Below are 72,089 nucleotides of genomic sequence, written 5' to 3'. Positions count from 1 at the left end.
CTCTGCATTGTATTAACACATTCTTTATAGAGTTAGCTTGAGAAACGATCTGGCAACAATTTTTAGAGCTCCTCAGTATTCCACAGATTCAGTTATACCCAGTTATGACTTTCATTCGCTGGGTCTTTGAAATACCTTTCTTTTCTTTCTCAATTCTGTCATAGAACAAGGAAGAACTTATAGTGTGAGTATTCTCTTTGTCTTCTAAGGCCAACAATTTCTATTATAATTTGAACAAAATATACGTCTTGTAATTTATTAACATTCAATACTAATTAACATTTATAATTCATATGACATTTTCATAGTCATTACAGAATTTGATAAAATAAACCCTTGGAGTATCATCACTATGCCTATATGACAGATAAGGAAATGCTCAGAGAGTTTAAGCCTGAGCCGGTGCGTGGCAGAGCTAGGACTCAAGTGCATGTCTTTCAACTCCAGGATCTATGCAATAATAAAAGTTTTGGTAGAAGAATCATCTTTGGGGATGTATGTGAATTTAAATTATTCCTGACTCCTATTATTATGACTAATTTGAAATGACTCTACATATTTCAAAATTTCTAATTAAATTGTGGTAACATCTTTTTAAAATGCACCATCTGTGATTCTTCAGCAACTTTCCATGGTGGATCTGTGGTTTATTCTAAATATATAGGTTATTAATTCATAATGAAAGTGACACAATGCTAGTAGAAGAAATTCACCAGAAATTATGATAAATCTATCATTAAAAAAGGATTTTAGTTATTCTTTTGGCTAGTTATGAATAAGATTTTTGAAATTAAAGTTATTCCAATTATAGCAAACTGGTACTCGTTCTAGGTTTTTCCATCCCACAGCAGGTTTAGTGTTATACTGAACTTCATTCATGGCAAATGGATTCTGTCCTAGCACCGAAATTCAGTGATGTGGAGTTGTGGTTTCAATACCAGTTAACGGACTGGCTACTGCCCTAGATGCTGTTATTGATCATCTGAGCATTTGCTAGGATTGCCTTTCTGAACAGCTACTGATTAAGTCTCTTCTCTTACTAACAATAGCAAACACATAAGCCCTCAGCCTGTGCCAGGCATTACAGAATTATGTTTCATAGAGGTATTTAGTTCCTGACATGTTATGGTAGTTTTGTCTAAACGTTCAAGAAAAGATCCAAATTAGATGACACAAATAGTCATTGCTCAAGGGAAGCTGAAACACTCTTGTCGTTTGTATATTCTTAAAAGCTTGCAAAACACTTTCTTAGAATGATCTAATCCTCAAGATGGCTTCAGGGGCGGGTATTCTAATTGAAATCTTACAGTAGAAGGAATTGAAGTTTACCCAAGACCCCTTTGGTGGTGGCAGAGTAGGGACCTGGGGCATTGTGGAAAGAGCAAGGAGTTAAAGAGACTCAAATGCAAGTTCCACCATCTTTGCCATTTCCCAGCTCTTGACCTTGGACAGGTTCCTTAAAAGTATCTGAGCTAGTTTCCTCATCTGCCTTGGCTTTGTCAGAAGGTTGCTGGTAGGACTGAGTGAACTGATGAGTGTGAAGTGTCTGACACCTGAAAAGTGTGTGTGCGTGTTAGTTACATTATTTAACCTTTGAGGAGGAGATGGGAGATGGCACGGCACTGTAGACCACAGCACTTCAAGGCAGAACTGGTTCTAACTAACATGTGCTGCATGATCTTGAGTGTGTTACTTGAGCTCTCTGGGTCTCTGCTTTCCTCTGTTGTGAAATATGTATCATAATATGACCCTGTGGAGCTGTGAGCATCACCATTGTGACACAGGTGAAGCTCGGAGCACAGCACCAGGCTGTCAGGAGGCACTCAGTGAATGTCAGGGCTCCTCTCTCTGGCTTCCAGCCTGGTGCTGGTGTTAGGACAGCACTGGCTCCGTAGAGAGTGCTGAATGATTTGGTCTAGCATGGAAGAGCTGTGGTGGGCTATGCAGGTCATTCCATGGGTGAGGAATCTGAGACCCGGAAGGGCAAACTGACTTACCCAGATCACAGAGCTAATGGCAGAGTTGGAAGTTGAACCCAATTCTGATTTCAACTCCAGTAGTCTTTTTTTTTCTTTTTACAATATTACAGTAACTTCATAAATAGCATTATTTATACCTCTTTTGCCTTGTGAAAATGATTTTTATTAAGAACTAATTAATATGTGTAGATAGCATTGCTGGAGAAGTTGAATCAAACCTGAATTGTTCTACTTCACTGATAGCCAGGTGTAGGACTTTAAGCGTAGAAACATTTCCTTTCGTATACTGAGCTATTCTCTGTAACAGGACCACAGGGTGTGTCTTTGGTTTCTGTGCCTGGTGTCTAAACCTGTGCCCCCTTGGAAACAAGTCACACACTTCCAATGTCTACTTATTTGATTTCAAATTCCCTGTTGCTATTACTCCAGAGACTTGTGTGTATCCAATGAAAGATGTAGTAAAAAGAACCCAGTACTGAGGCATAAAGAAATCCAGATTCTAGTTCCACATTTGGTATTAACTGGTTGTTAAACCTTGTTGGCAACACATCTATTACCCCTCTGATGGCTCTAAAGATCCTGAAGTGAGTCTGGAATATTTCTATTGCTGCTACAATAAATTACCACAAACAGTGGCTTTAAATGACATAGATTTATTTTCTTATAGAGATGGAGGTCAGAAGTCAGAAATGGGTCTTATGGGGCTAACATCAAGATGTTGGCTCTTTCTGAAGGTTCACAGGAGAATCCATTTCTTTGCTGTTTTCACCTTGTAGAGGCTGTCTATATTCCCTGGCTCATGGCCCCTTCCTGGCACCACTCCCATCTCCTGCTTCCACGATCACATCTCCTCCTCTCTCTGACACTCCAATGTACCCCTGGGATTACACTGAACTCACCTGAATACTCTGGAATACTCTTCCCATCTCCAAATCCTTGACTAGGTCATATCTGCAGAGTCCCTTTTGCCACATAAGGAAACATTCAGAGGTTTTAGATATTAGGATGTGGGCATATCTGGGGGGGGGGCGGGATTATTCAGCCTACCACAGTAACCAAAGTGGTCGATGATAGAGGACTGGGGATTGGAGTAGGAAAGAAGGAACTTGGTTTTGGTAACTTCATTTATTTCTTAAAATTGTGAACAATGGCAGGAAATATAGTACATGAACTTCAGAGTTATGTAGACCTAGATTCAAATTCCAGCTATGCCACTTACTAGCTGTGTGACCTTAGGCAGATAACATAACCTCTCTGAGTCTCTGCTTCCTCATCTGTAAAATGGAAATAATAATGTGGATTCTTTGTTTTTAATGTGAGGTTTGAATGAGATAATGCATAGAATGTCAAGCTATTAGATAATGACTAGTACAGGTCAAGGTCTCAGTAAATGAGGCTGTCAATACTACTAAAGCCCAGGTCTTGCTTCGAATTCAGTGTGTGACCTCAGGAAAGCTCTCTCACATTTTTTTTCTTTTTAAAATTTGGAACTTGGGAGCAGAGTTGAGATCATTGTACTCCTCAGTGCTCATCTGGGCAAGGTATCACTTTTGTTTAATTTTCATTGAGTCAAGTTTCAATATTCTTATCTCTTCCTCTGGTTCTTATTCCCATTTCCCCCACTGCTTTCTCAAGAAACCCTCTCGAATGTGCTTGCTATGTGTCTTTGGATTCACGTATATTTTTCTAAAATATACATTATGGTATAATACATGTACATGTTTTAAATTAAACGTTATGTATTGTACTCTACAGTGTGTCTATTTCTTACTTTTTTTTTCACTCACATTTGCATTGTTCAGGATTTGTCTGTCCCAGACCATATTACTTATCTATTCCGTGGTGATGGGCATCTCTCCCCTCTACAGATGAATATCCATTTAGATGCATCTTTATAGACTTGTGCAAAAGTTTCTCTGGGACATACACACAGTAGTTAGAAGAAGGGCAATGGGATAAGTATTGACAGATTGCCCTATAGAAAGGCTACACCATTTCTTCTTCCACCTCTTGAACAAGTGTTCCTGTTCACTTGGTGTTTTTTGACTTTAATTTTTGCCATCTGAAGGGTACAAAAAGCTATTATTTATTTTTCAATTCCTTTAAGCACTATTGGACTTAAGCATAGTTTTATATACTTGCTGGTTTACAGGTTTCTCTGCTCTATGGATAGAAATAATATACATAATTTATATAGATATTAATTCTTTGCTCATTTCTTTCTTGGCTTAACTAACTTTTTGTCATTGTTATTTGTTAATTTATTGGTGTCACTTGAATGTTTTAGATGCTACTTCTTTGTTGCGTTTACACATTTCAAATTTCTTGTCCAAATCTTCATTCTTCGGTTAACTCTATCCATAATATATATTCTAGATAAACTCAGATATAGATAGCGTGTCAGTTATGCTGTCACTAACTTTGCCCAATCACATGTGTTTTAAGACTGGGAGGGTTTCTTTGATGAAAAGAAACTCAACTATTTCCCTCTTTATGATGTATGATTTGGGGTCTTATTGAAAATTTCCTCCCCACCCCGAGATAACAAAGATGCTCTTCTGTATTTTCTTCTACTAGCTTTATATATTCCTTCATACTTTTAGTTCCTTAAACCTTCGAGGCTCACTTTTCTGTATGATATGAGGTAGAGATCCAACTTAATTGTCTCCCAGGCGATGACCAGTTTTTTAATACCATCTCACACACAACACATCCTTTCTCCCCTTGTCTTTTGTACTGTATCCATCATATGGCACGTTTCCATATGCACATGGACCTATTTCTGAACTCAATATTTAACTCCATGGTCTATTTGTCCCTATATGAATACCACGTGTTTTGAAAAATTACTATGGATATATAATGTGTCTTAATTTCTGGGGCAGAGTCCCTTCCCTTTTCTATACTTAAAGAACAATTTTTGGTATTCATGAATTTTTATTCTTCCACATCTTAAATGTGCCAAGGTCCCCTAAAATTTCTACTGTAATTTTGATGGGGATTTAATTAAAATGAGAAGTATAATCTTTGATTTTTGGCACTGGATGAGACATGAAGAGTAATGTCTATATATACTACAGAGCTATTTCTAACATTTACTACAAATTTTTGAGGGATAAAAAGTGCATTTATGCATATGGACTGGGGAGTATCTTTGAAATACAAACTGTGACTTTTTGTTTAACTTGCAATTACAGCAAAAGGTGCAGTGTTGTGAGAATGTTTCTATAGTCATAAAATTATAGCATTTGAATAACATTTTATGAAGTCCTTACATGTACAGACACAATTGCCAACAGAAGCTCCCAACTTAAGAGATTCTGTGGCCATGGATCATTTCCACATAACGTGAACGCTGTGAGCCATCAAGTTCCTTCTGATGTGTTTTTAGTCCAAAGTCTTAATTCTGGAGCAAGAGATTAAATGTACACTTTTTGGGTGGTGTATCTACAGCTATCTAAACATTTATTTTACTCTGGAAGCACAGTTATTTAAATATTACCATGGTACATAAGCTCTCTGACTATATCACGAAAGCAGATCTCTGTCTCCAGAAACAAATATTCTGAAAAATGTGACCATTGGAGAGATGCCGGCCAGAAAATATTTTGCTGTATTCTAAATAGAGTTGGCCTGGCAGTAGCCGCATTTGCTTCAGGACCCATCTTATGAGTAGATCGACGTCCATTTCCCATTTAGGTTCTCATTCTCCCACTCCTCATATTCTCAGTCTTTCCTGCCCTCGTCAGTTGGCTCTCAGGAAGTAGTCTGAAGCTCATCCAGATCAAGGCATAAATAAATGGTCCAGAAGACGTAAAGTCCTGCACTCCCAGTGATATTTGCATTAGAACAGACAACTCAGTCTCAAACTAAAGATATGGATCTGCAAGGTAGGCAGTAATCCCTTCTGAAGCCCGTGAAATTACAATTCACATTCCATTTATGCACAATCTCAGCTTTAGAACTAAGGCAAGGATGCCAGCAAAAACAAAAAACCTAGACTTGTCATTAAATCTTTTTAAATGTACTGTTACCAGGTTACCTGTTGTGACTACGAAACTCCATGTAATTGCTGTCCCCTTCTTCCAGCCCCAAAGGGCTAGATTTGCTATGAGCCTCTTGGGGAAGGGTGTGAAGATTGTCACTTGTCTCCCCTCTCCTCTCCTCTGGGCCTTCTGCAGGAGAGTGAGGGGACATCTGAGCACAGAGGAGAGTTCCAGGAAGGCTGCATGACCCACCCAAACGCAGCCTGGCCTTATTGGCTCAAAGCCCATCTAAGACATGGGACTCCAAGGGTCATGTCCTTGCATTTGTCCTAGACAATTACAATTGCCTACAAAAATACTTCATCTGGAAGCTATTTAGCATTCTTGATGGAAAATATGGTCTTAGGCAGCCTTCCTGAGAAGTAACCAGTCACAGAAGAGGCTCTTTCCAGCTAAGTCAGTCACTTTCAGAAGAAATACCACTTGACTACTATAGCAGTTCATCTGTAAGGAATATGATGGTTTTTTTGGTTGAATTTTACTCAAAAGGATTCAACTTAACCTTTAAAAGAGGTTTAGGTCAACAATTAGTCAGCACCTAGTTTCTGCCAAATGTGGACTGAGTTTTCCAAAGGTGTGTTGGGGTCGGAAAGAGCCAATGGGAAAAAGGAAGCAAGGGTCATTCTGAGTTCAGCTCAGGATTTGGAGTGTGCTTTCCCAAACTCTGCCTTACCAGGCCACCCACCGATTAAGTGGGGCAAAATGATTAACAAAACTGTTCGTGTACTGGGGACACAGTCAACATTTCAAAAATGCCCTGATTGGCAAGAATGCATTTCTCAACCATAGGTCAAGAGGAGAATGACCACACTTCACAGCAGATTCTGGACATGCACTGCTTGGTTATGGTGAAAGTCTCAGAAAGTTATTTGTGGAGCTGAATAACTTCCACTCTGTCCCTTCCTAGTTACCTGGAACTCCTTAAAGAGAGAGACAATGGCTTACTTGTTTTGACTCCCTAATGTGCAGCATAATGCCCAGCACATAGTAAATGCTTAATTAATATTTGCTAAGTGATGGGATCACATCAGCAGACTAATGCCAGGGAGCAACTTCATAATGTGGCTGTGCTATGAGGCCTCTCAGTGTGAAAGGATGTGAAGATGTAAGTTCATTGGGGGTGGGGTGGGGAAGCCTCCTCTAACTTATAGCCAATCACCTCTGTGCTTAGAAACTAAAGAATGCAAAACACATAAAGCCAATGATTAGCTTATCAGACAAGGTATCTATCACCTTGCACTGGATCCAAAGGAATGCTATTATTTAGAAAGGAGTGGAAATTGTGGGGAGAAGGGAAGTCTGGGGCTTAAGGGCAGAGAAAAGAGAAGGAGGTACTTTAAAGGAAAAAGGGATTAGAAGAGGTCAGAAGAGACACTTCTACCCCAGTGGATATTTTAGACTTCTGGGCCTGTGAAACTATGAGAACAGGCAGACTTTCTGGATTTATGGCAGTCCAGAAGGCAGTAAGCAAGTGACCTGTTTTTAATGAAACATTCAGTAAGATGCAGGCAGCTCACTGGTTCCTCACTGGCATTAAGCAATAGGAAAAGTATGGGAAAAAATGAAACCGATCGATCACACCCACATCTACTTTCACCATGCTAGTACATCACCACCCTTTTCCTGTTAGACTCTGACAAGGAAGCTCTTGTCCTTCTTTTCTACCACTTCTGCTCTGTGATCAGAGAAATGGGTTGAAGGAGTTTGGAGTGGAAAGCAAAGGGTGAGGTGTCTCATACCTGGATAAGAAACCTCTGGGGAAAATTCGGAATCAGACATGATTGGGGAAGGATGGGATTCTGTGTCTCCTTCACCCCTTTGTTCCTCTCATCCCCCAGCTGGTGTGGGTCTTTGAGAATAACCACTCTGTAATTACACAGTGCGAGGTGGTCACTGCTGGGGGAATTGGGTGGTGGATCAGCCCTACTCAAACCCTCAAAAGAGCACACCTTTACCTTCGCACGTTTCCACCAGGCTGGGTTGTCTGGGCCTCACCTGGGCCCGTGCGGGTCTTTTCGGGCTCTGCCCCAAGGTCTTTTGCAGCAACTCTGGCCTTGCTCTCATTTGTCTAAAATGGGACAGTCACTGCTTCCTGGGGTCTTGCCTCCTCCCTGACCCCCAGCCTTCAGGGACCCACATCTTTTCTTGTTTATTTCCCCCCCTCCCAGAGGAAGTCTTTTCTCTGGGCTGAGGAAAGTCCCTCTATCCTGCTTGCTTCTTCCAAGACTCTCTGCTTTTAAATTCCCTTTTCCTTTTTATCTCTTCCACAAACCTTCTAAGTTCTCCTGTGGGTTTAGTTTAGGCTTTGTGAAATAAAACCTGGAAATTGTTGCTTTTGGCTGTGCTACAGACCTCTCTGAAAGCAATGAAACACAGAGCCAGCTACTTGTTTGAAAGAGGAAGAAGGGAGAAAATATGGGGGGGGGGGGGAAAGAAACTCCTAAAGGCTTAAAATATATTTTTTCAACCTTATATCAAGAATATTCAAGTATTTGTAGGTGCTCTGATCCCAAATAATCATAATATCATAAATAAACAAACGTTTCCATACTTGAAAGGGAGATATTTATAGACACATAAAACCTATGGGACCCTATAAATGGCACTATATATGCAGTTTTCCCCAAGTGAATATAAAACTCCCCTGGGTACAATATCCTGGAATATTTGGTTTGCTGACTAATATTTCCTGCCATCTCCCAAAAAGTTGATTTCTCTTTTTTCTTGACTTCCTCCCTTTTTTGTTTTACTCTTAGGTTCTGGTGGATCAGATTTCCTTACAGCTTCCTCTACCAAATTTGGCTTATTTGCCCTGAATCTCTTCTAACAAACTTTTACAGACTTTACTGAAAGTTTGTAAATTTCTTGTAAACTTGATTCTTTATAAAAGTTGCTTAAAATCTCCCCATCTTTCTCCCTCTTCCTCGCCTTCTCTCTCTGTCCTATGTCTCAAGACCGAGAGCATGCCAGCTCTTTTAGAAAAATCCCTCTGCTGCCTTCTTCTGGACATCTGCGGATAAGCAGGCATGCTCCCCAAAGCTGCTGAAACTGGCTGGCTAACTGGCTATGGAAATGGGTGGGACGATCACTTGGCTCCCACCAATGAGCTCCTTGACGTTGCTTCCTTCCTGGCAGCATCCAGGACACTGACCCACAGTCGCAGCTACACTTGTTTTTTTATTTAATTGGACGGACTCAGCTAGTTTTCTGTTATTGGCAACTTATGAGTAGTTTCCCCTATTTTTCTGTCTCAGTTCCAAGGTTTCGAGTCAAGGAAGAAAGCAAAGCATTTCATAAATGTCTGAAGCTGCTGCCTGTGGAGAGGTGACGCCTCCTTTGGAGGGGCAGCCTGACACTCCCTGGATTGTTACAAAGGAGGAGTCAGCCTGACACTCCCTGTATTGTTACTAAAAGTGATCAGAATGGTGCTTCTCAAGTGTCCAGACTGATCTTCATTCTGGGCACCAGGGTGTTACTGTGGGCTACATATGTTGCTGTTTTCCTTTACCTCCAGAGTGGGACGTGTCTTCTTCTTTTTTTTTTAATAAAAGTAATATGTTCATTTGTACATTAGAAAAATCAGATAGTGAAAGAAAGACAGCAGAAGTCACCTGTAATGTCAACACACTGACAAGCTGTTGGCAATTTGCATTGCATCATCTTACTTGTGTATCTATATCTCTGAAGAGTTGTATCCTATTATAGAAGTGGTTCGACATCCCTCTTCTCACACAACACCATGTTGCAGTCATTTTTCTAAGCTGTGCTGTGTAATTTACATCATTCTTTTCATGCTGCGTAGCTGTCCTCATGCTTGCATTAATGCCTTTTCACTCGGCTTTCCCTTGTGAGGACGGGAAGATTTGTTGACTGACTGACTGAATTCATTCTATGGCTGGACCAACTGTACCAAATGTGTTTAAGTGATTTCTTTTTGCAGAGCCTATAGATGGTACCCTGTATTTTAATATTTTTAGCAACACTGCAAGAATGTCTTTGTGCACTTGGACACTTCTTTTCTCCCTCCCAACATTAAACTGAAACATTTTAAACATAAAGAAAAGTAGGAAGAATGATGCAACAAACAGCCATATACCTTTCCTCAAGATTAAAAATTTGTTAATATTTTGCCACATTTATTTTCTCTCTCTGCATACTCTTTTTGATAAATGTTTTAAAAGTTACAGATTTCACGATACTTCACCCCTAAGCATGCATCTCCCAAGAATAAGTAACTTCTCCCAAATAAACACATGCTATTAGCACACCTAAGAAGGTTAATAATAATTTTAAAAATTTTTTTACTGGAGTATAGTTGCTTTACAATATTGTGTTGGTTTCTACTGTACAGCAAAGTGAATTAGCAATATGTGTACATACATCCCCTCTTTTTTGGATTTCCTTCCCATTTAGGTCACCACAGAGCATTGAGTAGATTCCCTGTGCTATACAATAGGTTCTCATTAGTTATATATTTTATACATAGTATCAATAGTGTGTATATGTCAATCCCAATCTCCCAATTCATCCCACCCCACCGTTTCCCCCTTGGTATCCATACGTTTGTTCTCTATGCCTGTGTCTCTATTTCTCCTTTGTAAATAAGATTGTCTATACCAATTTTTTCAGATTCCATGTATATGCATTAATATATGTTTTTCTTTTTCTTACTTACTTCACTCTGTATGGCAGTCTCTAGGTCCATCCATGTTTCTACAAATGACCCAATTTCGTTCCTTTTTATGGCTGAATAATATTCCATTGTGTATATGTACCACATCTTCTTTATCCATTCCTCTGTTGATGGACATTTAGGTTGCTTCCATGTCCTGGCTATTGTAAATAGTGCTGCAATGAACATTGGGGTGCATGTGTCTTTTTGAATTATGGTTTTCTCTGGGTATATGCCCAGGAGTGGGATTGCTGTGTCATATGGTAGTTCTATTTTTAGTTTTTTAAGGAACCTCCATACTGTTCTCCATAGTGGCTGTATCAATTTTCATCCCCACCAACAATGCATGAGGGTTCCCTCTTCTCCACACCCTCTCCAGCTTTTATTGGGTGTGGATTTTTTAAAAAAATTATTTATTTAACTTATTTATTATTTTTGGCTGTGTTGGGTCTTCGCTGCTGCGTGCAGGCTTTCTCTAGATGAGGCAAGTGGGGGTCACACTTCGCCACCGCGCGGGCCTCCCATTGTGGGGGCTTCTCTTGTGACAGAGCATGGGCTCTAGGCACTTGGGCTTCAGTAGTTGTAGTGTGTGGGCATCAGTAGTTGTGGCTCGCAGGCTCTAGAGTGCAGGCTGAGTAGTTGTGGCGCACAGGCTTAGTTGCTCTGCGGCATGTGGGATCTTTCCGGACAAGGGCTCAAACCCGTGTCCCCTGCAGTCGCAGGTGGATTCTTAACCACTGTGCCACCAGGGAAGCCCTGTTTGTGGATTTTTTGATGATGGCCATTCTGACCAGTGTGAGGTGATACCTCATTGTAGTTTTGATTTTCATTTCTCTAATAATTAGTGATGTTGAGCATCTTTTCATGTGTTTCTTGGCCATCTGTAAGTCTTCTTTGGTGAAATGTCTATTTAGGTCTTCCGCCCATATTTTGATTGGGTTGTTTGTTTTTTTGATATTGACCTGCATGAGCTGCTTGTATATTTTGGAGATTAATCCATCGTCAGCCGCTTTGTTTGCAAATATTGTCTCCCATTCTGAGGGTTGTCTTTCTGTCTTGTTTATGGTTTCCTTTGCTGACAAAAGCTTTTAAGTTTAATCAAGTCCCATTTGTTATTTTTGTTTTTATTTCCATTACTCTAGGAGGTGGGTCAAAAAAGATCCTGTTGTGATTTCTGTCAAAGAGTGTTCTGCCTCTGTTTTCCTCTAAGAGTTTTATAGTGTCTGGCCTTATGTTTAGGTCTTTAATCCATTTTGAGTTTATTTTTGTGTATGGTGTTTGGGAGTGTTCTAATTTCATTCTTTTAAATGTAGCTGTCCAGTTTTCCCAGCACCACTTATTGAAGAGGCTGTCTTTGCTCCATTGTATATTCTGGCCTCCTTTGTCATAGACTAGGTGACCATAGGAGCATGTGTTTATCTCTAGGCTTTCTATTCTGTACCATTGATCTATATTTCTGTTTTTGTGCCAGTACCATACTGTCTTGATTACTGTAGCTTTGTAGTATAGTCTGACATCTGGGCGCCTGATTCCTCCACCTCCATTTTTTTTCCTGAAAATTGCTTTTACTATTCAAGGTCTTTTGTGTTTCAATACAAATTGTAAAATTTTTTCTTCTAGTTCTCTGAAAAATGACATTGGTAGTTTGACAGGGACTGCATTGAATCTGTAGAATGCTTTGGGTAATATAGTCATTTTCACAGTGTTGATTCTTCCAATCCAAGAACATGGTATATCTCTCCATCAGTTAGTGTCATCTTTGATTTCTTTCTTCAGTGTCTTAAAGTTTTCTGTGTACAGATCTTTTGCCTCCTTAGGTAGGTTTATTCCTAGGTATTTTATTCTTTTTGTTGCAATGGTAAATGGGATTGTTTCCTTAATTTCTCTTTCTGATCTTTTGTTGCTAGTGTATAGGAATGCAAGAGATTTCTGTGTATTAATTTTGTATCCTGCGACTTTACTAAATTCATTGATTAGCTCTAGTAGTTTTCTGGAGGCATCTTTAGGATTTTCTATGTATAGTATCCTGTCATCTGCAAGCAGTGACAGTTTTACTTCTTTGCCAATTTGTATTTCCTTTATTTCTTTCTCTTCTCTGATTGCCGTGGTTAGGACTTCCAAAACTATGTTGAATAATAGTGGCGAGAGTCGTCACCCTTGTCTTGTTCCTGATTTTGGAGGAAATGCTTTCAGTTTTTCACCATTGAGAATAATGTTTGCTGTGGGTTTGTCATATATGGCCTTTATTATGTTGAGGTAGGTTCCATCTATACCCACTTTCTGGAGAGTTTTTATCATAAATGGGTGCTGAAGTTTGTAGAAACTTTTTCTGCATCTGTTGCGATGATCATATGGTTTTTATTTTTCAGCTTGTTAATATGTTGTATCACATTGATTGATTTGCGTATATTGAAGAATCCTTGCATCCCTGGGATAAATCTCACTTGATCATGGTGTATGATCTTTCTAATGCGTTGTTGGATTCTGTTTGCTAGTATTTTGCTGAGGATTTTTGCATGTATGTTCATCAGTGATATTGGTCTGTAATTTTCTTTTTTTGTGTGTGATATCTTTGTCTGGTTTTGGTATCAGGGTAATGGTGGCCTTGTAGAATGAGTTTGGGAGTATTCCTTCCTCTGCAGTTTTTTGGAAGAGTTTGAGAAGGATAGGTGTTAGCTCTTTTCTAAATGTTTGGTAAAATTCACCTGTGAAGCCATCTGGTCCTGGACTTTTGTTTGTTGGAAGATTTTTTTTTTTTTTTTTTTGGTGGTACACGGGCATCTCACTGTTGTGGCCTCTCCCGTTGAGGAGCACAGGCTCCGGACGTGCAGGCTCAGCGGCCATGGCTCACGGGCCCAGCCACTCTGCGACATGTGGAATCTTCCCAGACCAGGGCACGAACCTGTGTCCCCTTCATCGGCAGGTGGACTCTCAACCACTGCGCCACCAGAAAAGCCCTGCTGGAAGATTTTTAATCAGAGTTTCAATTTCATTGCTTGTGATTGGTCTGTTCATATTTTCTGTCTCTTCCTGGTTCAGTCTTGGAAGTTTGTACTTTTCTAAGAATTTGTCCATTTCTTCCAGGTTGTCCATTTTATTGGCATATAGTTGCTTGTAGTAATCTCTCATGATCCTTTGTACTTCTGCAGTGTCAGTTGTTACTTCTTCTTCATTTCTAATTCTGTTGATTTGAGTCTTCTCCCTTTTTTTCTTGATGAGTTTGGCAAATTGTTTATCAATTTTGTTTAACTTCTCAAAGAACCAGCTTTTAGTTTTATTGATCTTTGCTATTGTTTTTTTTTTTTGTTTCTATTTCATTTATTTCTGTTCTGATCTTTATGATTTCTTTCCTTCTACTATAGATTTTTTTTGTTCTTTCTCTAGTTGCTTTAGGTGTAAGGTTAGGTTGTTTATTTGAGATGTTTCTTGTTTCTTGAAGTAGGATTGTATTGCTATAAACTTCCTTCTTAGAAATTCTTTTGCTGCATCCCATAGATTTTTGGTCATTGTATTTTCTTTGTCATTTGTTTCTATGTATTTTTTGATTTCCTCTTTGATTTCTTCAGTGATCTCTTGGTTATTTACTAGCTCACTGTTTAGCCTCCATGTATTTGTGTTTTTTACAGTTTTTTTCCTGTAATTGATTTCTAATCTCATAATGTTGTGGTTGGAAAAGATGCTTGATATGATTTCAATTTTCTTAAATTTATTGAGGCTTGATTTGTGACCCAAGATGTGATCTATCCTGGAGAATGTTCCATGTGCACTTGAGAAGAAAGTGTATTCTGCTGCTTTTGGATGGAATGTCCTATAAATATTAATTAAGTCTATCTGGTCTATTGTGTCATTTAAGGCTTGTGTTTCCTTATTAATTTTTTGTCTGGATGATCTATCCATTGGTGTAAGTGGAGTGTTAAAGTCCCCCACTATTACTGAGTTACTGTCGATTTCCCCTTTTATGGTTGTTAGCATTTGCCTTATGTATTGAGGTGCTCCTATGTTGGGTGCATGAATATTTACAATTGTTATATCTTCTTCTTGGATTGATCCCTTGGTCATTATGTTTTGTTTTTCCTTGTCTCTTGTGACAGTCTTTATTTTAAAGTCTATTTTGTCTGATATGAGTATTGCTAATCAAGCTTTCTTTTGATTTCCATTTGCATGAAATATCTTTTTCCATCCCCTCACTTTCAGTCTGTATGTTTCCCTAGGTCTGAAGTGGGTCTCTTGGAGACAACATATATGTAGGTCTTATTTTTGTATCCATTCAGCCAGTCTGCGTCTTTTGGTTGGAGCATTTAATCCATTTAGTAGGGTAATTATCATTACGTATGTTCCTATTACCATTTTCTTAATTGTTTGGGGTTTGCTTTTGTGGGTCTTTTTCTTCTCTTGTGTCTCTCACCTAGAGATGTTTCTTTAGCATTTGTTGTAAAGCTGGTTTGGTGGTGCTGAATTCTCTTAGCTTTTGCTTGTCTGTAAAGCTTTTGATTTCTCTGTGGAATATGAATGAGATCCTTGCTGGGTAATCTTGGTTGTAGGTTTTTCCCTTTCATCACTTTAAATATATCCTGCCCCTCCCTTCTGGCCTGCGGAGTCTCTGCTGAAAAATCAGCTTATAATCTTATGGGGATTCCCTTGTATGTTATTTGTTGCTTTTCCCTTGCTGCTTTTAATACTTTTTCTTTGAATTTAATTTTTGTTAGTGTGATTAATATGTGTCTTCATGTGTTTCTGCTAGAGTTTATCCTGTATGGGACTCTCTGTGCTTCCTGGATGTGGGTGGCTATTTCCTTTCCCATGTTAGGGAAGTTTTTGACTATAATGTCTTCAAATATTTTCTCATACCCTTTCTTTTACTCTTCTTCTTTTGGGACCCCTATAATTCAAATGTTGGTACATTTAGTGCTGTCCCAGTGGTCTCTGAGACTGTCCTCAATTCTTTTCATTCTTTTTTCTTTATTCTGCTCCTTGGCAGTTATTTCCACCATTCTATCTTCCAGCTCACTTATTCCTTCTTCTGCCTCAGTTATTCTGGTATTGATTCCTTGTAGTGTATTTTTCATTTCAGTTATTGTGTTGTTCATCTCTGTTTGTTTGTTCTTTAGTTCTTCTAGGTCTTTGTTAAACATTTCTTGTATTTTCTCTATCCGTGCTTCCATTCTATTTCCAAGATTTTGGATCATCTTTACTATCATTACTCTGAATTCTTTTCCAGGTAGCTTGCCTATTTCCTCTTTATTTATCTGGTGTTGCGGGCTTTTATGTTGCTCCTTCATCTGCAACATATTTCTCTGTCTTCTCATTTTGTCTCACCTACTGTGTTTGAGTTCTCTTTTCCCCATGCTGCAGGGTCATAGCTCCTCTTGATTCTGGTGTCTGCCTCCAGTGGTCAAGGTTGGTCCAGCAGCTTCTGTAGCCTTCCTACAGAGGGACTTCCTACAGAGCCTTCCTGGGAGGGACTGATGCCTGCCTTCTGGTGGGTAGAGCTGGATCTTGTCCCTCTGATGGGCAGGGCCACGTCAAGTAGTGTGTTTTGGGGTGTCTGTGGGCTTAGTACGACTTTAGGCAGCCTGTCTGCTCATGGGTGGGTTTGTGATCTTGTCTTGCTTGTTGTTTGGCATGGGGTGTTCAGCACTGGAGTCTGCAGGCAGGTGGTTGGAGCCAGGTCTTGGAGTTGAGATGGAGACCTTTGGGAGATCTCTCGCCATTTAATATTACCTGGGGCCTGAATTCTCTTGTGTTTCAGTAACCTGGACTCAGAACTCCCACCCTGAGGCTCAGGCCCGATCCCTGTCCTGGGAACCAATATCCTGCAAACCACACAGCTCATCCAAAAAAAAAAAAAAAGGAAAAAAAGAAGAAGAAGGAAAAAACAAACAATGAAAATAAAGGGTGGGAAGAAAACAAACAGCCAAAAAGCCCACAACAAATAGCCAAGACAGAAACAAGCAAACAACAACAGCTATTAAAAACAAACAAACAAGCAGACAACCAAAGCCCCAGACAAATGGTAAAAGCAAAACCAAAGAAACAAAAACAAGAAAGAACAAAGAGACACACACACACACAAAAAGAAGCAAAAACAAAAACAGAAACAACAAAAACCAAGAGAACAACCAGCCAAAGAGATGAATCCCTAAATGAAATGGAACAATTAAAAGCAAAACTAACAAAACAAAAACAAAACAAAACAAATGCAGAATGCAAACTGAAGGAAAAAGCAAAGAAAACAAAATAAATACCCCAAAACGCTATAAAAGATAGAAAAGATAAGCACAAATAGAACAAAGGAAAAAAGATAAAAACAAAATAGATAAAGGAAAGAAGGAAAGAACACAGAACAAGAAAAAAGTAAAGTAGAAATAGAATATAAAAAGATAAAAAATATTAAAAAACTAAAGAAAAATAAAAACAAATAATAAAAAAACCCACAGAATAAAACAATACATTAAAAAAAGTAATGATTATATTTTCCTGGGGTCTCAGCTGTCAGTGTTCTTGCCCCCACCATCAGTCACAGCCAACCTCCGCTGCCCCAGGAGGCCCTCCAAAACTTCTAGGTAGGTCTCTGGTCCCTCTGTGGGCATTGTGGGAGCAGCTCAGACTCTGACCTGGCACAACTCCTGCATGTACTAGTCCCCAAAGTCCACAGCTGCTAGAACTAGACTGCCTTCACTTGTGGGAATACTCGTTGTCCATTCAGATATTCCATCGATGTAAGGGTTACCAAGCTGATCGCAAGGATTTGTGGCTTGTGCCCAGAAAGATTTTTGTTCCTCTTCCTTAGTTGCCCTGCTCCTGGGGCTCAGCTGTGGTTTTAGCTCCACACTGGCATGTGGGCCACCCATAGGAGTCTGCTCCTGAGGCTGTCCTGGAGTACTTGGGTCTGCCCATGTGAGGAGAGGGTGCATATGTGGCATGACTACCTAGGTCATGGGGGCCCTGTCAGTGACAGGTGCATGGGAAAGCCAGTGGCCACAGTTGCTAGAGATCTGGTCCTAGCTCCTGATGGCTGGTGTGAGAAGGTCAGCCCTGGTGGGGGCTTTCCTTAGCGCTTGGAGGGGCAGGGGGCCGGTTTGTGGAGAGAGAGGCTGCAATGGCAAATCTACCCACTGTGCATCACTCAAGAGTGGTGCCTTGCTTCTATGGCAGTCTGGGTTTCCTACACAAGCATTCCTGGTTGTGGATTTCCTCCCTCCCTTCCCCTCGTGCTGTCTTCTCGCAGCCAACAGCAGTCCTCTCCCTGGGTTTGCTCTCCAATCCCTATGTTCCAGCTCTCAGTTCCCATGTGCACACGCGGACACACATCCCAGTCTGGGGTGCACAGGGCTGTGACATGGACCACTTGTGTACGTTTCACTCTGTCCTGTATGCCACAGACTGGCCATTTCACCCTCCTCCAACAGCCTCAGGTACTCCCCTTCTGTCCCAACTGATTTCTCCATCAGTGAGGGGCCTTCTCCCGATGTGGGAACCTCTCCTCTGCTTCAGCTCCCCTTCAGGGGTGCAGAGCCTGTCCTGCTTCCTCTCCTCTTCTTTTTCCCTTCCTTCTTTCATCCTACCTGGTTTTGTAGGGATCTTTCTTGTCCTTTCCGGTGTCCAAGGTCTTCTGCTAGTGTTCAGCTGGTGTTCTGTGAGAACTGTTCCATCTGTCAATGTATTGTTGATGCATTTGTGGAGAGAGATGAACTCCATGTCCTCCTACTCCTCTACCATCTTAGTGATTCCCAATAATAATTAATAATTCTCTAATATAACCTGATAGTCATCCTATATTCAAATCTCCCCAACTGTGTCTAAAAATACTTTTATAGCTGTTTTATTTATTTATATTTTTGAATCTGGATAAACGGAGTTTCACTCCCTGTATTTATTTATATGTTATATCTGTTTAGATCAATCTAGAAGTGTCATCTTGTATTTTTAATTTATTATTCATTTTTTTAAATGACATTGAATTTTTAAATAAATAGATTAATTTTCTTATAGAATATCCCAGATATTCTGCCTGTTTATTTTCTCATGGTGTCATTTACCTTGTTTTTCTTTCCCCCATGTTTACTATCACTGAAGGTAGATCTGGATACTGACTGGGAGGACATGATTATAATCACTCATAGTTGTGAGACTTTTTGATGTTAAAAGTGTCCCAAATTTGTCCATGAGATGTCCATTTGGCCAGCTTCTCTGTCCTTGATATGACCTCATTAATCTTTGAGTGTGCTTTTGCTTTCTGGCATAGAAATATATCATAGCCACACTTTATGTTTTTCTCCTACACCTGCAATCTGTGATTTCTCCAAGGAGCACTGTTTGCTGTTGTTTTTTAAAAAATGAACAAAAATTATTCAAAAAACAAAAATCTGGGTGCTGCATTTGCTCATTATTATTAGAGTTCTGTTGCTTCAAGAACCCTTTAGTGGGCCAAACTCTTATATATATATATACTTTTTAATTTTTCCATTCAAATTTATGTTATAAAGATTTTTCTTAACTTCTTTTATATTTTTATTTTAAACACTCACCAACCAAAGCTCACCAAAGAAAAAGATTTATTTAGCTTGTTGCAGAAAAGGAAAATGCACACCATAGGGAACCAGAGGTCATCTCAAACTTGGGAAATCAAGAAGAGCACAGGGGATGGGAGTTAAACATACCATAGTCTCGGCAGGAATTATTTAGAATTTGTAAAGTCTGTGAGTTGCTGCTATCGTTTGTAGTTTTATCTTTAGAACACCAAGTTCCCTATGAGTTTATTGTTAAGAATGTGGTCTCTTCTGAAAAAGGACTATGGGCTGAATGAGCTGGTGTTTGAGCTTAGATAATTTGTCTTGCATGTTATGGTTTGGTGTATTTTATATATTTTGTGAGCTACAGTACAGTTATCTAAGTTGTGGTTTTTCTTTCAGTTACCAGTTCCCCCCTTTAACCTAGCAGCCATCAGGGCTGTATTTTTAAAAACAACTTTATTGAAGTAGAGTTGATATACAAAAAGTGTACCTACGTAGTGTCTACAAGTGATGAGTTTGGACATATGCATACAACCATGAAACCATCACCACAGTCAAGACCATAGACATATTCATTACCTCCAAAAGTTTCCTTGTGCCTCTTTTATTTTTGGTGAGAACACTTAAGAGATTTACCCTCTTAACAAAATTTTAAGTGCATAATGCAGTGTTGTGCACAATCAGTTCTACGTTGTATGGCAGAATTTATTCATCTTGCATAACTGACATTTTAAACCCATTAAACAACCAGTCTCCATTGCCTCCTCCCTGTGGCCCCTCCACAGCCACCACTTGATTCACTGCTTCTATGAGTTTGACTATTTTAGGTACTTCATATAAGTGGAATCATGCAATATTTGTGCTTCTATGACTGGCTTACTTCACTTATATAATGTCTTCCAAGTTCATTCATGTTGTCACAAACTGTAGGATTTCCTTCCTTTTTAGGACTGAGTAATATTCCATCCCATGAATATACTACATTTTCTTAGTCTATTCATTGGTCATTGGACATTACTGTCGTTGGCTTTGTCTGTCTTGTAGTTCTTTTGTTTCCTCTCTTACTGTCTTCCTTTGTGTTTTGCTGATTTTTGTTGTTGTTGAGATATTGTTGCTGAAACTTGCCCTCTGTTCACTGGTGCTGAATAGAAACGTGGAGACAGAGTTTTGGGTGAAGTAGAAAAGAGTAGCTTTTATTGCTTTGCCAAGCAGAGAGGGCCACAGCAGGCTAATGCCCTCAAGACTGTGTGACCCACCCTAGAGGGGGTAGTGAGGAGTTTTATTGTGTTCAAGGAGCAGGGTGTGATCAACTCATGGACAATTCTTGGATTGGTTGGCATCAAGGTGAATTTTCAAGCAACATCAACCTTCTGGTTTCAACCAGTGCAGGGTTTATGTTCTTATGGTCAGCAGTTTTCATCTGGTGGGGATCTGTTTCCTCTCAAAACAACTTAGGAATGTGTGTCAGGCCTTTATATCTTTCAGGGAACTGTGAGTTCAGAGATTCTGCCATGTGGCAGATTTATAGCGTAAACTGTTACCTGTTCCCCAGCCTAACAGCTATTCTTTGTTTCTACATCTTCACATTTCCCAATCATCAAATCTTGAGTCAGCCTTTTACCAAAAGACAGGGACACAAGGGCTTGTACACAGTTTCAATATTCTTTGATTGTTTTCTCTTTCTCGCTCTTGTTTTTAAGTTTTTTTTTTTTTTCTTTTGGCTGTGCCATGTGGCTTGTGGGATCTTAGTTTCCCAGCCAGGGACTGAACCTGGGCCATGGCAGTGGAAGCCTAGAATCCTAACCACCAGGCTACCAGGGAACTCCCTGTTTTCTCTTTTTCTTTTTGTATCCTCTGTTGGCATTTTCTTTGTGGTTACCAGGAGGCTTACATAAAATACAATATCTTATAGATATGTCTCTTTTTAAGCTGACAATAACTTAACTTCAATCACATACAAAAACTCCCTCCCCACTTTATGTTTGATGTCACCTTCTATATATTTTTATATTGTGAATCTATTAATAAATTTTTGTAGTTTTTATTCTTAAAACTTTTTCTTTTAACTCTTATACCATAATTAACAGTGATTTATATACCACTGTCACAGTGTTACAGTGTTCTGTATTTGTATATGCATTTACATTTATCAGTGAGTTTTATACTTTGATATACTTTCCTGTTGCAGTTTAGTGTCTTCATTTCATCTTGAAAAACTCCCTTTAGTGTTTCTTGTAAGGTGGGTCTACTAGTGATGAACTCCCTCAGCTTTTGTTTGTCTGAGAAAGTCTTTATGTCTCTTTCATTCTTGAAGAACAGTTTTGTTGGGTATAGTATTCTTAGTTGACAGTTTTTCTTCCATCAGCACTTTGAGTATATCATCCTACTCCCTTTTAGCCTGTAAAGTTTCTGCTGAGAATTTCACTCATGGTCTTATGGGTTCCCTTGTATGTTAGTTTTTTCATGCTGCATTCAAAACTCTCTCTGTCTTTGATGTGACAATTTGATTATAATGTGTCTCAGTGTAGACATCTTTAAGTTCATCCTCTTTGGGTTCTTTAGGCTTAGTGAATCTGGATGTTTATTTCCCTCCCCAGAGGGAAGGGAATTTGGGAAATTTTCAACCATTATTTTTTAAATAACCTTTCTGTCCCTTTCTCTCTCCCTTCTCCTCCTCTTATACTGTGTACATTGGTTTTCTTGAATGCTCTCCCATAAATCTCATAGGCTTTCTTGACTCTTTTTTGTTCTTTTTGCTCCTCTGGTGGGAGTATTTCAAATGACTGTCTTTGAGTTCACTGATTCTTTTTTCCTCTTGACCAAGTTTGTTGTTGAAGCTCTCTACTGAATTTTTCAGTTCAGTATTTTATTCTTCAGTTTCAGAATTTGTGTTTTGTTCTTTGTTATGGTTTCTATTTCATTTTGTTCATGTATCATTTTCCTGATTTTTTAAAGTATTCTATCTGTTCTCTTGTAGCTCACTGTGCTTCTTTAAGATGATTATTTTGAATTCTTTGTCAGCAATCCACTAATCTCAAATTCTTTAGGATAAGTTACTGGAGACTTACTTTGTGTCATATTTCCCTGATACTTGTGTTCCCTGCTGCTTTGCATTGGTGTCTGTGATTCGAAGAAGTAACTACCTCTTCCAGTCTTTACAGACTGGCTGTGGCAGGAAAAGACTTTCAGCAGTTGGACTGGCTAGAAGTTCTGGGAGACTCTCAAACATTTTCTATGGATGTGCACCATCCACTGCTCATCTTCCTCCTGGAAGAGAAGTTTCAGGGTTGTGTGCCTTCCTCCAATCTTGCAGAGCTGTGCTGCCCACATTGAGCTGCCATCCTTTTTTGCCTAAGGCAGTGTAATGAAAGACCAGGATGCTGGATTCATGCCTCATTCCTCTCCCTCCCATCTAAGGGAGAAGTCTCAAGGTTGTGCTCCTTCTCCCAAACTCACAGAGCTGTGTGACTTCCATATACCACCTGTCCCTTTTCCTAGGGCAGTGCATTGAAAAGCCTGGTGACTGAGTGTAAGCTACCCTTCTCTCCCTCCCTCCTGAAGTAGAAGTCTCAGAATTGTGTGTCATCTCCCAATCTTGCAGAGCCAAGCCAATGGCTGAGAGCAACTCCCCTTTTTTGCTGCCCTCATATTTATTTCTCATTTGAAATAAGGGAGCCTTTAAAAATTTCTCTATGCTCGTTAGTCATTGATAGAAGTGTTACAGCTATAAATTTCCCTCTAAGCTCTGTTTTTGTCACATTTGTACATTTTGACATGTTGTGTTGTGTTTATGTTTTTATTCATTTCAAAGTATTTTCTAATTTCTCTTGTGATTTCTTCTTTGACAAATTCATTATTTAGGAGTATTTGTTTAATTTCCACATATTTGTAAATCCCCAAATTTCCTTCTGTTATTGATTTCTAATTTAATTCCATTGTGTTTGGGGAATATAGTTTACATGATTTCAATCCTTTAAAATGTATGAGGTTTGTTTTATAACCTTGTATATGGTCTGTCTTGCAGAATGTTTCAGGTGTGTTTTTGAAGAGTGTATGTTTTGCTGCTGTCTGGAAGAGTGCTCTACAGATGTCTGGTAGATTTGATAGTGATGCCGAGTCCTTTATATACTTGTTGATTTTGTGCTTACTTGTTCTGCCATCTAATTTAAAGATTTACTTTTGTCCTTGTGGTTCTGCAGTTTCACCATGTTGTGGCTATATGGATATTTTTGGAAACATTTTTCATGGAGTAATTGGTCTTGAATCTGTGGTTTGGTTTCCTTTCAATATTTCTGGAAAATATCCACCAATATTTCTGTTTTTAAATTTTAAAAAACTGAAGTATAGTTTACATAAAATATTATATTAGTTTCAAGTGTACAACATAGTGATTCAACATTTATATACATTACAGGTTAATCCCTATGATAAGTCTATTTGTCACCATACAAAGTGATTACAATATTATTGGCTATATTCACTATGCTGTATGTTACATCTCCCTCACTTATTTATTTTATAACTGGAAGTTTGCACTTCTTAATTCCCTTCACTTATTTGGCCCAACCCACACTCCCTTCACTTCTAGTGACCACCAGTTTGTTCTCTGTATCTACGAGTCTGTTTCAGTTTTGTTTTGTGTTTTAGATTCCACATATAAGTGAAATCATATGGTATTTGCTTTCTCCACCTGACTTATTTCACTGAACATAATAGTCTCTAGGTCCATCCATGTTGTCTCAAATGGCAACATTTCATTCTTTTTTAATGGTTGGGAAATATTCCATTTTATATGTATACCATATCTTCTTTGTTCATTCATCTGTTGATGGACACTTATGTTGCTTCCATTTCTTGGCTACTGTACATAATGATGCAATCAACATAGGGGAGCACATATCTTTTCAAATTAGTGTTTTTGTCTTATTTGGATAGATATCCAGAAGTGGAATTTCTAGATTGTACATTAGTTTTATTTTTAAATTTTTGAGAAAACTCCTTTCTGTTTTCCACAGTGGCTGCACCAATTTACATTGCCACCAACAGTCCATGAATGTTCCCTTTTCTCCACATCCTCACCAACACTTGTTGTTTGTTGTCTTTTTGATAATAGTCATGAATAGCCACTCTGACAGTTGTGAGGTTATATCTCATTTTCGTTTTGATTTGCATTTCCCTGATGATTAGTGATGTTGAGCATCTTCTGATGTGTCTGTTAGCCATCTCTATGTCTTCCTATGAAAAATGTGTATTTGGTCCTCTGCCATTTTTCAATTGGATTGTTTATTTTTTTGGTATTGAGTTGTATGAGTTCTTTATATATATTTGATATTGACCACTTATTGAATATATAATTGACAAATACCTTCTCCCATTCAGTAGATTGCTTTCTGCTTTTGTTGATGGTTTCCTTTGCTGTGCAAAAGCTTTTTAGTTTGATGTAGTCTCCCCCACCCCTTTTTTTTTTGCTTTTGTTTCCCTTGCCTGAGAAGACAGACACCCCCCACCTGCCCCAAATATCTCTAAGACCAATGTCAGAGAACATACTCCTGATGTTTTCTTCTAGGAGTTTTATGCTTTCAGATTTTACATTTAAGTATTTAATCCATTTTGAGTTTATTTATATATTTGTAAAAGAAAGTGGTCAAGTTTGATTCCTTTTCATGTACCTGTTCAGTTTTCCCAACAACATTTATTGAAGAGACTGTCTTTTCCCTACTGTTTATTCTCGGCTCCTTGATTGTAAATCAATTAACCATATAAGTGTGGGTTTATTTCTGGGCTCTCTATTCTGTTCATTGATCTATATGTCTGTTTTTGTGCCAATACCATATAGTTTTGATTAGACTAGATGAACACTTTAGACCGGATGTACATAGAACATTCCACCACAAAACATCAGAATACATATTCTTTTCAAGTGCACATGGAGCATTCTCCAGGATAGATCACATGTTAGGCCACAAAACAACAAAACAACTACATCTTGGTAGTGTAGTTTTGATAACAGGAAGTGTGATACCTCAGTTTTGTTTTTTCTTAAGATTGCTTCGGCTATTGAGGTCTTTTGTGGTTCCATACAAATTTTAGGATTATTTGTTCCAGATCTATGAAAAATGCTATAGGCACTTTGATAAGGACTGAATTGAATTTCTGGATTGCTTTGGGTAGTATGGATATTTCAACAATATTAATTCTTCCAATCCATGACTATGGTATATCTTTACATTTGTTTATATTGTCTTCAATTTCTTTCATCAATATCTTATGGCTTGCAGAGAACAGATCTTTTACCTCCTTAGTTAGATTTATTCCTAGATATATTATTCTTTTGATGCAGCTGTAAATGGGGTTGTGTTTCTTAATTTCTCTTAGTTTATTATTAGTGTATAGAAACACAAGAGATTTCTGTATATTGAGTTTGCATCCTGCAACTTTACTGAGTTTATTTATCAATTCTAATAATTTTTTTGTGGAGTCTTTAGAATTTTCTATATATAGCATCATGTAATATTATTTCCTCCTTTTTACTAACTTTGGGCTTTGTTATTCTCTACTTTTTAAAGTTCCTTTAGGTATAAGGTTAAATTGTTTATTTGAGATTTTTCTTGTTTTCTGAGGTAGACCTGTATCACCATGAACTTTTCTTTTCGAACTGCTTTTGCCAAACCCCATAGATTTTGGAATGTTGTGCTTCCATTTTCATTTGTCTCAAGGTACTTTTTAATTTCCTCTTTGATTTCTTTGTTGAGCCATTGAGTTTTTTTTCATAACACACTTTTAAATTTATTTATTTTTTTATTTATTTATGGTTGCATTGGGTCTTCGCTGCTGTGCATGGGCTTTCTCTAGTTGCGGTGAGTGAAGGCTATGCTTCGTTGCAGTGCACAGGTTTCTCATTGTGGTGGCTTCTCTTGTGGCAGAGCATGGGCTCTAGGAGCATGGGATTCAGTAGTTGTGGCACATGGGCTCAGTAGTTGTGGCGCATGAGCTTAGTTGTTCTGTGGCATGTGGGATCTTCCCAGACCAGGGCTCAAACCCATGTACCCTGCATTGGCAGGTGATTCTTAACCATTGAGCCAACAGGGAAGTCCCGAGCCATTGAGTTTTTAGAAGCATGCTGTTTAGTCTCCACATGTTTGTGTTTTTTTTCCATTTTTCTTTTTGTAATTGATTTCTAGTTTCATACCATTGTGATCCTAAAAGAAGCTTGATATAATTTCAACCTTCTTAAATTTATTGAGATTTGTTCTGTGGCCTAACATGTGACCTATCCTGGAGAATGCTCCATATGCACTTGAAAAGAATATGTATTCTGCTGTTTTGGGGTGGAATGTTCTATGTACATCTGGTCTAAAGTGTTCATTTAGTCTAAAGTGTTGTTTAAGGCCAATGTTTCCTTATTGATATTCTTTCTGGATGATCTATCCATTAATGTCAGTGAGGTGTTAAAGTACTTGACTATTATTGTATTGCTGTCAATTTCTCCCTTTATATATGTTAATATTTGCTTTATGTATTTATGTGCTCCTATGTTGGGTGCATAGATATTTGCAAATGTTAAATCCTCTCATTGAATTGACTGCTTTAGAAATATGAAGTGTCCTTTTTGTCTCTTTTTACAGTTTTGTTTTAAATCTATTTTGTCTGATATAAGTATTGTGATCCAGATTTTTTTGTTTCCATTTGCATGGAATATCTTTTCCTATTCCTTTACTTTCAGTCTGTGTGTGTCTTGATCCAAAGTGAGTCTTTTGTAGGCAACACATATTGGTCTTGTTTTTTATACATTCAGTCACCCTGTGTCTTCTGTTTGGAGCATTTAGTCCATTTACATTTAAAGAAATTATTGATAGGTATGTAATTATAGCCACTTCTTAACTGTTTTCTGTTTGTTAATATTTCTTTAATATTGCCTCTGCATTACCTCACTTTTGTTCTGGAACACCCATTTAATGTAGTTTAGATTTTCTTGCCTTATCCTCCAAGACTCCTCACTTCTACTCTTCTCTTCTAAATTTTTTCTCCTTCTCCTTTCCCTTCCCCCTCCTCCCCTTCCTCTTCTGCTTCTTCTTCTCCTTCTCCTTCCCCTCCTCCTCCTCCTCCTTCTTCTTCTCCTTCTTCTTCTTCTTCTTCTTCTCCTTCTCCTCCTCCTCCTCCTCCTCCTCCTCCTCCTTCTTCTTCTTCTTCCTCTTCCTCTTTCTCTCTCCTTTTCCTTTTCCTCCTCCTTCTTCTTCTTCTTCTTCTTTCTCTTCCTTTTTCTCCTTTTCTTTTTCCTCCTCCTCCTTCTCCTCCTCCTCCTTCTTCTTCTCTGTCTCCTCCCCTCCACCTCCTCTTTCTCCTCCTCTGCTTCCTCTTCCTTCTTCTTGGTGCTGCCATCAGGATATTTTATTCTGACCTGTCTTCCAGTACACCAATTCTTTCTTCACATGTCTCTAATCTGCTTTGAATAATATATTTTGGATTTAAATTTTCAGCTATTCCATTTTTCATTTAAATAAATTTCCATTCCTTTTGAAATCTTCTACATCACTTTATCTTTATCTTTATTTTAAAGTTTGTCTTTTATTTGTATAAATGGAGAAACCCTATGAGTTTGTAATCTGTATTCAATATTTCCAATATTTAAAATTTGTTAGTCTCTTTTTATACTTTGTGGGTTTTTTGAGGTGGGGGGAGTGTTTGATCATTGTTTCTTTTTGATTATTTTTCTCTTTATTTCTGTTTAACTTCTTTTAAAATTCCTTGTCGGGATTGTATGATGAATAAGGTAAAGTTATCTTCCTTTGTGGAGGATTTAAGCTTAATTTTTAGGGACCTGTGACTATTACTAGTCCAGAATTGCCTCAGGCCAGGATCTTGGCTTTAGTTTCTGGACCATCAAAGAGATGCAACCCTGTAATAACTACATTTTCTATCTTCTGTATTTAATGCTTTGGCATCTTGGGAATTTGCTGTCCCTGGAGAGATTGACCATCCCAGAGCTAATCAATTCTTAGAGATAGAAAGGGACTGACTCCTTTGCAAGTATGCTTTTGACATACAAACCAACCAATCCATAGCCCATATTCCAACCATCTCCTCTATCAGCCCTTGCACTCTGGCCACTATATAACAGTCCTAATCACCTCAGGGTCAGATATCAGATAACTATAGATACCCCCGTAACCTAGAGCCCACTGATATTATTCCAACTAGCCAATCCTAACCCTGTTTGCCATACCTATTCCTTCTTGCAGAAATCACAATAAAGCTCTTGCCCATGTTTCATCTTGCTCCCTGTGTTCCTAACTGACCCTCATGCTTTACTGTGTGGCCATGCATGGCATGGCATATTCTCTCATCATGGGAACTATAAGCAACAAACTGTCTTTTCAATGGCAATCATCTCTGGATGTGTTGGCCTTACCATATTTGAATAATAAAATCTTCTTTTAAAAACAAACCCCAGGCTGCAAATATATGTGATAGCCAGTGATCTTTTTTTCTTTTCTTTTTTCTCTTTTCTATATGTAGCAAATCAACCTTGGACATAAGGCATTGAGAGTGAGAGATGGCAGATTTACTTTTAGTTCACACTTTCTTTGCAGGTTTACTCCAGGTGTTTGCATCCTTGACTGCAATTAGAATCACTTGGGGAAGAGGCCTTAAAAAACACTCATGCTCAGCTCAAAATCCAGACCTTTTAAATTAGAGACTGGTGATAGTCCAGAAGTGAAATATGAGCATTTTTAAGAGAGCATCCCATTGATGTTTATGTGCAGCAAATGTTAAGAATTACTGATTTAGCCTTTTAACATCTAAAAGAGGTCTTCTACGAGACTCTTTTTTGTCCTCCTAACACCCTATACTGACAAAACTTAACTTTGTGCCATTTTGCAAAGGAAAAATGTTTAAAGGGGTCAGTTCTTTTTTTTTCAAAATGCAGAATGAAGGGTAGACCTGGAGTTGGGAAGCAATGAATTGATCAACAACACAATCACACTGAGGATCACATGAGGTATATAGTGACCATGCTTAATATGCTAACATTGAACAAGTTTAGCACAGTGCCTGGAATATGGTGAGTGATTAATATATACTAAACTGTTATTATGTTTTCTATGTAATATAATATATAGTATTATACATTATAAAACCCATTCTAATTTTATTATTAAATGAGGCTGGGTTTCTAGTTAATGACTCTAAGAGATGCGAAATAATGGATAATGTTCAGAAGGATGAGGCAGTATCTATTCTCTATAAAGCTAAGAAAAAGACAATTATTCATTTGCCTCATATAGATTAAGGAGCATCCTTATCTGAGATTATCTTTTGAAGCAGAAGTGTAAGCATCTAAAGTCGCAGCAAGAATACTTTGCTAGGGATCTAGTATGGGAATTCCAAGCTTAGAATTTTTAAAGTCCAAACAAAACATGTTTCCTCATTAATAAAGACACATTTTCGTTGAAGCTTCATCACCTTTTGTGTCGAATGGCACTGTGTTATCATCTCATTAATCTTCAGTGTTCTTGAGAGGCAAGAGTATAGAATTATCCATTCCATTATATTGCCTTTACTTATCATAATTGATTCAATATCATGTTATAAAGCATAAGTTCTTTACCTTTTATTCTTCTTATTGTTAGCCATAGACTAGCAGTTTTTGATTCTGAATTATAATATTTTGTCATTTTGGTGCATTTTCATGTTATTTTTTAAACTGAGATACAACTGACATATAATATTATATTACTTTCAGGTGTATAAAATAATAATCTGATATATGCATATATTTGTGAATTGATAATCACAATAAGTCTAGATAACATCCATTGCCACAAATGCTATAATATTTTTTCTTATAGTGAGAACTCTCTTTTTGGATGATAAAGAATTCAACATTTATTAAGGATATATTATGTATCATGGTAAACAACAGTGACTTCAATCTTTGAGGAAATAGTCTAGGAGAGGGGAGAGATAGAAAAAATTATCTATAATATTTCATCAGTGTTATAACATTACAGAAATATTAGATCATTAATGTGATAACCCCCAAGAGATAAATAAAAGAAGTAAGCTTCAAACCCATGTATATGCCCACCCTAACAGTATTGGCTTTTTTTACAATTACAACTACACACGTATTGGCTGCTATAAAGTGTCTGTGGAAGTTTGGGCCTGTACTTTTTTTTTTTTTTGTAGTGTCTTTGGTTTTAGTATCAGGGTGATGGTGGTTTCATAGAACGACTTTGGGAGTGTTCCCTCCTCCTCAATCTTTAGGAAGAGTTTGAGAAGGATAGGTATAAGTTCTTTGTATGTTTGGTAGAATTCCCCGGTGAAACCATCTGGTTCTTGTTTTTTGTTTGCTGGGAGCTTTTAAAAATTACAGATTCTATTCACTTGATGAGAACGTTTAAGATCTACTCCCTTACCAACTTTCAAACATACAATACAGTGTTATTAACTATAGTCACCATGTTAACTGTAGTATATTACAGCCTCATATACTCTTTGGGCAAGCTTTGGCTTTTGATCTCTGGCCCCTAATCTCATAATGCCTTCAAAGCTGATGGTACATTCCCTTGTTTGGCAAACGCTATCAGGAAAAAGCAGCTTTAATGCTCCACCCAACTCTTTGAGTTCCCACTTTCCCATGAAATTTGACCTAATAATGTCATTCATTACTAGTTTGCCAAAAAATTTTATTGCTTTTAAAAAGATACTTTTCAAAATCCAGAATTGTAAATTGTTTCCAGTACAAGACTTTGTCTGGAAACATTATTCAGATTAGGTCACTGTATTTCCCAATTCCTTGGCTTCAGTATTTCCAGTGCTTATTATCTGCTCATTCTGTCTCTTGCCTCTATTCTCAAACCCACTGTAGCAGTGCACTCATGGTACCAGTCAGCATACTTCTATGTCCTACTCCAGTGTCTTTCATCTATTCTCTCTCAGGCTTTTCTTCACAGCTGTAAGTTTAGAGGGGTTAAAGACCTCTATGGTAACTCTCAATCAATGAGTTGTTGGGAAAATCCTCACATTTCCCTTCAAAGGGACACTTCTGAAATGCATTCCATGTAGTTCTTCAGAATATCCATGTTGGGATTGATCTCCAGTTTCCCACAAGGGTAACCAGCTCAATAATTCACCTTTTGGACTTTTCCATTTCCCTCTTTTACTCTCCCTTTCCCCGCTTCTCCCTTCCTCTGGCTTCTTGTCATCACTTCTCAAATAACTATGTGCATCCAAGTCTCTTTTCTGAGAGGGAAAACCCAGGTAGAAACATTTTCTCCAAAGGAGCTTAAGACCATACTACTTCTCTCTTCATTTCAATTAACCTTTAGAGAACTTACATTATAGCCAATGTTTACATTAGGAAACATATAAAGGCAAAATTATCATTGCATGCATGTGATACATCTGTATATATGGATTTCTACTTTATTATAATTGAATTTCTATAGATTCTATATTGAATTTATATTGAATTCAGTGAAGTACTTTTCACAGGAACATTCATATGTGACTGGATAGATCATGATTTTGAGTTACCACATGATGGCAGTGTCTGCAAGCCTTTATATCTTAGGTTTGGCCTTGTGCCGCATCCTCGGGAACTGTGTTCTTTCATCTGTTCTTGGAATGGACAGTCTAGCAAATGCAGGCAGAAAAGTCTGTATAACCTTCACCAAGGCACAGCCCACTCAAGCTGAAGTCACCTTGACATGTACCCAGATGTTAGGCTTCTTCACTCATTCACAGAGGCCTGTAGACCTGGCCAGGTGTCCCACAACCAAGCCAGCCTCTTAATCACTACCACTGACTATATTCTATCACCACTTGTTTCTCTTTGGCTTGTTTAGGAGCTACTTGCAGTGATATGTTGTTGGGAGTTGGACAATTATGTAGACATGTGGATGCATGGCTCAGGCACCCAGGTAAGAACTCACCTGGATGATGCTCAGACATATGGACAGCAAACGCACTCCTTTTCCATCTCTCTGCTCCAAAACAATAAGAATAGTTAGATACTGTTTGACCCAAATGGCCGTAGAAGCAGATACTCAGCCTGAGACTTTGGACTTAGACCAAAGTTCACTTGGCCTGTAAAACAATGATACATGAGACAGTGACAACCCCTAGCATGTAGTAGCATGACACTTACCTAAACCAAGGGTGGACAAACTATAGCCCATAGGCCAAATCCGCCCTATTGCTTACTTTTGTAAATAAAATCTTACTGGAACATAGCCACACCCATTTGTTTACCCATTGTCTATGGATACTTTTGCTGAATTGTTGTGACAGAGATCTGTGGCCTGCAAATCCTAAAGTGTTTACTATCTGGCCTTTTATGGAAAAGTTTCCATAGACAAGGAGAATGGTGAGGAAGGTGGAGAAGAGGAGGAAGGAGGAGGACTCCTTTGTTCTCACAGCCTGACTTCCTTGGGCATCTTCCTACTGCACCTGCATTTTTCTCTTATAAACTGTTCCATTTCCTTCCTCACTAACAAACAGGCACACCCAATCACTTTCTTATCTGACTGAATAAATCCCTTTGAAACTGGTCCAATTGGCTAAACTTCTGTAGAAAAGGAGCTGTACCTGTGTTAGGAGAGGGTCATGTTTTGGGGAAGTACAAGAATGCCAAGCCAGTAGTGAGCATCCCAGGATAATACCATGAAGGGTTATTCATTTTCATCTTTACTTATCTTTATTTTCTAATTATTATAAAAGATACTTGTTTCATTAAATATTTATATATATTAGGGAACAGGTTAAAATGTTAAGAGCTCTTCACTAAACAAAGCACTCAGGAATCCTCGCTAAGAGAAAAATACTTGAAATATACTTAGTTTATACTGCTTTGCTTACATTTGTGCCATGGATTTTCTAATTTTCTTGTTTGTCAAGGAGACGTAAGCCACCATAAGCAACCTTACACCCGGGAGAGAGGTGTATCAAGAAGAGAGGCCAGGGAAGTCTTCAATGTGGGGAGGGCCCAAAGAAAGCTGGTGGAATGTGTTAGGATGTGACTGTTGGGTGACTGGATTTTTCTAACTTCCTCTCACCTTGCACCCCACCCGCATATTTGTGCTGTAGTCACTAAATCGGGCATGACTCTGCTGTCTCAAAAACAGCGTGAATTACTTTCAATTTCAGTTTTATCCCGTTACTCTACTGGAAGGGGAGACTGGCTTGCTCAGTCTGTTTTAGCTTTGATAAAGGAGGGACAGAAAGGTGCAAGGAGCAAGTGAGCAACAGGTGAGAGGCAACTGGAACTGTTCTTGGTGTGTGTGGAGCAGGTATGTCTATCTCTTTTATGTGCAACCCCAAATTGATTTCTGATTCAAAGTGACAATTGAGAGAGGGTAGGTTGCCTATTGTCTGGGGTGCAGAGGTCTATGGCTGGCTTCAGTTTGGAGGACGCTCAGCTTCTCTGGATCAGTAAGGTCTGCAAAGTGACGGGCACACTCTGTCTCCCTGGATGTGCTGCTCCTCGAAAGAGTCCTCATGGGAGTTTGCCTGTCTTGCTTTATCCAGCTCTGTGGCTGGCATTAGAATTCAGAGAATAAGACAGTCTGTGCGGGGCTTCCCTGGTGGCGCAGTGGTTGAGAGTCCGCCTGCCGATGCAGGGGAAACGGGTTCGTGCCCTGGTCCGAGAAGATCCCACATGCCGTGGAGCGGCTGGGCCCGTGAGCCATGGCCGCTGAGCCTGCGCGTCCAGAGCCTGTGTGCTCCGCAATGGGAGAGGCCACAACAGTGAGAGCCTCGCGTACAGCAAAAAAAAAAAAAAAAAAAAGACAGTCTCTGCCAAGGAGGTTATAGGCAATTATCATCTGAAGAGATTGTTTCTTTTAATCTTTCTATCAGTCATACTTAAGAAAGCTTCGTAGTGAGAGCTCTGAAAATATCTATGTAGAGATAAATTTAGTTCCCACATAGCTGATTTTTTATTAGTTAAAAATTAAAAATCTCTTCAAAACTCTCTCTTTTTCCTTCTCTCTCTCTGGCTCCCCCTCCTCTCTCTCTTCCCTCTCTCTTCTCCCCCACGCCCTTGTGTTTGTTGGTTTGTTTTTCATAGTTACATTGGAGTCTTTTGTAGCATTTAAAAAATCTATACAATTTGGGTTTAACAACCCCTCTGGATGATTCTTCTGTAGATCAAATTTTGAAAACCACTCCTAAGCAGGACTGAACAGTTGTACTTTGTTAATTGAAGTTAAAAATTCTGTAGCCTCTTCACTGCTAAGAAATCACAGATCTGTTTTTTTTTTTGTTTTTTGTTTTTTTGGAGCAAAGAGAACAAAGAAGCAGTTTATTGAGGCAAAGGCAAAAGGAAACACTCAGAGGAGAGTGTGGGGCACCCCTGCAGGGTTTTTTGATTCCCCCTTTTATCTTATTTTTAGCCCTTTGAACGGGTGGGGTCTTTTTTTTTTAACGTTTTTATTGGAGTATAATTGCTTTACAGTGGTGTGTTAGTTTCTGCTTTATAACAAAGTGAATCAGTTATACATACACATATTATCCCCATATCTCTTCCCTTTTGCGTCTGCCTCCCTCCCACCCTCCCTATCCCACCCTTCTAGCTGGTCACAAAGCACCGAGCTGATTTCCCTGTGCTATGCGACTGCTTCCCACTAGCTATCTATTTCACATTTGGTAGTGTATATATGTCCATATATACACTACCACTCTCTCACTTTGTCCCAGCTTACCCTTCCCCCTCCCTGTGTCCTCAAGTCCATTCTCTAGTAGGTCTGCGTCTTTATTCCCATCTTGCTCCTAGGTTCTTCATGACCATTTTTTTTTTTTTTTAGATTCCATGTATAAAGTTGTTTGCAGTTATTCCTCTCACATCTTCCTACAGCTTCCTTTAGTCTTCACTCTAAAGAGGGGACTGGACAACTGCAGAAATTATAATGTAGCTGCTAGAGGCCCATGTTTTCCTTTGTATTCTTTACTCCCCACACTGAAGAATTAGACAAAAGGAGATGGTACAGGAGCAGTGTTTGAATTTGCTTGCTGCTTTGCTCTGATAAAAAATTTCTATTTGTAGGCCTTGTTTCTTAGTAACCTAGAGTTCACAGACTGTGTTCAAATGCACCCAATGGACCAACTTGTTCAGTGCAATTATTATGGATAAATCTCCATCTAATTCAACAAACATGTACTGAAATCCTATTTCGTGTCGCATGCTATGCTCAGATATAAGATTATAGTATTTAATTTTATTATCAAAACATTCTCCAGGCGGGACCTATAATTTTTCTCACATTACCCCTATAATTATCTTTTTTTTTTAATTTAATTTTATTTATTTATTTTTATACAGCAGGTTCTTATTAGTTATCTATTCTATACATATTAGTGTATATATGTCAATCCCAGTCTCCCAGTTCATCCCACCACCACCACCACCCCCAATCTTTAAAATTGTCTAGGTGAGACTCCTTGTTTAAGGCCACATGAGTAGTAACTGATAGAGCTGTTTTCTCCGGGTTTTTTTTTGATAATATTAGATGTATCTTGAATACTTGACCTATAAATATAAAACTGAATATTTGAGATATTTGAATATTATATCATGTTTGTATATTCTGATAATGAAACATGCATAGATATTATAGGAAACTTTTAATATAATAGCAATCAAAAATATGCTAGGAGACCCATGGTATAATTGTGCTTTTAATACTTAATTTTTCAAATCAAACTTTGCCTTGGAAAACAATGACAAGGAAATCCCATATCCTTTTCACCTAGCTTTACCCAGTGGTGATCTCTTGCTAGATTTGCTTTCTCTCTCTAAATATATGTATATCTCTCTCAATGTAATATAAAATGATATTTGCATTTTTATTCTTATTCTCATTTCTGGGACTAAGTTGCAAAAAAACCTGACCCTTCTCAGCTAAGTACTTCAGCCTGAATCCCTTAAGATACAAGACATTCTCCTGTCTCCTGCCTTCTCTTTTTGAAAGGGAGGCTGCATCCTTTTTATTGACCTCATTCCCACACAGCTGCTGCTTCTTCTACTTAACACTCTTCTATACCTGCAGGTAAAAGATGAGCACATAGGATCACACTAAAGTGTTAGCACATTTTGGTGTATGATGGTCACTTGAAAGCTACCACTGGCTATTGATAAAGGAACTTATAGGATAACCAATGTCTTTGCAGAAGATTATTCTGCCAATTAATTGGTTGCAGTAGCATGGCACAGAAAAATAGATTGTCTGCTTTTTTTTTTAAACTTTTTATTGTGAAAAAATATATTTAACATAAAATTTACCATTTTAACCATTTTACTTAGTTCAGGGGTACTAAGTACATTCACATAGTTGTGCAACTATCACCACTATCCAACTCCAGATATTTTCACCATCCCAAATGGGAACTCAGTACCCTTTAAATAAACAAAAACTCCTCATTCCCTCTCCCTGCAGCCCGTGCTAGACACTATTCTACTTACTGTCTATTCATTTGACTATTTTAGGTAGCTCATATAAGAGGAATCATATTATATTTTTCCTTTTGTGTCTGGCTTATTTCAGTTAGAATAATGTCTCCAAAGTTCATCAATGTAACATATTAGAATTTCATTCTTTTTATAGCTGAATAATATTCCATTGTATGACTTGCCACATTTTGTTTATCCATTCATCCCTTGATGGACATTTGCGCTGTTTCACCTCTTGGCTAATTTAGATACTGCTGCTGTGAACATTGGTGTACAAATATCTGTTCAAGTCCCTGCTATTAATACGTTTGTGTATATACCCTGAAGTGGAATTGCTGGATCAAATAGTAGTTCTATGTTGAATTTTTTGGTGAACCACCATAGTGTTTTCCACAGTGGTTGCATCATTTTACATTCCCACTAGCAATGCACAAGGGTTCCAATTTTTCTACATCCTGGCCAGCACTTGTTTGCCTTTTTTTTTTTGGTAATAGCCACCGTAATTGGTGTGAGGTGGTATCTCATTGTGCTTTTGATTCATATTCCCCTAATGATTAGTGATGTTAGGCATCCTTTGATGTGTCTATTGGCTATTTGTGTATCTTTGGAGAAATGTCTGTTCAGGTCCTTTGCCTATTTATGAATCACATTTTTTTTGCTGTTTTTTTTTTTTAATTTGTAAATTTTTATTCTGTAGGAGTTGTTCCACTTGTAGATGTGGTGTATCTGTGGGGAGGAAGGTGATCTCTGCGTCTTACTCTTCCGCCATCGTCCAAGAAGTATCCCACTTTGATATCTGTTTTTAGTAATATGACTTCTCTTTTTTTCTTAGTCAGTCTAGCTCAAGGTTTGTCAATTTTGCTGATCTTTTTGAGGAACCAATGCTTGCTTTTTAAAATTTTGTCTATTGCTTTGCTGTTGTTTATTTCTGCTTAATCTTTATTATTTCCTTCATTCTGCTAGCCCTGAACCTTGTTTCTTTCTCTAGTTACTTAAGTAGTAAACTTAGGTTGTTGACTTGAGGTTTTTTCGTTTTTATTGCAATCATTTACAGTTATAACTTTCCGTCTTAGTATTGCTTTTGCTACATATTATAAGTTTTGTTATGTTGTGCTTTCATTCTCATTTGTCTCTAAATATTAACTAATATTTCTTGGAATTTCTTCTTTGACCCGTTGGTTAAGAGTGTGTTGTTTATTTTCCACATGCTTGTGAGGTTTCCAGTTTTACTCTAGCTATTAGTTTCTAGTTTTATTCCACTGTGATCAGAAAAGATACTTTGTATGATTTCAGACTTTTTAAAATTTAAGGTTTGTTTTGTGGCCCAAAATATTGTCTATCCTTGGAAGTATTCCATGCACACCTGGGAAAATGTGTATTCTCCTGTTGTTGAATAGGAGTGTGCCATATATGTCTGTTAGGTCCAACTAATCTGTAGTGTTGTTCAAGTCCTCTATTTTGTTATTGATCTTCTGTCTGGTTTTTCTACCCATTATTGAAAGTAGGGTTTTAAAGTCTCCTGTTATTCTTGAGTGCTCTGTTGCTCAATTCTGTCAATGCTTGCTTCATATATTTTGGAGCTCTGATGTTTGAGGCATATATATTTAGAATTGTTTTATATTCCAGTGACTTGACTCTTTTACCTATTCATAATGTCCTTCTCTGTCTCTTTTAATAATGTTTGAAGTACATTCATTCTCTCTTGCCTCATGTAGGTATAACCACCCCAGCTCTCTTTTCACTGCGATTTGCATAGAATATCTTCTTCCATTCTTTCACTTTTAACCTGTGTGTGTCCTTAGATCTAAAGTGAGTTAGACAACATGTAGTTGGAGCACTTTTAAAAAAACATCCATTCTGCCAATCTATGCCTTTTCATTGGAGAGTTAATCCATTTACATTTGTTAGGGGGAGTTTTATCTATCTGCATTTAAAGTAAGTACTGATATGGAAGAACTTATTTTTGCCATTTTCGTATTTATTTTCTATATGTCTTATTGATTTTTATTTCTAATTTTCTTCATTTCTGCCTTCTTTTATGTTTAGTTGATTTTTTTTGTAGTGACATATTTTGATTCCCTTTGTATTTCCTTTTGTGTATATTCTATAGATATTTTCTTTGTGATGGCTGAGGTGATTACAGTAACACTCTTATAATATCTATTTTGAAAAGGTGCCAACTTAAGTTCAAATGCATACAAAAACTCTACTTTTTCATTGCTCTTCCTTCCTCCACTTTATGTTATTAATGACAAAATTACATCTTTATATATTGTCTATCCATTAACATAGATTTATAATTTTTATGTATTTGTTTCTTATATACTGTAGAAAAAGTGTAATTAAACCCCCAATTACAATAATACAGGTTTTTATATTTACTGATAAATTCCCTTTCCCAGAGATCTTTCTATATTCATATGGTTTTCTGGTTACTGTCTAGTGTCCTTTATTTCAACCCTTTAGCATTTCTACCAGGACAGGTCTAGTAGTAATGGATATCTCAGCCTTTCTTTACCTGGAAATGTCTTAAGCTCTACCTCATTTTTGAGAGCAGTTTTTATGGAAAGAGTTCTTTTTTCTTAAAAAAATTTTTTTTTAAAAAATTGAAGTATAGTTAATTTACAATATTGTGTTAGTTTCAGGCATACAGCATAATGATTCAGTATTTTTGTAGATTATATTTTATTAAAGGTTATTATAAGATAATGGGTGTGATTCCCTGTGCTATACAGTATATCCTTGTTGCTTATCTATTTTATACATAGTACTTTTTATCTGTTAGTCCTATACCCCTAATTTGTTCCTCCCCTCTTTTCTCTCCCCTTTGGTAACCACAAGTTTGTTTTCTACATCTGTGACTTTGTTTCTGTATTTGTTTCTGAATATACATTCATTTGTATTATTTTTTAGTTTCCACACATAACTGATATTATTTCTCTTTCTCTGTTTCACTTATTTCACTAAACACAATATTCTCTAGGTCCATCCATGTTGCTGCAAATGGCAGTATTTCATTCTTTTTACTGCCAAATAATATTCCATTGTCTATATACTACAACTTCTTAATCCAGTCATCTGTTGATGGGCACTTGGGTTGCTTCCATGCCTTAACTATTGTAAACAGTGCTGCTATAAACATTGGAGTGTATGTATCTTTTTTGAATTAGAGTTTTCATTTTTTCTGGATATATACCCAGGCATGGGATTGCTGGATCATATGGTAGTTCTATTTTTTGTTTCTTAAGGAATCTCTATGCTGTTTTCCTTAATGGCTGCATCAAATTACACTCCTACCAACAGTGTATGAGTGTTCCCTTTTCTCCACATGCTCTCCAATATTTGTCATTTGTGATCTTTTTGATGATAGCCATTCTGACTGGTGTAAGGTGATAGCTCATTGTGGTTTTGATTTGCAATTCTCTAGTAATTAGTGATGTTGGGCATTTCTTCATGTTCCTATTAGCCATCTGTATATGTTCTTTGGAAAAACGTCTACTCAAGTCTTCTGTGCACTTTTTGATTGAATTGTTTGCTTTTTGAGGTTGAGTTTTATGAGTTGTTTGTATATTTTGGATATTAACCCCTTGTTGGTCACATCATTTGCAAATATTTTCTCCCATTCTGTAGGTTGTCTTTTCGTTTTGTTGATGGTTTCCTTTGCGATGCAAAAGCTTTTAAATTTAATTATGTCTTATTTGTTTATTTTTGCTTTGATTTCTTTTGCCTTAGGAGACTGATCTAAGTAAATATTGCTACAATTGATGTCAGAATGTTCCACCTATGTTCTCTTCTAGGAGTTTCAAGGTTTCACGTCTTACATTTAGGTCTTTAAACCATTCTGAATTTATTTAAATATGTGGTGTGAGGGAATGTTTTAATTTCATTATTTTACATGTGGCTTTCCAGTTTTCGCCGCACCACTTGTTGAAAAGACTGTCTTTTCTGCATTGTATATTCTTTCCTCCTTTGTCACAGATTAATTGACCATATGAGTGTGGGCTTATTTCTGGGGTCTCTATGCTGTTCCATTGAGCTACATGTTGTTTTTTGGTGCCAGTACCATGTCATTTTGATTACTGTAGCTTTATCATGTAGTCTGATGGCTGAGAGGGTTATACCTTCAACTCTACTCTTTTTTCTCAGGATTGCTTTGGCAATTCAGGATCTTTCATGGTTCCATATAAATTTTCAGATTGTTTGCTCTAGTTCTGTGAAAAATGCTTTGATAGAGATTGCATTAAATTTGTAGATTGCTTTGGTAGTATGGCCATTTTAATAACATTAATTCTTCCAATCCAAGAGCACTGGATGTCTTTCCATTTCTTTGAATCATCTTCATTTCCTACATCAATATTTTATAGTTTTCGGAGTATAGTCTTCAACTCCTTTGTTAAGTTTATTCCTAGATATTTTATTTTATTTTTGATGTGATTTTAAATGAGATATCTTTATTTTCTCATACTAATATTTCTTTATTAGTGTATAGAAATGCAAGAGATTTCTGTATATTAATCTTGTATCCTGAAACCTTGCTGAATTCATTTATTAGTTCTAATAGTTTTTGGGTGGAGACTCTAGGGTTCTCTATACAGAGAGTATCATGTCATCTGCAAATAGTAACAATTTTACCTCTTCCTTTCCAATTTGGATACATTTTATTTCTTTTTCTTGTCTGAATGCTGTGGCTAGGACTTCCAATACTATGTTGAAGAGAAGTGATGAGAGTAGGCATCCTTGTCTTGTTCCTGAATTTAGTGGAAGGCTCTCAAGTTTTCACTGTTAAGTATTATATTGGCTATGGGTTTCTCATAAATGGACTTTATTATGTTGAGATATGCTTCCTCTATACCCACTTTGACAAGAGTTTTTATCCTGAATGGATATTGAATTTTGTCAAATGCTTTTTCTGCATCTAGTTAATTGATCATGTGATTTTTGTCTTTCCTTTTGTTAATGTGGTGTAACACATTGATTTGCCTGTATTGAACCATACTTGTGACACTGGAATGAATCCAACTTGATCATGGTGTATGATTCTTTTTATGTATTGTTGATTTCAGTTTGTTAATATTTTGTTGAGGATTTTTGCATATATATTCATCAAAGATATTGGCCTGTAATTTTCTTTATTTGTGGTGCCTTTGTCTGGTTTGGTATCAGGGAAATGGTGGCCTCATAGAATGAATTTGGGAGTGTTCCCTCTTCAATTTTTGGAATTGTTAGAGAAGGATAGGTATAAGTTCTGCTTTATATGTTTGGTAGCATTCCTCAGTGATGCCATCCAGTCCTGGATTTTTGTTTTATGGTAGATTTTTTGTTTGTTTGCTTGTTTTTACAGATTCTATTTCACTTCTAGCGATCGGTCTGTTCAAATTGTCTGTTTTTTCTTGATTCAGACTTGGCAGTCTCTATGTCTCTAGAAGTTTGTCAGTTTCTTCCAGGTTGTTCAATTTGTTGGCATATAACTATTCATAGTATCCATTTATGTTATTTTGTATTTCTTAGGTTGCAGTTGTTATTTCTCCTCTTTCATTTCTTTTTTGTTTATTTCGGTCCTCTCTTTTTTTCTTGGTGAGCCTGGCTAGAGGTTTGTCAATTTTGTTTATCCTTTCAAAAAGCCAGCTCTTGGTTTTGTTGATCTGTTCTATTGTTTTTTGATCCCTATTTTATTTATTTCCTCTCTGATCTTTATTATTTCCTTCCCTCTGCTGACTTTGGGCTTTGTTTGTTCTTCTCTTTCGAATTCTTTTGGGTGGTGGGTTGTGATGAGTTGCTTCTTTCTTGTTGATTTCAAGATTCTCTCTTTGTCTTTTGACAGTTTTATTATAATACGTTTCAGCATGGGTCTCTAATTATTTATCCTATTTGAGTTGTTGAACTTCTTGCATTTGTAGATTCATGTTTTTTCATCACATTGGGAATTTTTAGTGATTATTTCCTCAAAGAATCTCTCTGCCCTGCCTCTCCACTTATGCTTCAGTGACTTCCGTAATGCATGTATCTGTCTACTTGACAATATCCCATAAATCTCTTAGGCTATATTACTTTAAAAAATTCTTTCTTCCTTCTGCTCCTGAGGCTTTATAACTTCAGATATCTTAGCTTTAAGTTTGCTGATTCTTTCTTTTGACTGCATAAGTCTAATCCCATCTAGAAAATTTCTAAATTCAGTTATTGTATTTTCCGGTTTCAGAATTTCTACTGGGTTCCTTTTTATTATTTTTATCACTTTGTTGATTTTAAAATTTTGTTCACATATTGTTTTTCTTTTCTTTCTTTTTTTTTTAGAAATGTGTGGATGGGATGGAGTTACAGCTTATTTATTTATTTAATGTTTGGCTGTCTCACGTTTTAGTTGCAGCATGTGGGATCTTTTGTTGTGGCATGCAGGCTTCTCTCTAGTTGTAGTGCATGGGCTCCATAGCACATGGGCTCAGTAGTTGCACCATGCAGGCTCTCTAGTTGTGGTGTGCAGGCTCCAGAACGCGTGGGCTCTGTAGTTGAGGCATGCGGGCTCTTTAGTTGTGCCGCACGGGCTCAGTAGTTGAGGCACATGGGCTTAGTTGCCCTGCAGCATGTGAGATCTTAGTTCCCCAACCAGGGATCGAACCTGTGTCCCCTACATTGGAAGGCAAATTCTTCACCACTGGGCCATTAGGGAAGTCCCCACATATTGTTTTTCTGGTATTCTTTAGTTCTTTGTGTTTTCATTTAGCTTTCTGAGCATATTTAAGAAAGTTATTTCAAAGTCTTTGCCTAGAACACTTAGTGCATGTATTTCTTCAGGGGTGTTTCATACTACTTTATTTTCTTCCTTTGAAAGGGCCACATTTTCTTTGTATGCCTTGAATGGGCATACATTTCTTTGTATGCCTTGTGATTTTTGTTTTGTTGTTGCTTTTGTTGAAAATTGGGCATTTATAAAAGCAGCTAACTTTCCCATTCTTTGCATACTGGCTTTGTGCCAAGGAATTCTTTCACTAAACTGGCCCTTGGTTTTGAGGCTTGGGATTAAGCTAAAGAGAAACCATAAAGTCCTTTTAGGCTTTTCTGAGCATGCATCTTCCCTGAACCTGTGTGTGCCTTTTCAGTTTTCCCCTGTATATGCTGCTTTTAAATATCTTAATTTCCCAAAGTTTCTCTCCTTGGGTCTTTTGATCATCTATTGTTTGTCTCCACCCTGAAAAGGAAAAATTCAATTTCTCCTCTCAACTTTCTATTCTCCATACTTCACTTCTGGTCACCACATATCTGGGCATTTTTTTCACACTAAGCATTTCTGACACTAATTTCCAAGAGTTAGTCCATACCCCACAGGTTAAGGGCTCAGTCCCACAAGACTGCCCCCCAGTTCAAATGCCAATTGCAAGTCTAGGTTGTCACCTGGACTTCTAACTGGCTATACATTGGAGGTTCCCACCATCTCCTCTTCAGTTTCAATAATTTGCTAGGATGGTTTACAGAAATCAGGAAAAACAGTTTACTTACTAGATTACTGGTTTATTAAAAAAGGATACAACCCAGGAACAGCAAGATAGAAGAAATGCATAGAGAAAGGTAAGAAAGGGTTGTGGAGCTTCCATGTCCCCTCTAGACATGCCATCCTTTGACCACCTCCATGGTCATCAAGTCAGAATCTCTCTGAACCCTTTTAATTAGGGTTTTTCAGTTTTTTAAATGAAGTCTTCATTAAATAGGGATGGTTGATTAAACAATTAGTCATTGATGATTACACAACTTTCAGCTGTTCTCTGATCCCCAGAGGTTGGGGGATGAAGCTGAATGTTCCATGTCTCTAATAGCATGGTTGGTTCTTTTAAGTATGCGTTTAGGTGGGTATGTACTTTATGTATCATAGGGCTTGGTATATTCTAGGCCTTCAGTGTGTAGTAACAATAACTTGAATTTTATTATTATTATTGAAGTAAAATTATAGAGAGTGATAATAGCCTGTGTTTCACTACAAACCTCATCAGAGATTTGAGGGAATGATGGAGGGAAGCCTCTGTAGTCTGCTAATTCTAGGTTAGCTTTCGTCTCATGGAAAGTACAGAATTCTTACCAAGTCCAACGTTGACAAGTGCTTGTATGACTCTGAGTTAGGGAATGACTTTATAATCTTATTTCTACTAGGAATCACTTCTAGGTTAGCAGGTTGCCATGGCATCTGGACCCAACATGATGGACCCCATTTGTCTGGTGGAAAATGACAATGAGCTGCTGTCAGTGAACCAGGAAGCTCTACAGATTCTTGAGAAGATTTCACAGCCATTGGTGGTGGTGGCCATTGTAGGACTGTATCGTACAGGCAAATCCTACTTGATGAACCGTCTTAAAGGACAGAACAATGGTGAGTGTTATACTTGGTCAGGATCCATTTGTTTGACTCTAGCTGATATCTCAGCCTCTTAATTTTCTTCCCTGGTCATGTGAAGGGAGAACCAAATTCCTCTCAATAAGCCACCGTTTCACTTCTAATTCTCACCACTAAATCACTACCTTATTGTGATCTGTTATCATATTTTTTGTTTTATTCCTATAAAGCAATATTTCTCCTATGTATGCAAAAAATCCTACCTTCTTCTACCTGCTTAAGTACTGGGCTCTTGCAATTGTGTCTTCTCTCTCTCTCGAAACACATTTTGCTTTTCTATGGGATATTCTCATCAACATATAAAGATGTTTCATTATGTATTATCTTAAAAACCCTTCCTGGACTTCATATCCTATTGTGGCTAATACCTCTTACCCTTTTCAAAAATTATTTTGTCTGGCAAAAAGTATAATCTCAATTTCTTTTTTCCACTTTTTTACCTGCCCATATTTTACTGCAATCCACTTCTCTCTGTCTCTGAACCTCACCATTCCTTCAAAATACTCTTCTTATGGTTACCTGAGACCTCTGTTTTGTCTGATTCATGGATACCTCTTTGTCTCCTTGTTGATCCCTTGCTTGGAGTCATTCTCACAATTAATATCCCCTCCTCCTTGAAATAGGTGACAGACAAAGTAGGACATTCTTGAGGAAATAGAGAAAGCACCATGTTGTATGCTGGGGTACTTAAACTCCAGTAAGTCTGACTTTGTAGCCCCTGGGCTGCTTAGATTATCTGCTGTAACTGAATGTTGCTTTCTCCCCTCCCCTTGCAGGTTTCCCTCTGGGCTCTACAGTGCAGTCTAAAACAAAGGGCATCTGGATGTGGTGTGTGCCTCACCCTTCCAAGTCAGACCATACCCTGGTCCTTCTGGACACAGAGGGCCTGGGCGATGTGGAAAAGGTAAGGCAGAAAATCACAGATAAATCCTTTTTATTCTGGATTTTCTCCTTATTGCTTGATGATCATAGACATTTAACTGCTGTTGTCTATTTGTAAAGTCTAGAAATCACCTATAGTAAAGGAGGCAGACTATGGTTTGTTTGAATCTCACTTCTAGGTAATGTATCATGGTATGTTAGATAAAATCTTTTATTTCTTGGCACTGTGTGGATGACTTGATTACATTTAATAAATAATTGTTGAACAACTGAATTCTAGACCTTTGGACTTAGTACTGTAGATATCACTGACCAAAATAAATGTCCTGTCCTCAAAGAGTCTTTAGTCCAGTTGACAAGGCCGCACATATGCAGTCGGGTTTAATAAAGTATGATTGGTAAAGAAGCAGGTTGGAGAGAGGAAGAAGTGCTGCGTTGCAATCTCCAACTTCTGTCAATTCCATGTGAGCTCTAGATTGAAAGGTCCTTTTGAGTTATCCTGAGCTGGGACAAGGGTGCTGATAAATTATTGGAAGCCTGCTCTGGAAGCCTTTCTAATTAAGAGGCCTGACACCTGAAGACTGTCTTTCACCAGCACTCCCAACAGCTGGGGGACTAAGTCCTTCAGTCTTGAAACGTGATCCAGGCAGCACCTCACAGTTTCCATAATTGACAGTTAAGTGTAAGGATGCCTTGGTAAGAAAGTGGAGAAACATCAACCTGGGAGTGAGGAAAGTTTTCTGATTCACCTTCTTAGCTACCAGATGAAGAATGTATTTGAGGGTTAGAGTTAAGAGATGGGTTTATATTTTCTATGATGAAGTTCATCAACTACTCACAGAGCATTGTAGAATGCTGTAAGATACCTCTGAATGTGCTGTTTCTATAAAGGCATGTGTTTGTCCTACAAGAAACATTTTAAGATGGATTTTTGGTATTTTAGCTTTCTACTAATGGATGAAATAAATTACTTTTTTTCCACTTACTTTGAGACTTATTTGGAAATAGTATCTAAATTTCTATAGCTTTCTATTTCTTCCCAAAGGAGAATTAGAAATTCTGTATTTATTTAAAATCATATATCAAGCAATGATATAGTCTTGTTGTTGAAATAATTTATTGTTTGTCATAAATACCACTTCTTCTTATCCTAATTGATTATTTTTAAAAATTGCATTTTGGGGAAATAAAGTGATGAATAGATTATTTCCCCCCCAAACTCCAATATAGACTGTTCTTGACATGAATCACAGTTTTTGCATTTGTTCTAGGGAATAGCTTCACAACCGTTATAGTAGAAATGATCTCTGGATTTATGCTATTACTTAGACAGTGCTATGATTTATACAAACAAATTAGCCTGGCCTTTAAGGTCCTTCATCAGGCTGCACTAGAGCTCAAATGTACTTCTCCACTCAACCTCTGCTCCAGTCAAATGAAATGACTCTATTTTCATTACAAGACCCCTGTATTCTCCCATGTCTAATTTTGCTTCTGTGAGTGTTTCTGTCTATGGGACCACCTTCATTTCTTCAATTCCACATTCAACCAATCCTTTAATACTCAGTTCAAGACTTTGAGGAGGCTTTCATATCATAGATTCTTTCTCCAGCTTTCATAGCTCTATTCTTCCTTGACAAATTTTAATTTAATATTATAGCTATAAGTTCAACTGCTTATATACACTACTAAGATGTAAGCTTTTTATAGGTATTGTCATCTTTGTTACATTTATTGTTATGGATGTTTGTCACTGCTTTGAAATAGGCATCTTGAAAGGAATAATTGTCATTTTTAACATGGCTTTTTGAAATCTAAGAAACAGTAGGGATCATTCAGTAACTACTTGCAGATATTTACTGATTGGATATAATTTAAATACCCAGTTATGCCAACTGTGGTATATTTTATATGGGCTATGATTAATAAATATTTGTAGAATAAATAAGTGCTAACAGTCATCATTGAATACATAATTACACACCAAGTACTGTACTCGATTTTATGTATATGTTATTTTACTTCATCCAATTGAGGGGAAAAAAAGCACTATGAAGATAAGAAGGATTTTATATATGAAAAAATTGGAAACATAAAAATGTCTTTGTAATTGTCAAAGCTGTTATCTGTATTTATGTTTCTCTTCAAACAATTTCTTTGCATGGTGAGTATGTCAGCTGAAATAATAAATGAAAATATGATAGAATAAGTGTATGAATGAATTTCTAATTTAGGAGTAAACTCCTAAGTCTTGTGTTCAAATGTGCTTTCTAGGGTGACCCTAAGAATGACTCGTGGATCTTTGCCCTGACTGTGCTTCTATGTAGCAGCTTTGTCTACAACAGCATGAACACCATCAACCACCAGGCCTTGGAACAACTGCAGTATCCTTCCAGGAACTGAACCACCAAGTTTCATTGAGTTTTTGGGAATGGAGATAGAGTCAGTTTCTCCTTCCCTGTTATTTAGCTGCCTTTAGTGGAGTGGAGGGGACTCACGGCAAAAGAGAGTGATTATAATACTTTTTAATTAGGGAAATGTGGGAATTGTGTGTAGGGGTTTTCTTTTCCTTGACCAAGTTCCTAGTTATGTGACAGAGCTCACAGAACTCATCAGGGCCAAGTCCTCTTCAAGATCTGGTGTACTAGAAGATTCCACAGAGTTTGTGAGTTTCTTTCCAGACTTTATCTGGACTGTACGGGATTTCACCCTGGAACTGATGTTAAACGGTCACCCTATCACAGAAGATGAATACCTGGAGAATGCCTTGAAGCTGATTCCAGGTATCAGAGCATGGTCTGGACAGTGGATGGTCCAATAGAGGGTGGGATCTACTACACACCGTCCACCATCTCTGGGGCTGCATTTGTATTTGAGACTCGATCAAAGTCTGTAGAAACTGTGGCTGGAAAGCGGATTGCAAAGCTCTAGGGACTAGAGTCTAAGTTCTCTTAAGAAAAGTAAAGTGTAAGGTAAAGTGAAATTATTCAAAACCAATTTGTTTTTCATACCATTTTTAACTTAGCATCCAGATTACAATGGGTGCTAATTCTTCTAAAGACCAGACACTTGAGTTCCCTATTTTGGCTTCTGCTTTTTTTGTTGAGGAAAAAAACTGACAAGATACTTGTTAGACATGAAATTAAAATGAAAAGTCAATCTAATGAAAAAAAAAGTGCATTTCACATAGCTAGGTATTATTTTTCTCAAAGAGGGAACTTTCTAATCCTGTATAGTATATCATCTACAAAATGACTTCATGTTCTAAGTAATCCTGAAGAAGTGTGTGTCTTTTCAATCTATGCCTTTTCAATATTTGCAATAATTTTTAGAACATTCATTTTACATTCCATATCACAGCTTTCTCCTAATTCCCATATATTTACCCATGCTTTAATTACAAATTAATAAATTATTTTAATGGGTTACATTTACCGTGGGTATATCTGACGAAATCTTGAAAGATATAACAATTCTGATTTATTCCTTTTTGTTTTCATTTTTCTGTTTATGCTTTCTTTAAATATTTATTGAGAAATTGGCTAGGGGGGAGAAGACAACTGTCAGATCAAACATAATCCTTTATGTCAAAGAGGTTATTGATTAGTGGTGACATCTTAAAATTACATTTTAGGTACATTTACCCTTCAGTGTTTTTTACTAAAAATTAGCTAACTCTGTACCAATTATTTTTTAGCATCAAAATCATTTCACCTAAATAATCTGGTGTCATTCCTAATATTCCTGATATTGTTCAGTATCCCTTTTTTGTGGCTCTTCTTTTTAGTCCCACAGCTCAATTCCTACATGAGATTAAGTAGAGCAAAAAGTTACACTTGACCTTTCATTCTTTTAGCCATTAGTTCAGTAAACATCTAATAGACAACTACTCTACCATGTGCAGGTCTGGGGATACCAGCCATAGGTTTCTTTTACTGGATCAGAAGTCTCCCCAAATTTCTCTCCAGAATTACATCATTGGTATAAGTTTGATATGCATAGAAGTACTGAATGTCTATGTTAAAGGAGTTATAAACATAGAAGACAGCAAAGATACACAAATCCCTGTCATAAAAACCATTAGCTCCCTTGTCCCAAGACTCTTCCCAGTCTAATCTCTGTTTTTCTGTCCCTCAGGCAAGAATCCCAAAGCCCAAACATCAAATCTACCCAGAGAGTGTATCAGGCATTTCTTTCCAACACGGAAATGTTTTGTCTTTGACCGGCCAACAAATGACAAAGAACTTCTAGCTGATATTGAGAATGTGTCTGAAGACCAACTGGATCCTAAATTCCTGGAACAAACAAACAATTTCTGTTCTTACATCTTCACCAATGCAAAAACCAAGACCCTCAGAGAGGGAATCACAGTCACTGGGAACCGTGAGACTCTTTTTCCCATTTCCGTGGGACCACTGAATATTTTATATATGTGTTTTTCAGTAGTTTTGTGTGATTCCGTATAGAATTTAGGTTTTACAGACATTCATACTCCATGAAGAAATGTGTATATTTTATACTTATCTTACTTTCGGAGATTTAAAAATCTCTCCCCCAAATTGCAAGTTTTGTCACTGAAATCTGTGGCTTCCACTGATCTGAAAAATTCCTACACTAAGAAAAAAATTCACTATCTGGGTATAAAAACAAAATTCCATTTTCTCAGGGGAAGTCTTGTATAGTAAGTGTTCTTCACAAGGAGAATACAAAAAATATTTTGGGAGTTTACAGTGGTCCAAAAATAAATATTAGCCCATAAATCACTGAAAAATCCATTCAAAGCCCCAGAATTGGGAATAAATATAATCTGATATAATCTGATATACCCTGTCTCATCTAATACCTCTGTAATCTATCTTGCTTTCAATATTTCAGATATCCCCTAGTATTTTACATACAGGTAAATTTTTAACTTTTTTCAGCCCTGTGGGCTGGAAAACCATAAAAATGAAGAGTCAGTAGGGAAATGAAGGTAGGGATAGTAGAAGGGGGAAGTGGTATGTGTGTGTGTGTGTGTGTGTGTGTGTGTGTGTGTGTGTGTGTGTGTGTGAGACCTTAGAAATGTAGCCTCAGAATCCTGGTGCCTATTGACTGATAACTTAATATTTATCCCTTAAATGTCCTGGCTTATTCAGGTCTGAGGACTCTGGTTGTGACCTATGTGGATACCATCAATACTGGAGCTGTACCTTGTTTGGAGAACGCAGTGACAACTCTGGCCCAGCTGGAGAACTCAGCGGCCGTGCAGAAGGCAGCCGACCACTACAGTGAGCAGATGGCCCAGCAACTGAGGCTCCCCACGGACACGCTCCAGGAGCTTCTGGAGGTGCACGCAGCCTGTGAGAGGGAAGCCATTGCAATCTTCATGGAGCACTCCTTCAAGGATGAAAATCAGGAATTCCAGAAGAATCTTGTGGTAATTTCTCTTAGTATTTACTATTTGTCCCCTTCTCTTGAAGAAGGGGAGAATATGACAGAATGAAGAGGCATCTGTCAAAAGCCTAGCAGAGCCTTTATTGAACCCATGGCTCATCCCTCTCTCAAGGATAAAGTAGTCTGTGTTCCCATCAGGGATATAGGGCTTCAAAGGACTACATTTCCTTCTTTTTTCTGCCAAGCCTCAGGCAGTTTATCTGGAAATGTCTCTCAACTCTGATGTAAAATCAGTATAGATATCTTCATAAAGTAAATACTTCTGTGGATTCCAAGGCTGTCCAGAGCATCCAAAAGTCATTCTGAAGCTGGTTTCTCTTCCTGTGAACACATTCCCATGACCAGCACCCAAAATTTCTCTTATCAGCCCTTCATTCCAGGCCATTTTCAACTTAGGTTGCTCCTTGTATCATTGAATATAGAATCACTGAATGTTGCAGCTGCAAGGAACCACAGAGAGTAGATAATGTGCCTCCAACATTTCAGATGAAGAGCCTGAAGGGAGGCTTAGAAACTTTCCTGTGGTCTTACAGAGAGTTTTCAAGATTGTGAGTAGATCAGATCTTGTGATTGCTGTTTTATTCCCTGTACTCCAACAGAATGCTTTTCTCCTGAGGACCACAGTCACACCAGTCCTTCTACCAGATTCCTTGGAAACGTATCTCCTCTGTTCCTTGCTTCTGGTGACATCTCTCTACATTTCCCTTGCAGGAAATCATAAAGGATAAGAAGGAGGGTTTCTTGCTGCAGAATGAACAGGCATCTGTCAAATACTGCCAGGCTAAACTTCAGGAGCTTTCCAAGGCCCTAATGGAAAATATTTCAGCAGGCACTTTTTCTGTTCCTGGAGGTCATGAACTCTACAGGAAAGCAAAGGGAATGGTTGAAAGCGAGTATTGCCAAGTGCCCAGGAAAGGAGTGAAGGTGAGGAATAAGGGGAGCATGGGAGTCTACAGAATAGAGTCAAGGGGGGTTCCTGAAAATCTGAGAGCACAGCACCAGGTGTGGGTAATGAGAGAGCATGGGCATATCATGACAGTTTTAGCTCTTGAGGTCCATACAATGTTCTTTATTCCTGAGGAGAAATGTCCATTCCCCCAAAATGACTATGGATTTCTAAAGTTCACGAGACAGAACAGAAATTGTTCATTTCTTCATCCAACAACATGCTTTTTGATGTGCCAAGTGCAGACGATCTACAAATCAGAGTATTTGTACTCAAGCTGATCACAAGAGAGGAAGTCCAATACACAGACAATTGCATACAAAGTTATAACTCTTGTGAACCTGTGAAAATGGGCTACAAAGGTGATAGTAACAAATGTAATAATAAAAAAGTAATAATGATAGTAAGAATGCAGCTGACATATTTTGAACTGTTATTGCCTAGAGCCATAATGCTAAGCTCTTTCGCTAGACTCTTTAATCCTTCAAATAACATTAAGAAGCATCTACGCTTATTGTCAACATTTTAAAGATCTGAACGGAGAAGCTTAGCAAGTTAAACTAACTTGCCTAAAGTTACAGACAGCAAGTAGCAGAGGAAAACAGCAGCACATTTTAGAGGCAGTATTTCACATTGGGAAGAGCAATATAGGAAAGCACCAGACATCCTGGGTTTGTAGAACTGAACATAGTTCTGACTGGCTGGGATCTGGAGTGGGTAGAAGGAAGTACCATGGGGCTAGATACTGGAGGAAGACAGGTCGCTGTAAGGAGCTTAGGCTTGTTGTAGTGAACCACTGTAGAATTTTAAACATGAAGCAAAAATTACATGGACATACTTGTTTTTGCAGCACTAATCTCCTCAATGGAATTTTAAGTTCTGTGCTCCTTCTTGGTTCCTCAGGCAAACGAAGTCCTCCAGAACTTTCTGCTGTCACAGGTGGCAATAGAGAAATCCATCCTGCAGGCAGATAAAGCCCTCAGTGATGGGGAGAAGGCTGTAGTAGGTACGGAGTAGGGCTCTGGCAGTCCCGCAGTTCCCTCTGACAGGTGTGAGAGCAAAACCTTCCTGATAAGGAAGAAGGAGCCTCTTCTCCATCTGTGGGATAGCTCTGCTACATCCAAAAACAGCAAGGGGAGTTGTGGTTGGACATGGTTAGATGTCAGCCAGACAGAGCCTCTCCCATCACATTCTGAAATGTGCTCTTGGTGGTGTGGACACGGGGGGCGGATTTCAGAGATTTTCTACCTCCCTTTCCAATTTTATTTGGTCTCTGAGGTCAGGAGGGTAGAGATCAGTCCTTACCTTATTTTCATCCCTCTCTAAAACCTTCTTGGGGCAGAGGAGCAGGCCAGGAGGGAGACAGCTGAGAGGGAACAGGAGCTGCTGAAACAGAAACTGCAGGAGCTGGAGCAGCAGACGGAAGCACGACAGAGGAGTCTCCAGGAAAACATAGCCCAGCTGACAGAGAAGCTGGCGAGGAGAAGAGAAAAGCAACTGAGAGAGCACAATATGATGTTGGAGCATAAGCTGAAGGTAGGTCAGGCTGTGGCCTTAGTAGTGCTTGACGGTCATTACCCTTGTACATCAGGAAGGGGTGGGCGAAGGTTACAGCAAGACTAGGGAGGGAAGCACCGCTGCCATTTACTGCTTGTGATATATTAAAACCCTGAAGCCTTTGAATCCTTCCAAAAAGGCTTTGTATAAGTAGACTCTGGAGAGTTGAGCATGATTATGGCCCCTCCAGTCCCCTGGAGAATATAAATAGTGTTTGGATATCCATTTTGAGAATTTTTAAATGATCTCATGAGGCTTCATTAAACAGATATTCCAACCACATATATTTGATATGAGCAGCAACTGGCTTGCTTTACCAGGATCATTGCCGATTACCAGGAACCTTGCTACCACCCAGAGACCCTGAGGTAGATCTATGCTGTCATAAAACTATTGGAAATGTCCAGACTTAAAAACATAGAGAGGCAACGGCTTCTAAACTTGCTGCCTTGTCTCCAGGTGTGGATAGATACCCAAGCTATCATGTGACATAGAGGGAATTTTCTCACTGTCCATCTGGATGTGTTTATAACAGATTTCTATGATTTGGGTGACTGCACCATCTTGAGTGGGACTGAGAATCAGTGCAATCAGACCAAGGTTACCTCTCGCCTCTCATTTTTTGGCTGGAACATATATTTGTCCTCATGTCAGGCTTAGCTTTTTGGCAAAACCCAATGGTATGTGAATATTAGTAAGGCTGTAAACTATAATTTCTCTTAGTGTTTAGGTCCAAACCAGTAGATATTCTGTGTTACAAAATTCTCCTTTCATGACTGAGTAAGAAAGAACAATTTTAGCAGTGAAACAAAGATAATTTGCAAAGTTTTAAAGTTTGACAAAATGTAATCCTTGAAAAAAAATGGGGATTTAAAAAGTTTTACTTCCCTTCTCTCACTTTTTTTTTTTTTTTAGGTCCAGGAAGCTCTGCTTAAAGAAGGATTTAGAAAGAAATCTGAGGAGATGAATGCAGAGATAAATCATTTGAAAAATATGATTGATAATACTAAAGATGATGATACTCCCTGGCTGGCAGTAGCCTTGGACAAATTTGGCAAAGAGATCTCTTCACTATTGTGCGCTCCAGGCAAACTTCTTGGTCATATTGTGAGTGGTGTGAGCTCCCTATTTAAAACGAAGTAGCTCTTCTTTTAAAGAAATTTTAGATACACAATATATGTACATGCTCTGGCCTATGTTTGGTGTGAATGCTTTTCACTTTCATTCAGCAAATCTTTAAATATAAAAAGTGGTTACTAGAAAATATCAATGCCTGGCCCACATTAGATAGAATAAATGCACTTTGATATAGCATGTTCACTTTTAGGAAATATATGTGTGCAAAATCATATATATGTATATATACATACATACATACAAGAGGCCCGTTGAGGCATCCCTTTTAATGGCAAAAGATTGGAAACTACTTAAATGTCCATCTATATAAATTGGTAATATACATTTTCCATGTACATATACTGGAATACTATGTAGCCAGTAAAAAAAAATTGATAGTGGAGGTTTATATGTATAAATATAGAACAACCTTGAAGATACATAGTAGAGTGAAAAAAATGAGGTACAAAACAGTTTGTATAATCTGTTCACCATAAAAAATGCAATTCTTATGTGCACTCATATATATGTACACATAGAACGCCTCTGGAAGATTCATTAGAAAGTGGTATCATTGGTTCCTTCTGGGGAGAACAGCTTGGCATTCGTGATGGAAGGGACACACACTTTTCATTATATCCTCTATCTTCTCAATTTTGTAAAGAAAGCTTGTATTATCATTTCTCAAATGACAAAGAAAACATAAAGTATAATACTAAAAATGATAATAAATGGAATGTGAAATTGACTATTAGATTATGAAATTGCTCATTGCTTCTAGAAATGACATCAGTCTGTTCAAAGAGTTGGATCAGAATACTAGAAAGCATAAAATTTGCATCCTAATCTTGTTTTCACTTTGGCTGTGTTTTTAATCCCTTATATTTCTTCAAAAAGAAGGTATAGGGCTTCCCTGGTGGCGGTGGTGGAGAGTCCACCTGCCGATGCAGGGGACACGGGTTCGTGCCCCGGTCCGGGAAGATCCCACATGTCGCGGAGCGGCTGGGCCCGTGAGCCATGGCCGCTGAGCCTGAGCGTCCGGAGCCTGTGCTCCGCAACGGGAGAGGCCACAACAGTGAGAGGCCCATGTACCGCAAAAAACAAAAAACAAAAAAAACAAAAAACAAAAAACAAACAAAAAAAGGAGGTATAAACTTTCCTGTTACCCCTTGAAATCTCAGCTAGAGGAGAATGCAGCTGACATATTTTGAACTGTTATTGCCTATAGCCATAATGCTAAGCTCTTTCGCTAGACTCTTTAATCCTTCAAATAACATTAAGAAGCATCTACGCTTATTGTCAACATTTTAAAGATCTGAACGGAGAAGCTTAGCAAGTTAAACTAACTTGCCTAAAGTTACAGACAGCAAGTAGCAGAGGAAAACAGCAGCACATTTTAGAGGCAGTATTTCACATTGGGAAGAGCAATATAGGAAAGCACCAGACATCCTGGGTTTGTAGAACTGAACATAGTTCTGACTGGCTGGGATCTGGAGTGGGTAGAAGGAAGTACCATGGGGCTAGATACTGGAGGAAGACAGGTCGCTGTAAGGAGCTTAGGCTTGTTGTAGTGAACCACTGTAGAATTTTAAACATGAAGCAAAAATTACATGGACATACTTGTTTTTGCAGCACTAATCTCCTCAATGGAATTTTAAGTTCTGTGCTCCTTCTTGGTTCCTCAGGCAAACGAAGTCCTCCAGAACTTTCTGCTGTCACAGGTGGCAATAGAGAAATCCATCCTGCAGGCAGATAAAGCCCTCAGTGATGGGGAGAAGGCTGTAGTAGGTACGGAGTAGGGCTCTGGCAGTCCCGCAGTTCCCTCTGACAGGTGTGAGAGCAAAACCTTCCTGATAAGGAAGAAGGAGCCTCTTCTCCATCTGTGGGATAGCTCTGCTACATCCAAAAACAGCAAGGGGAGTTGTGGTTGGACATGGTTAGATGTCAGCCAGACAGAGCCTCTCCCATCACATTCTGAAATGTGCTCTTGGTGGTGTGGACACGGGGGGCGGATTTCAGAGATTTTCTACCTCCCTTTCCAATTTTATTTGGTCTCTGAGGTCAGGAGGGTAGAGATCAGTCCTTACCTTATTTTCATCCCTCTCTAAAACCTTCTTGGGGCAGAGGAGCAGGCCAGGAGGGAGACAGCTGAGAGGGAACAGGAGCTGCTGAAACAGAAACTGCAGGAGCTGGAGCAGCAGACGGAAGCACGACAGAGGAGTCTCCAGGAAAACATAGCCCAGCTGACAAAGAAGCTGGCGAGGAGAAGAGAAAAGCAACTGAGAGAGCACAATATGATGTTGGAGCATAAGCTGAAGGTAGGTCAGGCTGTGGCCTTAGTAGTGCTTGACGGTCATTACCCTTGTACATCAGGAAGGGGTGGGCGAAGGTTACAGCAAGACTAGGGAGGGAAGCACCGCTGCCATTTACTGCTTGTGATATATTAAAACCCTGAAGCCTTTGAATCCTTCCAAAAAGGCTTTGAGTTCTACTGTATAAGTAGACTCTGGAGAGTTGAGCATGATTATGGCCCCTCCAGTCCCCTGGAGAATATAAATAGTGTTTGGATATCCATTTTGAGAATTTTTAAATGATCTCATGAGGCTTCATTAAACAGATATTCCAACCACATATATTTGATATGAGCAGCAACTGGCTTGCTTTACCAGGATCATTGCCGATTACCAGGAACCTTGCTACCACCCAGAGACCCTGAGGTAGATCTATGCTGTCATAAAACTATTGGAAATGTCCAGACTTAAAAACATAGAGAGGCAACGGCTTCTAAACTTGCTGCCTTGTCTCCAGGTGTGGATAGATACCCAAGCTATCATGTGACATAGAGGGAATTTTCTCACTGTCCATCTGGATGTGTTTATAACAGATTTCTATGATTTGGGTGACTGCACCATCTTGAGTGGGACTGAGAATCAGTGCAATCAGACCAAGGTTACCTCTCGCCTCTCATTTTTTGGCTGGAACATATATTTGTCCTCATGTCAGGCTTAGCTTTTTGGCAAAACCCAATGGTATGTGAATATTAGTAAGGCTGTAAACTATACTTTCTCTTAGTGTTTAGGTCCAAACCAGTAGATATTCTGTGTTACAAAATTCTCCTTTCATGACTGAGTAAGAAAGAACAATTTTAGCAGTGAAACAAAGATAATTTGCAAAGTTTTAAAGTTTGACAAAATGTAATCCTTGAAAAAAAATGGGGATTTAAAAAGTTTTACTTCCCTTCTCTCACTTTTTTTTTTTTTTTTTTTTTTTTGCGGTACGCGGGCCTCTCACTATTGTGGCCTCTCCCATTGCGGAGCACAGGCTCCAGACGCGCAGGCTCAGCGGCCATGGCTCACGGACCCAGCCGCTCCGCGGCATGTGGGATCTTCCCGGACCGGGGCACGAACCTGTGTCCCCTGCATCGGCAGGCGGACTCTCAACCACTGCGCCACCAGGGAAGCCCCTTTTATTTTTTTTTTTTAGGTCCAGGAAGCTCTGCTTAAAGAAGGATTTAGAAAGAAATCTGAGGAGATGAATGCAGAGATAAATCGTTTGAAAAATATGATTGATAATGCTAAAGATGATGATACTCCCTGGCTGGCAGTAGCCTTGGACAAATTTGACAAAGAGATCTCTTCACTATTGTGCACTCCAGGCAAACTTCTTGGTCATATTGTGAGTGGTGTGAGCTCCCTATTTAAAACGAAGTAGCTCTTCTTTTAAAGAAATTATAGATACACAATATATGTACATGCTCTGGCCTATGTTTGGTGTGAATGCTTTTCACTTTCATTCAGCAAATCTTTAAATATAAAAAGTGGTTACTAGAAAATATCAATGCCTGGCCCACATTAGATAGAATAAATGCACTTTGATATAGCATGTTCACTTTTAGGAAATATATGTGTGCAAAATCATATATATGTATATATACATACATACATACAAGAGGCCCGTTGAGGCATCCCTTTTAATGGCAAAAGATTGGAAACTACTTAAATGTCCATCTATATAAATTGGTAATATACATTTTCCATGTACATATACTGGAATACTATGTAGCCAGTAAAAAAAAATTGATAGTGGAGGTTTATATGTATAAATATAGAACAACCTTGAAGATATATAGTAGAGTGAAAAAAATGAGGTACAAAACAGTTTGTATAATCTGTTCACCATAAAAAATGCAATTCTTATGTGCACTCATATATATGTACACATAGAACGCCTCTGGAAGATTCATTAGAAAGTGGTATCATTGGTTCCTTCTGGGGAGAACAGCTTGGCATTCGTGATGGAAGGGACACACACTTTTCATTATATCCTCTATCTTCTCAATTTTGTAAAGAAAGCTTGTATTATCATTTCTCAAATGACAAAGAAAACATAAAGTATAATACTAAAAATGATAATAAATGGAATGTGAAATTGACTATTAGATTATGAAATTGCTCATTGCTTCTAGAAATGACATCAGTCTGTTCAAAGAGTTGGATCAGAATACTAGAAAGCATAAAATTTGCATCCTAATCTTGTTTTCACTTTGGCTGTGTTTTTAATCCCTTATATTTCTTCAAAAAGAAGGTATAGGGCTTCCCTGGTGGCGGTGGTGGAGAGTCCACCTGCCGATGCAGGGGACACGGGTTCGTGCCCCGGTCCGGGAAGATCCCACATGTCGCGGAGCGGCTGGGCCCGTGAGCCATGGCCGCTGAGCCTGAGCGTCCGGAGCCTGTGCTCCGCAACGGGAGAGGCCACAACAGTGAGAGGCCCATGTACCGCAAAAAACAAAAAACAAAAAAAACAAAAAACAAAAAACAAACAAAAAAAGGAGGTATAAACTTTCCTGTTACCCCTTGAAATCTCAGCTAGAGGAGAATGCAGCTGACATATTTTGAACTGTTATTGCCTATAGCCATAATGCTAAGCTCTTTCGCTAGACTCTTTAATCCTTCAAATAACATTAAGAAGCATCTACGCTTATTGTCAACATTTTAAAGATCTGAACGGAGAAGCTTAGCAAGTTAAACTAACTTGCCTAAAGTTACAGACAGCAAGTAGCAGAGGAAAACAGCAGCACATTTTAGAGGCAGTATTTCACATTGGGAAGAGCAATATAGGAAAGCACCAGACATCCTGGGTTTGTAGAACTGAACATAGTTCTGACTGGCTGGGATCTGGAGTGGGTAGAAGGAAGTACCATGGGGCTAGATACTGGAGGAAGACAGGTCGCTGTAAGGAGCTTAGGCTTGTTGTAGTGAACCACTGTAGAATTTTAAACATGAAGCAAAAATTACATGGACATACTTGTTTTTGCAGCACTAATCTCCTCAATGGAATTTTAAGTTCTGTGCTCCTTCTTGGTTCCTCAGGCAAACGAAGTCCTCCAGAACTTTCTGCTGTCACAGGTGGCAATAGAGAAATCCATCCTGCAGGCAGATAAAGCCCTCAGTGATGGGGAGAAGGCTGTAGTAGGTACGGAGTAGGGCTCTGGCAGTCCCGCAGTTCCCTCTGACAGGTGTGAGAGCAAAACCTTCCTGATAAGGAAGAAGGAGCCTCTTCTCCATCTGTGGGATAGCTCTGCTACATCCAAAAACAGCAAGGGGAGTTGTGGTTGGACATGGTTAGATGTCAGCCAGACAGAGCCTCTCCCATCACATTCTGAAATGTGCTCTTGGTGGTGTGGACACGGGGGGCGGATTTCAGAGATTTTCTACCTCCCTTTCCAATTTTATTTGGTCTCTGAGGTCAGGAGGGTAGAGATCAGTCCTTACCTTATTTTCATCCCTCTCTAAAACCTTCTTGGGGCAGAGGAGCAGGCCAGGAGGGAGACAGCTGAGAGGGAACAGGAGCTGCTGAAACAGAAACTGCAGGAGCTGGAGCAGCAGACGGAAGCACGACAGAGGAGTCTCCAGGAAAACATAGCCCAGCTGACAAAGAAGCTGGCGAGGAGAAGAGAAAAGCAACTGAGAGAGCACAATATGATGTTGGAGCATAAGCTGAAGGTAGGTCAGGCTGTGGCCTTAGTAGTGCTTGACGGTCATTACCCTTGTACATCAGGAAGGGGTGGGCGAAGGTTACAGCAAGACTAGGGAGGGAAGCACCGCTGCCATTTACTGCTTGTGATATATTAAAACCCTGAAGCCTTTGAATCCTTCCAAAAAGGCTTTGAGTTCTACTGTATAAGTAGACTCTGGAGAGTTGAGCATGATTATGGCCCCTCCAGTCCCCTGGAGAATATAAATAGTGTTTGGATATCCATTTTGAGAATTTTTAAATGATCTCATGAGGCTTCATTAAACAGATATTCCAACCACATATATTTGATATGAGCAGCAACTGGCTTGCTTTACCAGGATCATTGCCGATTACCAGGAACCTTGCTACCACCCAGAGACCCTGAGGTAGATCTATGCTGTCATAAAACTATTGGAAATGTCCAGACTTAAAAACATAGAGAGGCAACGGCTTCTAAACTTGCTGCCTTGTCTCCAGGTGTGGATAGATACCCAAGCTATCATGTGACATAGAGGGAATTTTCTCACTGTCCATCTGGATGTGTTTATAACAGATTTCTATGATTTGGGTGACTGCACCATCTTGAGTGGGACTGAGAATCAGTGCAATCAGACCAAGGTTACCTCTCGCCTCTCATTTTTTGGCTGGAACATATATTTGTCCTCATGTCAGGCTTAGCTTTTTGGCAAAACCCAATGGTATGTGAATATTAGTAAGGCTGTAAACTATACTTTCTCTTAGTGTTTAGGTCCAAACCAGTAGATATTCTGTGTTACAAAATTCTCCTTTCATGACTGAGTAAGAAAGAACAATTTTAGCAGTGAAACAAAGATAATTTGCAAAGTTTTAAAGTTTGACAAAATGTAATCCTTGAAAAAAAATGGGGATTTAAAAAGTTTTACTTCCCTTCTCTCACTTTTTTTTTTTTTTTTTTTTTTTTGCGGTACGCGGGCCTCTCACTATTGTGGCCTCTCCCATTGCGGAGCACAGGCTCCAGACGCGCAGGCTCAGCGGCCATGGCTCACGGACCCAGCCGCTCCGCGGCATGTGGGATCTTCCCGGACCGGGGCACGAACCCGTGTCCCCTGCATCGGCAGGCGGACTCTCAACCACTGCGCCACCAGGGAAGCCCCTTTTATTTTTTTTTTTTAGGTCCAGGAAGCTCTGCTTAAAGAAGGATTTAGAAAGAAATCTGAGGAGATGAATGCAGAGATAAATCGTTTGAAAAATATGATTGATAATGCTAAAGATGATGATACTCCCTGGCTGGCAGTAGCCTTGGACAAATTTGACAAAGAGATCTCTTCACTATTGTGCACTCCAGGCAAACTTCTTGGTCATATTGTGAGTGGTGTGAGCTCCCTATTTAAAACGAAGTAGCTCTTCTTTTAAAGAAATTATAGATACACAATATATGTACATGCTCTGGCCTATGTTTGGTGTGAATGCTTTTCACTTTCATTCAGCAAATCTTTAAATATAAAAAGTGGTTACTAGAAAATATCAATGCCTGGCCCACATTAGATAGAATAAATGCACTTTGATATAGCATGTTCACTTTTAGGAAATATATGTGTGCAAAATCATATATATGTATATATACATACATACATACAAGAGGCCCGTTGAGGCATCCCTTTTAATGGCAAAAGATTGGAAACTACTTAAATGTCCATCTATATAAATTGGTAATATACATTTTCCATGTACATATACTGGAATACTATGTAGCCAGTAAAAAAAAATTGATAGTGGAGGTTTATATGTATAAATATAGAACAACCTTGAAGATATATAGTAGAGTGAAAAAAATGAGGTACAAAACAGTTTGTATAATCTGTTCACCATAAAAAATGCAATTCTTATGTGCACTCATATATATGTACACATAGAACGCCTCTGGAAGATTCATTAGAAAGTGGTATCATTGGTTCCTTCTGGGGAGAACAGCTTGGCATTCGTGATGGAAGGGACACACACTTTTCATTATATCCTCTATCTTCTCAATTTTGTAAAGAAAGCTTGTATTATCATTTCTCAAATGACAAAGAAAACATAAAGTATAATACTAAAAATGATAATAAATGGAATGTGAAATTGACTATTAGATTATGAAATTGCTCATTGCTTCTAGAAATGACATCAGTCTGTTCAAAGAGTTGGATCAGAATACTAGAAAGCATAAAATTTGCATCCTAATCTTGTTTTCACTTTGGCTGTGTTTTTAATCCCTTATATTTCTTCAAAAAGAAGGTATAGGGCTTCCCTGGTGGCGGTGGTGGAGAGTCCACCTGCCGATGCAGGGGACACGGGTTCGTGCCCCGGTCCGGGAAGATCCCACATGTCGCGGAGCGGCTGGGCCCGTGAGCCATGGCCGCTGAGCCTGAGCGTCCGGAGCCTGTGCTCCGCAACGGGAGAGGCCACAACAGTGAGAGGCCCATGTACCGCAAAAAACAAAAAACAAAAAAAACAAAAAACAAAAAACAAACAAAAAAAGGAGGTATAAACTTTCCTGTTACCCCTTGAAATCTCAGCTAGAGGAGAATGCAGCTGACATATTTTGAACTGTTATTGCCTATAGCCATAATGCTAAGCTCTTTCGCTAGACTCTTTAATCCTTCAAATAACATTAAGAAGCATCTACGCTTATTGTCAACATTTTAAAGATCTGAACGGAGAAGCTTAGCAAGTTAAACTAACTTGCCTAAAGTTACAGACAGCAAGTAGCAGAGGAAAACAGCAGCACATTTTAGAGGCAGTATTTCACATTGGGAAGAGCAATATAGGAAAGCACCAGACATCCTGGGTTTGTAGAACTGAACATAGTTCTGACTGGCTGGGATCTGGAGTGGGTAGAAGGAAGTACCATGGGGCTAGATACTGGAGGAAGACAGGTCGCTGTAAGGAGCTTAGGCTTGTTGTAGTGAACCACTGTAGAATTTTAAACATGATGCAAAAATTACATGGACATACTTGTTTTTGCAGCACTAATCTCCTCAATGGAATTTTAAGTTCTGTGCTCCTTCTTGGTTCCTCAGGCAAACGAAGTCCTCCAGAACTTTCTGCTGTCACAGGTGGCAATAGAGAAATCCATCCTGCAGGCAGATAAAGCCCTCAGTGATGGGGAGAAGGCTGTAGTAGGTACGGAGTAGGGCTCTGGCAGTCCCGCAGTTCCCTCTGACAGGTGTGAGAGCAAAACCTTCCTGATAAGGAAGAAGGAGCCTCTTCTCCATCTGTGGGATAGCTCTGCTACATCCAAAAACAGCAAGGGGAGTTGTGGTTGGACATGGTTAGATGTCAGCCAGACAGAGCCTCTCCCATCACATTCTGAAATGTGCTCTTGGTGGTGTGGACACGGGGGGCGGATTTCAGAGATTTTCTACCTCCCTTTCCAATTTTATTTGGTCTCTGAGGTCAGGAGGGTAGAGATCAGTCCTTACCTTATTTTCATCCCTCTCTAAAACCTTCTTGGGGCAGAGGAGCAGGCCAGGAGGGAGACAGCTGAGAGGGAACAGGAGCTGCTGAAACAGAAACTGCAGGAGCTGGAGCAGCAGACGGAAGCACGACAGAGGAGTCTCCAGGAAAACATAGCCCAGCTGACAAAGAAGCTGGCGAGGAGAAGAGAAAAGCAACTGAGAGAGCACAATATGATGTTGGAGCATAAGCTGAAGGTAGGTCAGGCTGTGGCCTTAGTAGTGCTTGACGGTCATTACCCTTGTACATCAGGAAGGGGTGGGCGAAGGTTACAGCAAGACTAGGGAGGGAAGCACCGCTGCCATTTACTGCTTGTGATATATTAAAACCCTGAAGCCTTTGAATCCTTCCAAAAAGGCTTTGAGTTCTACTGTATAAGTAGACTCTGGAGAGTTGAGCATGATTATGGCCCCTCCAGTCCCCTGGAGAATATAAATAGTGTTTGGATATCCATTTTGAGAATTTTTAAATGATCTCATGAGGCTTCATTAAACAGATATTCCAACCACATATATTTGATATGAGCAGCAACTGGCTTGCTTTACCAGGATCATTGCCGATTACCAGGAACCTTGCTACCACCCAGAGACCCTGAGGTAGATCTATGCTGTCATAAAACTATTGGAAATGTCCAGACTTAAAAACATAGAGAGGCAACGGCTTCTAAACTTGCTGCCTTGTCTCCAGGTGTGGATAGATACCCAAGCTATCATGTGACATAGAGGGAATTTTCTCACTGTCCATCTGGATGTGTTTATAACAGATTTCTATGATTTGGGTGACTGCACCATCTTGAGTGGGACTGAGAATCAGTGCAATCAGACCAAGGTTACCTCTCGCCTCTCATTTTTTGGCTGGAACATATATTTGTCCTCATGTCAGGCTTAGCTTTTTGGCAAAACCCAATGGTATGTGAATATTAGTAAGGCTGTAAACTATACTTTCTCTTAGTGTTTAGGTCCAAACCAGTAGATATTCTGTGTTACAAAATTCTCCTTTCATGACTGAGTAAGAAAGAACAATTTTAGCAGTGAAACAAAGATAATTTGCAAAGTTTTAAAGTTTGACAAAATGTAATCCTTGAAAAAAAATGGGGATTTAAAAAGTTTTACTTCCCTTCTCTCACTTTTTTTTTTTTTTTTTTTTTTTTGCGGTACGCGGGCCTCTCACTATTGTGGCCTCTCCCATTGCGGAGCACAGGCTCCAGACGCGCAGGCTCAGCGGCCATGGCTCACGGACCCAGCCGCTCCGCGGCATGTGGGATCTTCCCGGACCGGGGCACGAACCCGTGTCCCCTGCATCGGCAGGCGGACTCTCAACCACTGCGCCACCAGGGAAGCCCCTTTTATTTTTTTTTTTTAGGTCCAGGAAGCTCTGCTTAAAGAAGGATTTAGAAAGAAATCTGAGGAGATGAATGCAGAGATAAATCGTTTGAAAAATATGATTGATAATGCTAAAGATGATGATACTCCCTGGCTGGCAGTAGCCTTGGACAAATTTGACAAAGAGATCTCTTCACTATTGTGCACTCCAGGCAAACTTCTTGGTCATATTGTGAGTGGTGTGAGCTCCCTATTTAAAACGAAGTAGCTCTTCTTTTAAAGAAATTATAGATACACAATATATGTACATGCTCTGGCCTATGTTTGGTGTGAATGCTTTTCACTTTCATTCAGCAAATCTTTAAATATAAAAAGTGGTTACTAGAAAATATCAATGCCTGGCCCACATTAGATAGAATAAATGCACTTTGATATAGCATGTTCACTTTTAGGAAATATATGTGTGCAAAATCATATATATGTATATATACATACATACATACAAGAGGCCCGTTGAGGCATCCCTTTTAATGGCAAAAGATTGGAAACTACTTAAATGTCCATCTATATAAATTGGTAATATACATTTTCCATGTACATATACTGGAATACTATGTAGCCAGTAAAAAAAAATTGATAGTGGAGGTTTATATGTATAAATATAGAACAACCTTGAAGATATATAGTAGAGTGAAAAAAATGAGGTACAAAACAGTTTGTATAATCTGTTCACCATAAAAAATGCAATTCTTATGTGCACTCATATATATGTACACATAGAACGCCTCTGGAAGATTCATTAGAAAGTGGTATCATTGGTTCCTTCTGGGGAGAACAGCTTGGCATTCGTGATGGAAGGGACACACACTTTTCATTATATCCTCTATCTTCTCAATTTTGTAAAGAAAGCTTGTATTATCATTTCTCAAATGACAAAGAAAACATAAAGTATAATACTAAAAATGATAATAAATGGAATGTGAAATTGACTATTAGATTATGAAATTGCTCATTGCTTCTAGAAATGACATCAGTCTGTTCAAAGAGTTGGATCAGAATACTAGAAAGCATAAAATTTGCATCCTAATCTTGTTTTCACTTTGGCTGTGTTTTTAATCCCTTATATTTCTTCAAAAAGAAGGTATAAACTTTCCTGTTACCCCTTGAAATCTCAGCTAGAGGAGACTTCACTTCCTCTCTTTGAGTTACACTTCTAAGGTATTGGAAGAAAATTACTAAACATTAAGAATATGCACTGGTGAGAGGAATCCCATCATTCTTGAATGTTCATTGATTGACTCTCTGCTGCAGGCAAGGGCCAAAGATGTGATGTATCATTGAAGAACTGGATGCCCTGATAGTACTGGGGATTATAGACACTGACGCATGGAGGCCACCTGTTAGCATTTAAACATCAGAAGCCCAAGTACATACCATAGTGATGAGAATCATGGTTTGTCTTAGCTGAGGCTGCTATAACAAAATTACCGTAGACTGGGTGGCTAAGACAAGAACGTTTATTTTTCCCCGTTTCTGGAAGCTGTAAGTCCAAAAGCACGTGCCAGCACTGTTGTGTTGTTGGTAAGGGTCCTCTGGCAGCTTTACAGATGGCAACTTTCTTACTGTGTCCTCACATTTTTGGAAAAGGGAGGAGGCGGGTAGAGAACCTAATGATTCTTTGTTATAAGGGCACTAATCAGATTCATGAAGTCCCCATACTCATTACCTAATTTCCTCCCCAAAGGCCCACTTCCAAGTACATTGGAACATTGGAAGTTAGGGTTTCCTCAAATGAGTTTTGGAGAACACAAGCACTCAGTCTATATTGTGGTTGGAGTGGCAGCCAGCCAGACCTGAGCAGAGAAACCTCTGAATATGGCAAATAGAACAGGGTGTCTGTAGAGTCAAAAGGGAGGGGAGGAAACAATCAAATGGAGACAAGGATGTTTACCAGGAGGCTGAGAGGTAGCCTCGATAAAAAAGACACCGTCCGTAGTCTTGATCTAAACCAATTTCAGATCATGAACCTATCACCTGGAGGAGAGGGCAGGATCCCAAGAGAAAGGACTCTGCAACTCTAGAACAAGGTTAAATGATAATGATTTCCCCAGTCCCCCTCCTAGGGGACCTCTGGAAATTCACTTGGTACCTGTGTTCTGGGAAATGGGAATGGCCAAACGTTTCGGTGACTCTTGGAATCAGGATCTGAGTTTGCAGTGATACTCAGATCCTGAAAAGACTCCACAGTCTCCCTGTTAAAGTAGAGGCACACAGGATCCTGGTAATAAATACAGGCTTGGCTCAGGTGCCATGCAACTAATTTGGTCTCGTATTTGTTTTCAAATAAAAGTAAAGTTCATCTGAGGACAGAAACCGTTACATATTTTTCTGTACATCTTCATAGAGTATGTTTAGGCACAGAGTGTACTACATAAGAATCTGCTGGAAAAACAAAAGACTGACACATGTGTGACTTATCATGCCAGATTTCTAGGAACACTCTAAGCGTCTTTGGTAATAGTTCGGATTTTACACACTAGATTAAGGTCTCTAAGGTGACCCTTTAAACCTTTAAGGTCTTAAAGGCTAGCAAAGCAAAAGAAACTTTTCTGGTGTAGTCTTCTCAGTGACTTCGTGTATCACAGTCTCTGTGCCTCTGCAAGGATGTTAACACGTCTTCACTGGAGCTTTTTTTTTTTTTTTTTTTGCGGTACACGGGCCTCTCACTGTTGTGGCCTCTCCCGTTATGGAGCACAGGCTCCAGATGCGCAGGCTCAGCGGCCATGGCTCACGGGCCCAGCCGCTCCGCGGCATGTGGGATCTTCCCGGACCGGGGCACGAACCCGTGTCGCCTGCATCGGCAGGCAGACTCTCAACCACTGCGCCACCAGGGAAGCCCCTTCACTGGAGCTTTAAATGACTCTATCCGGTTGTGGCTTCAAGTGTTCAGAAGGAAGAATGGCTTTGACTTTTAAGGAAGAAACCATATATTAATGAATAGATGGCCAATAAATGGTAGGCTTTAATGAAAAAGCAAACTGTTCTATAGAAATATTGTGTATCTGTTCTCACTGAGAGTTGAATTAAGCAGATGTTCTAATCCCTTAGACTAGAGACACCCCGAATTGAAGAACAAAAGGAAGTCTTGACTTTTTTAGATTTGACATATAAGGGACATCATACAGTACTTGTCTTTCTCTGTCTGACTTATCTCACTTAGCATAATGGGCTCAAGGTCCATCCATGTTGTCGCAATGGCAGAACATCGTCCTTCCCTGTGGCTGAATAATTTTCCATTGTGTACATGTACCACTTCTTTTTTATCCATTCATCTGTTGATTAGTGTTTAGGTTGTTTTCATATCTCGGCTATTGTGAATAACAGTGCAATAAACATGAGAGTACAGATATCTCTTTGAAATACTGTTTTTATTTCCTTTCAATAAAAAATAATAAAAACAACTTGTATTGATCACTTAAAAAGAGAAAAAGGCTTTCAAAAGTAGTTAACAATTTATTCACACATCTAGTACTCATTAAGGAATACTTAGTTCCAATTATTTACACTGTTTACTAAATTCTCATGCCCTACCTGCCATTGTTCTGGATTATGTGAAGAGAGCAAAGTAAAGATCTTGTTCTCATGCAGGTTACCCCCTATAGGGAAGTTACATAATATTATGGCAATATTCAGGCAGTAATAAATGTTGCAAATATATATATATCTTGCCTGGATAGTGATTAAGACTCAGAGTAGAAACCAAATAGTCCTTCCTTCTTTAAGTTTGGTTTCAATCTACTCCATCTTGCCTGGGAATATAATTGTGCGTTATTGAATCCTAAGGACCAAATATGATAACGTTAAAGCATAGTAAAACCCAGATGCATGGTGATTGAAAGAATAAATAAATAGATGAATGTTTGGATGAATAAGCGAGTGTAATATTTATCATTTCAAGGGGTAATAAATATCCCTACCATTACCCATAGTCAAAATAGTAAAGGTGTTTGCTGAGAATATTGTGTTTTTCCACCTGATGGAAACAAAATACAGAAAAGATCTCAAATCTAAGACCCTTGGATTGATGCCAGCATCTTGATAGCTGGACTGGAGGAAGCTGAAAACTGAGCAAACTCTCTCACAGAGCAGAGTTTGAGTTTATAGCTCTGAACCCGAACTCCAGGGTCCCAGAGTGAGGCTAGGACAAGAGGTTTCTGACCTTAGGCAAATACTCAATGTGATTTTCCATCTAAGGTCTGAGTGATGGAACCTTTTAACTAGCTAAAATGAGTTTTTTCCAGCCCTTTTTATTTTATTTTATTTTTGCGGTACACGGGCCTCTCACTGTTGTGGCCTCTCCCCTTGCGGAGCACAGGCTCCGGACGCGCAGGCTCAGCGGCCATGGCTCACGGGCCCAGCCCCTCTGCGGCATGTGGGATTTTCCCGGACCGGGGCTCGAACCCGCGTTCCCTGCATTGGCAGGCGGACTCTCAACCACTGCGCCACCAGGGAAGCCCCTCCAGCCCTTTTTAAAATAGAAAGATCCCTTTGTCTCTCTAATAGTAGTGTCTGGAGTGCTTATCATTGCTGGTCTTTGCCTGTTTGCTCTGAGATCTGTTCTGCTCCTTTCCTGTTGCTCTCCGTTGCTGTGGAAATTAAATCTCAGCACCACACATATTCCTCCTTTCCCTTGCTGGGTTCAGCCAAGATATGAGGCCTTGGATGAAAACTGTGAGTGGGGAGGAAGGGACAATTTGGGGTCTCTGTTTCCTGTGTTCCTCAGGTAGTATCTGGGAAGAGGTACATCTCCTCTGTGGCTCCAACTGCCCCAGCAGAGGCCCTGTGACGCATCACTTTCTGCTGTGAGGCCCAAGCCTCTGGGCTTCAGTATCAGCACCTTGTCCCTTGTCTCTCCAGCCTTAGACTGTTGCTTCTTCCTGCAGTTACTTAGCCCTGGGGTTACATCACAGGCCCCTGTCTTTGATCTCTATTCCTCTATCACCTGTACAAATGTATTATGTGTAAACAAACTAAAGTGGTTTCTGTGCTGTACCATGATTGATATATCAACTCTGGACTCTGTACCCCTTTCCGTGGAAGTGTGGCTTCCTTACTCAGTATTGTTATTTGAATGGAAGCCTTTTACTTCATCAATATCATCTTATTCCCTGACCACTGTTTTTGTGCTCACTTGTCCCAGGTTGCACTGAATATGGTGTCCACTCTTGGCCCAGTTGATTGGTCTAGGGAACAGGTCCAGATCAAACATGAATTAATGAATTCCTCCCCTGATATATTTGGAGTAGGAGAGGTCCCAATCTCTCTCTGTCCCTGTTGACTGTACATTAATATATAAAATGCAGAGACTATCAAGTTCTATTTTCCTTCCACCTAAAATATTAATTTTTTTTCATTGTGGTGAAATAGACACAACATAACATTTACTCTTTTATCTGTTTTAAGCGTATAATTCAGTGGAATTGAATATCTTCACATAGTTGTTACAACCATCACCACTATCTGTCTCCAGCCCTTTTCATCATCCTAAACTGAAACTCCGTATCTAATAAACAATAAGTTCCCATTTCCCTCCCACCTATTTCCCAGGAATCATTAGTAAACTTTCTATTTCTATGCATTTAACTACTCTGGATACCTCATATAAATGGTATCATACGGTATTTGTCTTTGGGCTTACTTCACTTAGCATAATCTCCTCAGGTTTATTTATGTTGTAACATGTGTCAGAATTTCCTTCCTCTTTAAGGCTGAATATTATTCCATGGAAAATGGATACTGAATTTTATTTTTAATTTTTTAAAAAACTTTATTTTATACAACTTTTAATGTTACACTTCATTTACAGTTATTCCCTGTGTTGTACAGTACACCTTTGTAGCTTATCTTACACCCAATAGTTTGTACCTCCTCTGCCCTCACACTTCTATTGCCCCTCCCGCCTCCCACTGGTAACCACTAGTTTGTTCTCTATATCTGTGAGTCTGCTTCTTTTTTGTTATATTCACTAGCTTGTTGTATTCTTTTTAATTCCACATATAAGTGATATCATGCAGTATTTGTCTTTCTCTGTGTGACATATTTAACTCAGCAGAACGCCATCCAAGTCCATCCATATTGATGCAAATGGCCAGATATCATTCTTTTTTATGGCTGAAGAGTATTCCATAGTGTATATATACCACATCTTCTTTATCCATTCATCTGAATACTTAGGTTGCTTCCATACCTTGGCAATTGTAAATAACACTGCTATGAACGTTGGGGTGCATGTATCTTTTTGAAAT

The 72,089-nt window shown here is 38.8% G+C and overlaps 1 protein-coding gene across 9 annotated transcripts; it reads left to right on the top strand.

Moving 5' to 3' along the window:
* Positions 1–33,350: 33,350 nt before the first annotated feature.
* On the top strand, positions 33,351–66,773 carry LOC137218956 (guanylate-binding protein 6-like). 9 transcript variants are annotated; one of them, XM_067726820.1, is made up of 20 exons: positions 33,351–33,504; positions 44,799–45,015; positions 45,816–45,943; positions 48,196–48,305; positions 48,508–48,704; positions 50,059–50,304; positions 51,057–51,337; positions 52,066–52,278; positions 53,204–53,306; positions 53,643–53,836; positions 54,773–54,964; positions 56,659–56,761; positions 57,098–57,291; positions 58,457–58,648; positions 60,343–60,445; positions 60,782–60,975; positions 62,141–62,332; positions 64,027–64,129; positions 64,466–64,659; positions 65,825–66,773. In XM_067726820.1, exons 2-20 carry the CDS (start codon positions 44,826–44,828, stop codon positions 66,050–66,052), a joined length of 3,357 nt encoding a protein of 1,118 aa, XP_067582921.1. In that variant the 5' UTR covers positions 33,351–33,504; positions 44,799–44,825; the 3' UTR covers positions 66,053–66,773. The 9 variants fall into 9 exon arrangements, with proteins under 9 accessions (XP_067582921.1, XP_067582927.1, XP_067582924.1 ...); XM_067726821.1 differs by having other exon boundaries at positions 33,352–33,463; XM_067726826.1 differs by lacking the exon at positions 54,773–54,964.
* Positions 66,774–72,089: the final 5,316 nt, after the last annotated feature.

This window comes from Pseudorca crassidens, chromosome 2 (assembly GCF_039906515.1).
Source record: "Pseudorca crassidens isolate mPseCra1 chromosome 2, mPseCra1.hap1, whole genome shotgun sequence".
NCBI classification, from domain to species: Eukaryota; Metazoa; Chordata; class Mammalia; order Artiodactyla; family Delphinidae; genus Pseudorca; species Pseudorca crassidens.
The sequence above is the reverse complement of the archived record's forward strand: the minus strand, read 5'-3'. Positions and strand labels throughout refer to the sequence as shown.

What these genes read in the sequence shown, in the direction of transcription:
- LOC137218956 (XM_067726820.1), top strand. Translation starts at nt 44,826, where the DNA reads ATGGCATCTGGACCCAACATGATGGACCCCATTTGTCTGGTGGAAAAT. An exon ending in TGCCTTGAAGCTGATTCCAG is followed by an intron (nt 48,705 to 50,058) that starts GTATCAGAGCAT and finishes TCTGTCCCTCAG; the next exon opens with GCAAGAATCCCAAAGCCCAA. An exon ending in TGTTGGAGCATAAGCTGAAG is followed by an intron (nt 60,976 to 62,140) that starts GTAGGTCAGGCT and finishes TTTTTTTTTTAG; the next exon opens with GTCCAGGAAGCTCTGCTTAA.